The 60,598-nt window shown below is 39.5% G+C and overlaps 2 protein-coding genes across 5 annotated transcripts; one reads left to right on the forward strand and one right to left on the reverse strand.

The window, feature by feature from the left end:
* Positions 1-1,209: 1,209 nt before the first annotated feature.
* emc10 (ER membrane protein complex subunit 10) lies at positions 1,210-5,131 on the reverse strand. Of its 2 annotated transcripts, XM_008329629.3 has the most exons (8): positions 4,972-5,131; positions 4,778-4,844; positions 4,252-4,364; positions 3,579-3,692; positions 3,142-3,326; positions 2,876-2,969; positions 1,918-2,015; positions 1,210-1,470 (listed from the first exon to the last, which is right to left on the reverse strand). In XM_008329629.3, exons 1-7 carry the CDS (start codon positions 5,065-5,067, stop codon positions 1,929-1,931), a joined length of 756 nt encoding a protein of 251 aa, XP_008327851.1. In that variant the 5' UTR covers positions 5,068-5,131; the 3' UTR covers positions 1,210-1,470; positions 1,918-1,928. The 2 variants fall into 2 exon arrangements, with proteins under 2 accessions (XP_008327851.1, XP_008327849.1); XM_008329627.3 differs by lacking the exon at positions 1,918-2,015.
* Positions 5,132-10,959: 5,828 nt separating this feature from the next.
* On the forward strand, positions 10,960-49,311 carry mybpc2a (myosin binding protein Ca). Of its 3 annotated transcripts, XM_008329630.2 has the most exons (29): positions 10,960-11,149; positions 25,319-25,327; positions 25,476-25,496; positions 30,062-30,145; positions 30,280-30,428; positions 31,304-31,421; positions 31,668-31,716; positions 34,365-34,421; positions 34,502-34,677; positions 34,811-34,943; positions 36,086-36,210; positions 38,179-38,284; positions 38,418-38,587; positions 39,337-39,502; positions 40,119-40,225; positions 40,334-40,363; positions 41,128-41,264; positions 41,443-41,602; positions 42,385-42,489; positions 42,664-42,852; positions 42,997-43,131; positions 43,539-43,706; positions 44,025-44,113; positions 44,524-44,719; positions 45,772-45,911; positions 46,579-46,738; positions 47,727-47,863; positions 48,334-48,520; positions 48,977-49,311. In XM_008329630.2, the coding sequence occupies exons 1-29, from the start codon at positions 11,128-11,130 to the stop codon at positions 49,006-49,008; spliced, it is 3,357 nt and encodes a 1,118-aa protein (XP_008327852.1). In that variant the 5' UTR covers positions 10,960-11,127; the 3' UTR covers positions 49,009-49,311. The 3 variants fall into 3 exon arrangements, with proteins under 3 accessions (XP_008327852.1, XP_008327853.1, XP_008327854.1); XM_008329631.2 differs by lacking the exon at positions 25,476-25,496; XM_008329632.2 differs by lacking the exons at positions 25,319-25,327; positions 25,476-25,496.
* Positions 49,312-60,598: the final 11,287 nt, after the last annotated feature.

The following is a 60,598-nucleotide window of genomic DNA, read 5'->3' on the forward strand; positions in this document are numbered from 1 at the left end:
AAAATATAATATCTTAATTTAATTAAATAAACTGTAAATAAAATTGACATAGGGTGGAAATGAGCTCTACCAGTGTCTTCAGTTGATAACCTACTGTATATAGTACCACAGTCCTTGCGACCCAGAGGTGCAATACTTAAGATTTTCTTGCAGGCCTCTAAGTGGTACTGGTGGGCCAACTTTGAACACCGGCCCTATGTTTAACAATCACTGCTGTACTGTATAAACTGAACATGTACATGATCCGATATAAGTCGAGACCTCAGACTATTAACAAATATAGTAAATATAGCTTTGTTAAATCTTAATAAAATCAGCTAGACTTAAACACGTCAAACTAGGGCTGTTGAAGGACCTCATTACCTGCAATAATTAATCTGTGACAATTCACCAGCTATATGGATCAAGCATAATTAAATCATTTGGATAAGTCACAAATAAAAACTGGCCTGAAACACATACCAATAACTGATGTTATTTAAAAATTGTATCAGACCTCGTCTTTTTTTTTCTTTTTTCGCCAGAACATCATTGGTAGATACTTTTTACTAAGCACCAAGAGAACTGATTAATGTAAAGATTATGCGTGTTTGAAGGAGGTCTGTTCTGCCATTTGAGAAGCAGGATTTTAGGTATTTAAAACTACACTTTTGATTGAAATAACTATATTTATCACTAAACTAGCTAAAACGTTCCAAAAGAGAAACAAGTGAGGCCAAAATGTCAACAGCTCAAAATATATCAACATGAAGGGTAAGCCCATACACAGATAGGAACACATGGATATAACTGTCCTAAAATATCCATAATGCCCTTCAAATATTCCAGTGAACCACAAGGTCAATCCATAGAAAGACTTGAGAGATGAAGATGAAATACCTTAGGGACAGCAGTGCAAATGTTACAAAGTGAAAGAGATGTGGTTCTGGTTTACCTCATAAGTAAGAATAGCCAGCACGGAACATCGTCGTGTTGGGTCCTCAGAGTTAATGTTCATGTGTCAGTGTGGCTGAAATTGAACTGTCCCTTGAGAGGAAGTGCTATCATTATGAACAGCAGTAGCTCTCACATGATGATGCCCAGGCATCTATTTGGTCCAGACCCAAGTGCTTATAACTCAAAGAACTAAAAATAGCTCAATAATTAACATCGAAAACATGGCGGATGAAATGACCGGAAATTAAAAAAAAAAAAAAAAATTCAAAGTAGTCATGTTAATAAATACTTTATTTTCACATTAGTATTAAAAATGCAGTCGTCTGCAGGGCACAATATCTTCCTTCACTGTACAGTTATCACTGAAACAGCATTATGTACAGCAGTTAAAACTGTTCAACAGAAGCACTTATTGATGAATCTCTGGGATCATCGACCGCCACCATTGGCTGCTCCTCCACCTGCTCCTCCTCCTGATTGGTCCTGAGCGCCTGACATCATCAAGAAGAGAACGAGAGGAACGATGTACATCCACTGGGGAAGACAAAAAAAAATATAGATACGTTATTATTTTTTGATTAGCTTTTCCCAGAGAATGTTTAAATATACTCTGAACTAAAGAGAAAAAGGTGTAAAAGTAAGTCAGGTAAACCGTAAAATAAAGAAGAGATCTCAAGGCCAGACACCAAACACATACTATATTTTGATAAAAAACATTTAGAATCAAGGTTTTCTTGAAAGTTTTGCCTGAAGTCTCCACACCACACACCAAGAACCATGAATTCAAGAACCGAGAGTTCTAAAAAATCACCCAAAGATGTATTTGGCATTAAACCTGGAGGAAACAAAGGGTTAAAACGGAGTACATAAATCAAATATAAAAATAGGGGAAGGTTTTCAGTTAGTCTGGTCATTTTTAATTCCGTTATTTAACAGAGAAGATGAGGGGAGAGAAGGAGCCACGAGAAAAAAAAACAGTACTTCAGTGGGAATCAGCTCTGCTCTCTGCCTCCCCCTGCTGGGGGCTGTGCCGAATTGGTGACCATGAGGAAGATTGCACCTCCAAGAATCAAATACCACTGCAACACAGCACAGCACAGTGTTACCTGATGTACCAGAGTCAACGCATGTCACTAAACTGGTAACAAATAGACACCACAGGGAATGAAAACAGGAAGGACCTCTCTGTGGGAACAATATGAAAAAAAAACTTTGACTTGAAACTAATCTAATGTGTAGCTGCAATTATTTTCAGGAATACAACAAAGAAACATAATTACATTAAGGGATGGCTCTTTATGATTATGAAAGTAACAGTTTAACAAGAGGAAACATGACCTTGGACCACAATTTGGAAAGGTGCATTACCACAATTTGGCAAGTCACAGGAAATGCACTAAACACAACAAAAGCAAAAGATTTCAACCGAGACTGACTTAGAGGCTGTTAACATGCAGCATACAAAGGAAATGTAAGAGCACACTGAGGCCACAGGCCCATGTAGAATTTTGTGGCTGCTCACCAGCAGCACAACAAGAAACTACCTCAGTGTTTGGGTGCAATCTTTGATTCTTCAACTGATTCATGTGTCTGAGGGAGGATCAAACCTGGATTAAGGTTTGTCTGTTTTAAACATGTGAATAACTTCTGGACTAGGGTAGCGACCTGGACACAGTTTAAGGTGGCTCTAGTTGGATAATAGACCATTATAAGCAAACCAACAAATAGATTTTAAGTAAGTAGTAGATAGGCTTTCTTACCACAATAATAACCAACGACTACAGAGTCTGGTGTGTGTGCAGTACATACAGCATATGGTCACTGTTTAAGAATTTACAGTTAAAATACTTTATTTGGGTCTGCCTGGGAATAAAGATAGAAAGGGAGTCTCTGGCCAAGATTTGAGGCCTTCTGAGCAGGTTTGAGAACAAGTACTTACATATTTAGCAAAGAAAGATTTCTGTTCTTGTGGATTCTTGGCTTTCTTCTCCAATTCCTGTTCCATCCGTTCAAGAAACAGAGCCGTTTCAGGCCTGAATAAAAGATGCTAATTAGGTATCAAAACAAAACCACCAAAAAGAGAAAAACTGCAGACTGATGTGCTGCTTAAGGCAAACAATGTGCAGCTAAGATTTATAGAGAATAACAAAGCACATTTAATTTTACACAGCAAAGTCCCTGCTACACAAACAGCTAAGGACTGACCCTGGTGCATTAACAGGAGCCATGACCCGGAGTGTTGTGTTGAAAACCTCAAGATCAACCTCATCTTCGACCTCAGTGCCTCTGCAGGCCCCAGGTAACGTCACAATTGAGATGCCGATGAGATACCCAGAGACATCAGTGGTGAGAGTGATTGCATCACTCAGATGAGACTCCACCATGGCACACTGGAAATCAGGAGAATACAGGTTAATATTACTCTGTAATATTACATTCTACTATATTAACTAGGTACTGTGATTGTATGTATCTGTACATGTGTGTATGTATCATTACTGTACATTATTGAGACCCTTGCAACTTATGGTATTTAAACAATGATATTTAGTAGGTAAAAAGGAATCTACTTTACCCCACAGTACCTTGAGAAAGCAACAATCAACCTTTAAAAGTAAATATTCTTTGGAAATATCACATACAGCTCTGACAAATGATGTGAGATATCCCTCCATCTGCTGCTCTGTCTGTCTGTCTCCCTGGAGAAAAACACGAGGGACTCTGATTCTGTAGAGACCATCCACTGCAGCCACTTCCTGTTAAATGGAGGAAAGGAAAACAAATGACTAAACTCCAAGCCGGTCAGTAAATGTACAACTTTTTTCTAACCCAACCATCGTTAAGGATTCCCAAATCACCAGTAGAGAAAAACAGAAAATATTTGATATGCTATAGTGCTACAGTTAAACATGCTTTATTATATCCAGTACTGCACACTTGACTTAATACTTCAAATATTTATATAATAGATAGTTTATACAACTGACCTACCATTGACATTAAGAATAGTTATGTACCCAGGCTTCTGCTGCTTTATGTGTGATGTCCTGCTGCAATTTATTGTTGATCTACAAAAGTACATTGTCTTCTACAATAAAAAACATTATACTTAATGACTGAGAACAATGTCAAATCAATGTTTATTGATGTCATAAATCAGTCATCCTAAATGTTCTTTTAGCAACCAGAACCACTTTGGGTCAAAGTTAAATGGACATATCCAGTTCTTATTTTCAGTCAACAGCATTATGAGGGCATGGTTTAGCACATAAGCAGTTACACAATGTCTATATTGAGAACTCAAGAAAGATTCACCTTCAGTTTGATTCTGTCTTCCTCTGACAGTTGATTCTGACTCAGCGAGACTGTGGGCTCCCGTCCACCTTTTAACACAAGTGCTCCACGTACACTGAACTTTGCAACATCGTCTGTTACATGGTGGAGAGAATACAGTAAAAATATGACTGAAAACATATTATTTACGTATTTAGCTAAATTGTAAAAAGAAAAAAAAATCAGTAAGACGATTACTATGCTAAATATCATAAATGTCCTTGGTATGTTGAAACGGGACTAGATGGATTAAATTATTATTTTTACTATAATTCTTCTAGGCTATAAGATATCAAATATACATACAGTCGCAACTGCAATAGTTCTAAAAGCACACCATCTTCGTGGAACATAAATAGGTTAAATTATAAAAGTGGACGGATGTGTCTATTAGATTTGGTTTGAAGGTGGCTGCATAGGGGAAGCATAGCTTGGTCAGCTGGTGGTGTTAGCAATAGCATTGAATTTATGTCGCCCTGAAAATAAGACCACGAGAAAATATTCTCACCAACTTCGAACGAGTGTTCGAGAGGCACAGAGAAACCACTCAACTCAGTGTCCAAGGAATCACCATGCTGAGAAGAAAAGTAAAACATTTGTCGTTAGCCATTAGCCGGTCACGCTGAGCTAATGTTAATCAGAGGTAGGATCTGTAAAACTGTATTTTAAATGTAACATTTGCATATTAAAATACAGACTTACCCTTCCGCCATTATTACAGTATACAAAATTGACGAAGACGATGAACGAAACAATAAAAACAACTAGAAATTTCAATTGAAATATTGGAGCGTCCATTTTTGATAGCGATAGTTACCGGAAGACGTGTATACCACAACATTAGCATTTCCGGTAAACTTCATAACAAAAGTCTCAATATGGGTCTTTTTTAAAATCATAAATGTGTCTCTTAAAAACAAAGCTAATCTTGAATGGAAATTTTCAAGCTTTAGCGTGTGTTAGATACCTTGATTAAATTATCTTCTACTGTAGTAATAATACTCGTATCATTGACATTTTCTTTTTGGCTTTTAAGTTGCTGATACTTCCAGTATTTAAAATGTCTCTATCTGGCACATTGTATTTGGATATGTGATGTTATTATCCTCGGTGTATGTCAGAGTTAATATAATTTTCTTTGTCTGCTGACGGAAACCAACAAATCAATTAGCTGAAAATTAATGCCGCTTATTAGTAAAATTAAGGTACATGTATATTTGTTTTTATCTGCAGAAATATTAATGATCATTCATTTTTGATTTAGGTCTTATTAAGAACACACTGAGTATTTAAAATAAACATATACTGTAAAATAGGTACTTGTGTTTTTGACCTGTGGGAAAACAAGCAAATAAACACAATAATTTGGCTCTTACATAACATTACATACATTACATTTCATAAATTAAATAAAAAGTTTTATGCTCTTCAAGTCAGCACAGCACACGTTCGCTGTGCACTTACACGTGAAAGGCCAACAGAGGCTGCTAACAGATCAGAATTTATCTGTTCCCTCAATTTCACCTTCCTCCCCTCTGAAACAGCTCCAAGTGCAATCTGAGCAATTAAACATTAAGCATTTGGAGTCAGTGAAGAATACAGGTCATCCTCTTACATCTATCATCTATTTCTATACATCCTTATGAGGTGAAACTTGAGCTTCACCCTGATCTCAGCACATACATCATTTGCCTTACTTTTATTGATGCAGTTTTATTGACTAGGTTGACTAGGATGAAGTGTCATAATGATAATAATTAAATGTGTCCCCAATTAGCTCCTGTCATCAGGTTTCAATCCATTGCTATTTTTCTTTTATATGTGAGTAGTCCAGAACCACGTCGTTGTCGTGATAAGTGCACGGTGTAAAACTGCAGAAGAGGATTCCGAGGGGCTGCTTGATGCTACTTGACTCTAAGTTTGGCACAGATTAATTTGCTGTCCCTTAAAGGCTTTAAAGTTGCATGCAAGCAGGGGCAGAGCAATGACACTGAAGTCTAGTCCCAGCAGGTTTTTGGTCTTTGTAGCACTTACAGTAACTACCACATGAAATAGAACCCAGAAATAAAATAATCATGATTTTAATCATGATAATCATGATTTTACAATGCAAGTGGAGTGCTGCTTGAGGAAAACTGGATTTTCAACAAAAAGCCTGTATTAGGCTGTAAGGATCAACATTAGGTGGAACATTTTAGAGTCAAAGGCTGATGTTAGAATTTTAGAGAGACATACATGGACATACGTGTAAGGTTCGTGTTTTACTAAAACTGGACTTTCATACAGACAATGACTTACTGCAAAAATTAAAAAATGTGGCTTAATAAAAAAGGGATTTGTGTTTAAAATTCAGAAGTAAAATAGAAAAAAGAATGTCAACCAGTCATATACATTCCTCTATGTCAATTGCACTTGTTTAACAAATAAACTTAAATTTGAAAAAGGCAAAAGTATTTTCTTTGTTATTTAACCTAATATTAAAGGATCAAGTAGACACCACACAAAATATTTGTGTTGCATTTTTTGTCCTCCCTGCTCATAGACTCACTGAGGGATATTAGTAAGAAAGTACAACGCAAAGTAGTTTGCGTACTGTAGTCTACAGTGTGGACCACATCTGTTGAAGTTGTTGTCATCAGGTTTGTCATTTAGACAACAACGCTGTGAAAACCATCCAACAGGAAACCAATGGTCAGATTGTATTTTATTACAATAATTCACATTGTGACAAGAATATCCCTTAACTCAAAGCGTCCCTAACCCAGAAAAAAGACAGAGGCTGCTTCAGGTTCCTGCCACAGGTGATTGATGTAAGTAATTTTTAAATTCTTATTTCTGGCTGAAAAGTTCTGCTGACATGCAACACAGCTTCTGTGGAAAGGAGAGAAATGCATCAATCTCTGGCAATCACATTGCTGAAGGACAGAATTCGGAGATAATGTTTCAGAGCTAAATATGTATATATATATATATATATATATATATGTTTTAATTTATTTTGTCTATTTTCCGTCCAGGTATTTCAAAAAATGATTTGACATACTCAAAGACAACTCATTATTACCATTGGATGTGTCTTTTCTTTAAAACCAACCAACCAACCAACCACATTTCACTCAATCATTGTAGGTAAAAACGACAAAGTTTTACAATGATCGCATTTGTACCAACCTTGTACAAAGCTGTTTGTTCCTAATGGCTCAATTAAGTTGACAGGACTATGATGAAAAAGTCAGAATTCCAGCTACATGCCTAACTCTGTCTTTGTTTTGGAACCCATCCACAGGGGATCTCAACTTCCAGTAAATGGAGGAGACCTAAGAGCAAAATCCAACACATATGCAGGTCTATTTTCTGAAAACTTCATGTATCTCCTAAAAGTAGATTCATTCATTCACCTACAACTCCCTGATGCATTAAAACCAAACTACCACTAAGTAAAGACATATAAAACCTGTCAACTAAATAAAATAAAATGTATAAGTGTCTGTTCCCTCATATGAAACCTCCTAGAGCCTCCATAAAATAAACAGCAGCATTGAGTAGTTCATTAAAAGCTCAAAGTAGAAATTCCGCACTTGATATTTTAGACACTGACATTAAATTTATAGATTATCAGAATTATTCACACACCAAAATATTAAATCTGAGAATGATTTCTCCTACAATGCAACATATTATTGTTGGATCATGAAGTATGTAATGGGCTTGCGGCACATTGTTATCACAAACAGTCTGACTCAGTTTGGGGAGACTTTTACACTGAGCATATGGTAAGAGAAGCAGGTGATTCCCTTATGTCCCTGCCTGTGAGAAACTATTCACTTTTCCACCAGTTTCTATTTCCCCTTGATAGAACAGGCCATTACTCTTTGTCACCACACTAAACAATGGCATCACATTACTATTTTTACTAAAATATGAAGGCACATATATCCAAGTGAACAATTTGACAGGATTTATGTTTTGAATAAAGACACTGTCATGTTCTGTTTTTCTGTATGTTGTTAAAACTGGAGCATCATGAAAAATGACAAAGAAAGTTAAGAGAATATGATGAAGCATGTTACAAGTTTGGAGCAAAATGGCAAATGATGCCTTCACGAGCTCAGGATAATCCATGACAAAGGTTTTCTTTTAAGACAAAACATATTGTTTACAGGAAAAAAGCTCATGCTACAATGTTTTTTTTTTTTTTTCATTTTCATTTTTTCAACAATTTACAGACATTGGCAGACCCTGATAATAACCTAATAATGTGCTTCCACCACATTGACATCAAATATATATCTTTTGGTACAAAGTTCCTGTGACTCAAATATTTATGTATTCAATGTGTGAAGGGAAACATAGATTATATATAAGAAATAGACGTAGCTGTCTGGTAGTAAATTATGGTTGCAGCCGCCGATGTTGATGGGAAATAGCTCTACCGGTTCCTCAAGTACACAAGAATGGAACTTTCTGGAAAAATGAAGCTACTTCTCACTTGATTTATAACATCAACACATTTTCTTAAATTATTTATGGTATACATTCATAGTTTTAGGTCTATGAATACAACAGTAGATGATGCCAACTTTTGGTCATCTGGTTTAAAAAAACCCCAAAACATTCAGTCTAATGTATCATCTCACTATGATCAACTCTCATGATTAAATATTATTACTTCTTAAATTAACACTATGGTTTACTAAAAAACTAGAACTAACACAGGTTAAAATGAAAAGTTATATTTTCAAAGTGAATCCATTTTTAAAAATATTTACGAGCTTTTAATAAAAAAAAGACAATAAATGTTTTTAGATAACTTCAAGCTGTCATTGCAGTTCAGTTTTAGAAAATAATTGTGTTCTGATGCTCAGCACTGCCCTCTGACAGCTTCAGCTGCTACCAACCATGGGAAAGTGGCTATAAAATGGAGAAGACCTGCTTCAGTTGGCTCAGCGTTCACCTCAGCGAGGCTTAAGTAAAGTAAGTGTTAAATAACCCTGGTCTTATCCACTACAGTGACTCACTGGATCATGTAGGACACTTAAATCTCCCATTGCCATTTTAAATCAGCCGTACGTGAAAAAATTCAACCTGTTCAAAGAGATTAGTCACAGTATAAATCATTTCTGATGATAGGAATGCATCAAAAAGATTCTAAAGCCAAGAAATGTACAGCTAGACTATACTCTGGAGTAGACTATTTAAGGATTCTTCTATAACCATCATTGAAGGCATTTGGTTCTCCTGGAGAAATCCAAATCTCAAACTTCACCTGCTTTTCTGTTTTTGTTTTTGTGTCTCACATTCAAATCAGATTCACAAACATTGTTTGTATGAATGTTTCTGGAGGCCTGGATAATTTGACATGCAAAACGATACCTAACAAAGTACATTAAAACCATAATAAATGACAATATTATTGACTATTTGTTTGCATTTGTCTTGAGAATCATATTGTTGTTCTGGATAAATAAGCTGTTTCCACAGTCTTTGACCTTGTTACTCACATCCCTGTGGCACTTTCAGTCTCATAAAATCTGCCATGATGACAGTTTTGGTATCAGCACTTGGGAAGGTTCCAGTAGTTTGTGGCCAATGTTGCCACAAACATTATAAGACCTTGTCATAATGAGAGATTGTAGATTTATCACAAGAAATGTCTTATCAAGCAATTAAGTCTGTGACCAGCCACAATGACAATGTGATTACCATAAGAGAGCGATGCTCAACTACTGGGTCGAGGCACCAGGGCCCACTAAGCCCTAAGATATTATGAGGTGTTCTGTAGCAAAATATCCACTTTTACTAAATTGGTCTGAAAAGCAGTATTTATTTATTTACAATAATTTGTCTCTGTTTTTGCAACAGTGACAGGAAGAAAAATAAAATACTTTTCCACTAGGTTGCAGCAGATGACTATAAAAACTGAAAAAAGATACTCAGAGCTGTTAAAGAATATTTTTGTGAGTCTTTCTTCAATTCCTGCTAGTACATATTCAAGGAACTCGAATAGAACTAGACATATTCTATGTCACCTGTTTAAAATAGCTAGTTCATTATAACTGTTAAACAGTCTCCATTCATGCCTGCCTGATTCTTTGGCACACATAATGGGACTGTTTAACAGTTCTGACTCTTGCGGCACATATCAGGTGACGTCACCTGATATGTGCCGCAAGAGTCAGAACTGTTAAAAAGTCCCATTAATGTACATGTACACAGACAGCAAAGTTGGATAAATGAAAACCAAGTTAAACTAAGTTCATGTTTATCCAATAGAAGATTCAGCAATAAGAACATACTGCACAGTCTTTGTTTGTTTGTTTTTAAATGCATCAGCTTTTCTGGAGTTTGGAGTTGCTCTCATCTGGAGTTGTTCTCATCTTCTATCATGTGTCCTTGGCCTTAAATGATCTTAATACGAACTGGCCACTTAACATTACTTAGTTAAACCATCCTTCAGAGCTGATAAGCATCAGTCATTTTTAAAGGTCCTTTTCCAAGTCCTGCATGAGATGAACAGCTGGCAAGTTTAATTTTTTTTTTTATGCTTCTAAAATACTTTCACCCCTCGTGGTTTCTTCTGTCTACTCCTCAAAGCTCTGTAGTTCCTGCCAAGGTTTCAAGTGACTGTCACTCTACCCCTTCCTTGTTCCACTTCTGGGGAGGGAGGATAAAATGGCTGTCAGGAGTACAGATTGTGTGTGTGTGTGTCTGTGTGTGTGCGTGTGTATGAGAGACAGAGATGGGGTGGGCGTACGAGGTTTAGAGGTGATAAAAGGGTGAAGGAAGTAATACAGGCAGATCCACGGACAAAAAGGCAGGAAGAGGGTTTTGGAGGGATCGCTATAAACAAACAAAGCCATGCCTGAGCCCCAGAAGCCAGGTAAGATGGTCCTACCTGTAGGATTATAGAAGAATGCGTGCTGATCTAAAAGAGACGTGGAATACATTTCAAAAGAACATTATTAAATACCAAAACAAATGTTACTGTGCACATTTAAATGAACTTTTAAACAGCTGGTAAATGCTATTTATAATGTTGTCTCACCAGATTTACTTTGAAATATATATAGTGAATAACAGTGTTTGGATAGACATTTAAAATAAGAAGTAAAGGCACCAGTGCATCGAGATACAACGATGGGTTTCCACTGTAGGTTTAGAAATAACACACTGACATTATAAATGAACCAAGACAACTGTACTGGATAAACTTGATAAATGGTTTTCAGAGTACATAGCTTGTGTGCTCATAATCTCACCTCAACACTCCCTGTGTTGCCTTCTGTCTCACTAACAATCTCCTTCAACTACACAGGGACATTGTTAGGGACAATCTGTTGGAAAGACTCATCTCACTCAGCAGCACATGCAGCCAAATCTCACACCATATAAATCTTGCTTCAGTTCTCAGTTTAACTTCTTCATTTTAGCAGTCAATATCGACCGATAGCTCCGTAAGTGGCAACGAATAACGTGGTTGATTCATTGTTCACCTGACTTCAGTATTACTATGATGAATGTAGAATGAGTGCAAAGTATTGAAAATGCTGGGATGTGCAGTCTGCAGTGACAGTGATAATGGATGCTGTAATCAGTCACATGGTCTTGTGTGTTGTGGTGAGGCCATAGAGGTGTCTATGCAGGACTGGTTAAATGGGAAAAGTCTTTTTTTTTAAATTAAGATATTAAATTAAAAATAAATTACTTTCACATACTGCATGAGATAATTTTTTATTGGATCATGGCAGTTAACTTTTAAACTTAATATAATGTTCACTAAAATAGGTGTGTGATTTTTTTGTTGTTGTTGTAAATGACTCTAAACTGGGCAAGTTAAATCAAATTAAAGATTATAACAGGGTCTTAAATGACAGTAAATATCATCTTTCATGACAGATACTTAAACCTGTCACTGCTTCGTAAACTGGCAAACTGCACTTATCATGTTTTATCAGTGCAGCAAAAACGTGTTATAGTGTATACATGGTATTGCATTTCAAACCCAGAGCCTGACAGGTTACAGCACTGTAATATGAGACATTAAACTCTACACATAGGCTACATCGTATGTCATAATGTTTTTCATCAGTCACGAAACCTAAAATATTCCTTGATGCCTTTGTCAACAGCGTCCTGAATGTGTTGTAAATCAGTAGGTCGCCTGAAAGCTGGGATATAAATGCATGTATGAGGAGAGGAGGGGAGGGAGGAAGGCAGGAGGGAGGAAGGAGGGATAGGAGATAAAAGCAGGGTGATGAACTGGATGATTTGTTGTTGCAGCCTCTGCCAAGTCAGGTGTAACTATTTTGTGCCATATCTCTGAACCTCAGACACCTAATCTATCTGACCCTGATTGCCTCCTTCATTCAGTGACACTGTCTTTTCCTCTGGCATCTGTCTTCTATTGACAATTTTTAAAATACCATTATTTGTAACAAAAAAAAAAAAAAACTAGAATAATCCTCCAATATATTTTAAAATTTACAATTATATCTAAGGATGCACCAATACCTATTCTCCAAGTTGTGGTGAGCCAATTAGCAGAATGTTAGCAGTTTGGAGGTGTTTCAACATCTCGGTAAAGGCAGATGTTACCATATGAGAAATACATCATTTTTGTTGTTTGAAACATGGAACTAGAGGAACACAGTTTAAGAGCTTTGTTCAGTGGAAAGCAGGAGACAATGTTTTCAATTGTGCTATTGGTGTAAAAGCTCTGCTAACGTTCTGTCCAGTTGGCTATAATGTCGAATATTTTTTGTCTTGGTTTTGAAAAAAGTGTTTGTTTTTGACTGAGGTAGCCTTCTATTGAATTTTTCCTGCTTGTTGTCTTCCTTAAAGCTTTCGTTGAGCTAATTTCAGATGATTTAAATGCAGCCCCAAAACTGTTACAGAGATGGGTGGATGTATCCAGAGCCTGAAATGCTTTATCCATGATTCCAAAAAGATATTATAATATTTTTCCTTCAGTTCGTTTCAAATTTGCAGCATTCATGTGAGTTAGAATGGCTGCTGTAAAGGCTTGGCTAACTTTACCGTTTACCAAACAGAAATTCTCAACATTTAATGGTAAAAGTGCACCTCCTTTAATTAACTACTGTCTTAACTGAACAGAATCATAAATAAATCTCCTAGTTTCCTAAATGTCCACATTTAAAAGATGAATGATTTAGTTGAGTGGTTCTCACACAAGCGCTCTCTAGTGGTACGTGAGGAACATTCACATTTTCACATTTACATTTTCAACTAAATAAATCTGAAACATACCATGCACAATTAAACATAAACATCTTTCTAAACATTTCTAAACATCTCTCCTGTGTGGTGGAAGCTAATAGTGAAGGCCTCTGCTGCTGTATTCTAATGTTGGTCATCATGGTGGTACTCAGAGAGCTCAATGTTTTCTCAGGTGGTACAGAGTATAAAAAGTTTGACCACCACTGCTGCAAGTTCATGTGGAGAATGACCTACATTTGATAGATTTACCCTTTCTCCTCTATCCTTACTCATGCAGTGATGCCATCCCTGCATTGCAGTGTATCAACATGTCTCTGATTCAGTGTCCTGACATCACACATACGGTATCGTGTTCTCAACACCACATTACTGTCCCTCCTAGACTCCTCTTGCTCATGTGTTTCCTCACATCCCAAATTGTTTATACATCTCTTGAACCCAGTCACATTTTCCCAGCTTTGGACCCCCCTTTTCTCCGTTCCCCGTTCAGTCAGCTCATATGACTTCCTCTTTTGCCTTCTTGCTCTCAATGTATACTGCGATGCTGAGACAAGAAATCCTTGGGGACATCTCCATAAACAGCCACTCAAATAGACCTCAAGTGCAGGGGTGATTGGGTGTGGCCTCGTCCGTCCATGAAGGAGACGGTGTCTGTTGGAGGGGGATGTTGCGGCACAACGGTCAGACAGCCGGTGTTTCCACAACAGCTGTTTGTTCTCGTTTGATGAATTAATCTGCTTTTGAAAATAACAAGATGTAGCGCTGCAGTGTTTGAGAAGGGTGTAGTCCAATTCACTGAAATCACTCTCACACTAAGATGGACTCAAGTAGGTGTCGTAGGCTGCTTGATTTGCTGGCAAGCAACAAGTGCACATAGAAACCAAACAACATAAGATATTATGAAACTGCTGACCGCCCTGCTCAGCACAAGTTGAGCAAAATAGCATGGGTAACTTTTTAAGCCTGGAATAGATTGCATCTTCTTCAAATAATGTTAACTGATCATTGCTTTCAGCTGCTCGCTTCTTCAGGTTTCACCTAAGTGAACAAACCACAAATGTGACTTGGCGTACGTTGTTATGATCTAGATCATCCTGATAAAACCCTCCTCACTTACCAAGGCTTTGCAGACTTTCCTACGCCTGGATGTGATTAAAACAGGAGCTGATAGGTCTTGCTCAGATGAGATTTGACACGTGACTGGAATCAAACCCCTCGACGTCTGTGCCGAGATGACAAAGTTATACAGTTTACTAAAGGTTTATTCATTTAAAAAACAAAAAGCAATAGTGAGCATTTTGTTATAAAGTTACATGTCATTATCACTTAGTACTTACCTCGACAAAAAAGATGTTTTAGAGTATTCAGACCGTTGACATGTTGAGTCATTGATGGATGTACCACCACAGTGACACAACTTTACCAACCTGTTGCTCATTCCTTCTCTGAAGGTCAAATAGTTAATGATGAAACCTGAAAAGGTTGAATTACACAAGATTACCTCCAGAGAAAATTCTTATAAAGTGCACCCTTGAAATTTGCTTTTTAACTGTCTATCAGGGTTGGTTGATATATGACTACAATCTACACGGGCCCCCATACCTACCTGTTTTTAGAGTGTAACATTTGTCCTGTAGTAGGAAAACATTCTGACACCCTGGTTGACTGGGTGGATGTTCAGGGCTAATATCTTGTCTGGAGTCCAGTGTAGTATTACTTCATACCAAGGCAATCAACAAGTTCTCACAAGTATGCGTCTGTGCTTGATGGATCATAGACAGATGCAGAGGACACGAGTGACCAAGGTTTTTGCAAGACAGAAAAAAGTTGACTGAAGCCAGATTGGTCATTAACAAGACAATCAAACCTTTATTCTAGAAGCATCTTCTGGGATTAAGAGGATTTGGCCCACTTGGAGAGCAAGCGCTGGTAATGTGAAGCAGAAGATAGATGGAAAGGAATGGAAAGCTGAAGTGGATGACATCTTAATACGCAATTTAAATCAGCTTTTGTTTGAGCAATCACAGATGTCTTGTCTCCAAACTGGGGTTGCATTTCAGAGTTGGTTTTCCCAGGTTTCCAGTCCACGTCACTGACAATATAACAGTGCATTCATGTCACAAAGAAAGTTTACAGCAGTGCTATAAAATCTCATCTCCAATTTCACACCTTTTATTCCTTCTCCTCTTAGACCTTTACTAAATCCTTTCCCTTTCCTGCCTTGTTCATCCATAAATCTACATCCTCACTAGCAAAGAGGAGAGGGGAGGGGAGGCGAGTGGAGAACCATCACTGGTGGAATCCAAACAAGTCATAATTCTTATCATCGTAACTATAATCCAGTCGTCTATGCAGTGCAGCTCAAACCTCAAACCCCCATCCGTGGTTTTCCAGCAGCAAGGGCAAATTTAAAATGAACTGAGATGTAGTGGTAAATATTACTGGTGACCTTAATAGTTGTGTAAACACAGACTACAAATGTATATTAGCATTGAATCAGGCAAAGGTCTAATTTAACTAATTTAGCTTCAGTTTTTTTATCAAGTTATTATTATATTAGTGATTCATGTAGCAGTGCTTGTAGCAAAAGTACAGAAAACAATCAAAGTCAAATTTATTGTCCAAGTATGCCGTACATACAGGACATATGACACACAAAAAAATCACAAACAACACAGAAATATACATGCGGCCAATGTCACCAACTGTTTCATTTTTATTAGTTGCTTTATTTTATATAAGAGTTCAGAGCATCGATCCCTGCCCTCTAGAATATACGTACATGTTCATATAATGAGATAACTGTTGTAACTTATCTTTTTGGAAGTAAAAAAAAAAAAGCACAACAAATTGAAATTTTTGTTTTGATCTTATCTTCCAAACTTAAGAAATACACATTTATTTCTTAAGCATGACCAATTTCTTCATTTGCATAAAACCCCATTGTGGTGCATTATATGAGAAGTGTAGCGATTTTTGGTTTGCGTTTCAATAATTAACGTCAACGTGATATCTGCCACTAAAATCAGTGCAATCCGGGCAACAGTTTTACAACATCTGTTGCTAATCTCCTTGTCGAGCGATGCCTTAATCATCAATGTATCTCCTGCTACACAGGGTGATCCTCTTTAGCACATGAGTTAGTGTTGCTGCAAGTCACAACATCAAAACTGTCACGTTAACTTATAGCGAATGAGTGAGTGACTGGTACGGCACAGGCTTAAGTGTACCCAACTTCTGCCGACATGACTGTCCTCAAAATCGGCAGAGCTTCATCAGTCACACTCTGCCCCTGCATGGACGTCAGCCAGTGCTACTAATAGCACCATTGATACTCATCCACATATGTAGGTTTATATATAGACTGAATGTTCATCTCCTAATCATAATCTTCTGCCAATATTCCGCCCTTTGAAGTAAATGCGAGCATCACGCTGATACAAAACACCTCTCAACGTGGCATGGATGAGTCTAATCATAGGACATAATGATGAAATTGGTCTCCTTTAAAATGGGATTAATGTGCCTACAGTATAAGGCATCAATGAAATCCTTTCTTTGTTGGCAATGGTAAACGCAGGGAAATTGTGCCACGTGGGAACTTAAGTTACTAAAACCAAACACACACGACCAGAGATGCTCACACAGAAAAAGTAAAATTCAGTAAGTGGCTAAATTAAGGTTTTTCAGGTGGAGAGAAAAAAAAATGTCGTTTAAGTTGCACAATTGTCTGTGTCTGGTTTTGAAAAAAAAAAACAAAAAAACCCTGAGGTTTCTATTCCTGTGAGTAATTTGTCTTGTGATTTTTGGATAGTTTCTCGGTCAAAGTTATTCTTTTTATACTATATATGTATACTTTCTGTTTCAGGGATAACAGTAAGCTCTTTGGTTACTTTATGAGCATTTTTAATCTATACTTAGAATTGGATTGTTATTGGTTGTTATACATGTGAAGAGAACACACATCACACATTTTCACACAATGACATTTAACCAAGTAGAATCACCTGGTATTTGATGAACACACCACAGTGTGTCAGGAATCCTTTCACCACAAGGACACAGGCCGTCCCCATTCAGGTCTACTTGTATAGATATTATAAAGCTAACTTTTAATTTTTTGATGAACTTAGCAACATTATTTTGTGTTTTTTGTGATTTTTTTAAAAACATTTTTTTTTTAGCAGTTTTTCTAAAATTTCAAATTACCTTACATTTTAAAATAATTGAATCCTCAGCTACCTAGGAAGAAGGGAATTATATTTGTGTCTGACTGGACCTGTGTTCACTAACTGTAACTACAGTTCTGGTTCACTTTTAGCTATTTGTCATCGTAACTATTGTATTTATATTTCAATGTATTCGCCCCAAAGCCCCTACTAGCCTCCTGACCCTGACCTGCAGCCGGCATCGTATCATTACACACCTATCTATATGCCTTTAGCGGTGATTCATATTTGTAGTGAGAATGACCTCACGGTAATCTTTCCTTCACCAAGCTTCCAGCTGTTGTCTGAATGTTTTTTTAGGGCACACTGTAGCTCCAGTGAGAGCACAGATGGAAGGGAGGAGAGCTGTGCGGGTTATCCTCTGGCTTTAGAGTTCACACAACCCAGGAATGTTTGCCTTTGGATATAGAAGCAACACAATAAAGCGATTAGAAAACAAATGTGAAGATTTAAAACTCACTGTGACTACTGTGTATTTTTACAGCATACAACTACTTTTACAATGAAAAAACAAAACAAAAAGAGCAACAACAGTATTGATCAGTACAATTATTGAAGTGACACTTTTAAAATGATTGCCTCCTAAAGCTTATCTTTTGTCAGTGGGAAAAATAGATCATATGTCTTTGCATGCGATGAACAGAGGGACAATGGAAGACAAACCACAAAGATAAATAATCCCTGACACTGAACAGGAAAGCACTGAAGCTTACGGGGGCCTTCAGGAACCTGGCCACAGAGATAGAAAGCCTCCCGTCTGCCAACACTTTGCTTCAGTCTACACACAAGCCCAAAAACATATGTTCCTGTCAATAAAACTCTACTAAAACTAAATAAAAGATGGTTGAAAAGCTACAACTAAATCACTGATCACTGACATCACTTTCTCCTACTGCCTCATCATAGTCAGGAATTAGAACAATTAAAAAAACAGCTAATAGCTAATAGTCCTCCACCTTCAAAGAGCCAACATTTTAGAATAGCCAAACTTTCCATCATCTACATATTTTTAGGCTTCTTTCAATTGAGAACTTTTGTTATAATCCTATATTTCATCAAGTCTGATTATTTCCAAACACAAATGTGTGAGGAATATGACAAATGCAGCCAATGTTTTAATCTCAAAATCATGATCACGATATTATTACAAGTACAGTACACTTAGTCAAATCGTTTTTATCCTTTTAAATTTGCATATTTTTAGTGCAAAATACATTGAATTGAGTATTTTCAACTGGAAAACAATAGCATTTAAGAGTATCCCAACAATTTACAAAAAATAAGAAAATCCAAGCAGAGGCCAGTGTCACTGCAGATAAACACATTACAACACAAGCCATTACAACCTTTTTTTTTTTTTCAAAGCCCCTGTTAACTAAACATCAACAAATCAACAAATATTTTGATCCTGCCCCCTGCTGGATTGACAGATATACAGTTATAAAAAAACATCAGCTTGTGGTAAAATGAGGTTACACATTCAGTTGTGAGTGACATGCCTGTCATTGCAGGGCGGCCTGGGAGTGTGGTTCTGTGTGAAAGGCGACCGGGCTGCATTGACTAAGCATGAACGGTGGGAATACGTTCGCAATGAATGGCATCGTGTAGAGCCTGAGATGAAGCCTCGTGGGCCCTAGTGTCTACTTAACACGCCTGCCGTTTCCATAGCTCACAGTTGTAGACAAGCCTCCGTGATTTAATGTATTCACTCATTTTCCAGCATCAAGCTTCAGTAGAGACAAAACCAGTCAAATGGTACATTCCGCAGTGGCAGACTTCAATGATTCAATATGTATTTAAAGATACAGTGAGTTCAGATTGAAACATAAATGAGGAGTAGTGCAGGGTCTGTTTCTGTTGGGCTACCAGATACTGTAGCTGTAAAGATTCAAATGTTTGTCTTGGCCTGATTCCTCTGGCTCAACATGCTGAGCACCGTGAGCAGGGAAATGTCAGAAGAGATTAACAAAGTACATTCCACTGAGGTGACACTTCAAAGGCATAACAGGAGGAGAGTGACAGTGTCAGCGACACGGAGTGTGAAGGATGGGCACAGCTTTGTCACTCGGCTCATCGCTGTTCACTTCTGTATCAACAATGTCGGATAGACAATGAAACCACTCAAAACTGTCTCCGGTTAAAAACAAATGCTGGACAAACATAAGTAGATTCATGACCTTGTCAACATGTTGACACTGTTTGTTGTCTTTACTTGGTTCTGGTCACTCGCATTTTCTGTTTTCTATTATGTTCTGTAGCACAACCTGTACATTTTCTGCTATTGTTGATCAAATTGTGCAACAACAAGCACCTAATACCAGATTACAAAGTTTAATATAATAGGAGTATAATACTCTGAAAGCTTTGTCGGCCTCTGTATTGTTGTGCTGTGTATTTCAGAGGTGTATTGTTAAAGTAATTCTTTGTGCATACTAGGGAGCTTTAAAAATTGTCAATAATCAATTATTTGAATGCGTAGCACAGCCATCTTTACTATGGATCTCATATGTGTCAAGAATTCAAAAATTAAGTAATCGACCCACAAGACCAATCAGCTCTTATGCAGATTTAAAAATAAAGAAGGAGCTAATTTTTAAGCCTACAACTGCTAACAACTTCATATGACCTTAAATAGAAGTCATTGTTTTCCTCTCACAAGTAAAGGCCACTGTATACTTGAAGTAAATCTTCATTCAGAATCTCTCTCTCTCTCTCTCTCTCTCTTTTTTTTTTACATGTAAAAGCTTTATACTACTATTGCTGCTCCAATGTGGTTAATGAGCTCTGACTAATTATAACCAGAATAAAACTATCAGGTATTTTTAGAGTCAATACAGTTCTTTTTTTTTTTCTTTTTTTAACATTACAGTCACAACTGTATTTATCTTTATCACTCTGTAGTCAGAGGAAGATCCCCAGCTCAGGCTCTCTGCTCCTCCTGCAGACCTTAGAGAGTCATTACTTTACAAACGCCACTCCAGGTCTTAATATGGGTGTACTCTTAATCAGTTTAGAGTCTGAACCATTCTGAGATCTGTTTCAAGTGTTAAGAGGTTCAGATAATATTAGCTTTTGCTGGTGAAACTGGCCTATAATTATGGTATGCAGACCATGACTTCTGTCTGTATTTAAAGGTGCACAGGACACTAACACAGTCAGCAAAAAGCAAGTAAATAAAATCCACTTTCAGTGAGCATCTCACTTGATATCTGTTAAATATAAACAGTGTGTATCATCTCGTCTCCACCAGCCACGAACCCAATCCCTAGGCTCTTAACATGGGGCTTCACACCATCCCTGACCCCAGCGGCCCTGCTCATCCTTCTTTTCTCTGCCCCTTTTAGTTCCCACCTCTCCTCACACTCCGTCTTCCTTAACTTTTCCCCCTTAGAAGAATGTTGAATCAGATTAAAGTAGGACAAAGAAATGTTTGGACCAAAAGTGCTGAGAGTGGGGATTTGCATTAAGTTAAAAGGAGGAAGAAACGGAGCACAAGAGACATTATCCAATTAACAGTTACTGGGAGAAAACAGAGAGAGAGACGGCTGCTGTGCGTGAAATTATCTAGTCCAGACAGTTTGAGATGTGTGGACTCTGTAGAGGCCGTAGATAAACACTTCTCACTCAACATGTTCATCAATTCAGCATTACCTTTAGCATTAGCCCGGGATGGTCAAAGGTCACAGTGCACTGTGATTTAAAGCAGAACAGACAGGTGGGCTCACAGTGCAGAAAAAAGGAGTCACTTAAGCAATATTGAAGATTAAAGTCGTTTCTCAAGACCTACACAAGGAAAGATCTTTTTTCTTTAAGCTTGAAAAGAGACTTATCTAATCAGCCTAAATCACCTTCTGCATTCTAATTGAGATGATATAGATTTGTCCTATCTGGGCAAATTAAATCAGTGTTTCATGTGGAGCTGATGAAACTTAAAGGTCAAATTTGGCCCTTTTTTTTAAAGCGACATCATAGATTGTGTTCTTCCTTGACATTCACATTTATTTGTTATTAGGTAACATGTCGACATCCAGTTCCTGCTCAACAAGCAAGGGACAGAATGGACAAACCACGGCTGCCAATTCTGCACTATCAGTTACATTGTTATACAGGTGTTAATCATTGGGAGTGGCCAGGGTGGCACAGGAGAAGAAATGGGCATATCGCAGGAACAGCTAGTCATGCCCATGTGGGCCAAACATAGAACCTAGAGGAGGTCAATAGAGGTGATTTGTCGAAAACAAATCCTTTCACCGTGCTGCGTGTAAATAATGTGTGAATCGACAGTGTATTAGAGCAATGGAAAGTCAATAGACAGTGGAATTATTGGGTTTACAGTCCAGGTCAATTGTACCCGTGGTTTAAATTTGTTAAAAATTGTATCCTACTAATGTGTTAATTTGACAGCTCTGAGGCGATGTTTGTTGTCAAGATGCAGCCCACATGCAACATATAATAACACATCAATTGGTTCACGTTTGGCATGGAATTAGAGACCTCAAGTTTAACCATATTTGCCAATACCCTCCTTCCCTCCCAACTACACCCAACAACTTTATCTGACAAATCAGGTGTGTGTTTTCTTTTTTTCAGTTTCTTTTCTTACTATTATCAGGTAACACAGTGCTCAGACAGGTCACAGTGCTGCACGATGGGGATAAATATGGGGATATTTTTCCATGTACAATTGCTGTGTTTTCAATATGTTGTGGCCAACTTACACGCAGTGGTTAAGAAATCCTGATAATGATGACTGGTTATTTCCTCTTAGTCCAGCTTCGCTTGTGAATCACCATTGTCATGTTAGCAATGTTACTGCAATGCTAATGTTTTACGCTAGGATGGTGAACATGCGAAGCACTCGACTAGCTCAAAAGCAGCACGTTAACTATGACACTAAGCTGTGTCGTTGTAGTGAGCAAATACAATTCTGTGCACTACTGTCTTTTTCACAGGAGAGCGAGGTGAAAAGGTTAAATGATCATTATTTTTCCATGCGCACACAGAGTAAACTGCTTTAGCTTCCTTCTCACTTACTAAGAAAGTCTAACATCCGTTTGACTTTTCAACGTCTTTTCTTGTGGATTAAATCTAAAAATTCAAATCCATGTTATTTCCCTCCCTCTCCTGGGGCTGCCAGCAAATATGTGCCTCTCTGTGAGATCACTTTGATGTGCAATTCTTGCCCGTTGTCATCTGCATAAAGTATTTCACACAGGAGCATACAGACGGTCTACGTTCAAGGACGTCCCCCAACCACCAGCATCAAATTGTTAGCCACAAAAATAGCAAGAGAAAAAGCAATGACAGTTACAAAAAGATTACAAAAAAGCGATGGAATATGATGAACCACACATACAAAAAAAAAGTCAAAACCAGATCTAATCCTCTGCGGCCCGTGCAGCAGTGACCTTGATGGTGTGAGGATTGTTAAGGGGAAAATCTGTGTATCGGTGTAAAGAATGGGCTGCTTGGTTGGAATATATATTAGGTTAAAAGTCAAATTTCCCTCATTTTTACATTCTAATAGAAATGTTTTACAATCCATCCTGCTCTCTTTACAGTACCGTTTTTAATTGTTTAAAAAAACTACCAAGCAGTATTCCTATGTGTACATGATGAATACATGTCATTTTCGAGTCATGAGTCAAAGCTCAAAGCAGATTGAAAACCTTCAAAAGATAATCTTTAGACATAGAAGTTAAATAAATACAATTTCTTGTCTGCCTCGCAGCGTAGTAGCAGGTCAGATATCTCCGTAGGAATCCAAAGACAGTTCTTACTGCCTGGTGCGTCACAGATCTCCTCTTAGACTTGAATGCTGAGCGTGGCATTAACAGATTGCCCCCTGAAAAGAACACTAATCTAAAATAGAAGTGTTGCCCCCTCCACTGGTGTATTCCAGACATGCTATGCCAGCCTTGAGCATCAAGCAGAGCGCCAGGGCCTAGCCTTGATATCTTATATCTCTGTTAAGTAGGCTCATGGGACTCTTGCTCTCCAGTGCCAGCTGTGGCTTGCTCTAGGTAGTTTGGTGAGATGATAGCTGTTAAGAGGATGCCCTCCTTCATTTCTGGAACTCAGTACTTTATTTGCTTTGCTGTGTCAACTGTAGCTCCAAAGTAAAGTGGTGCAATGAAACCTTTTCTAAACATTCAATCAGGGCTGGTAAGGAGGTAACAGTTATGTAGAAGTGGTGATATCAATGTGAATGCTGCCTCAGTTGAATCATGACTGTGGCTACGCTCATGAGACAGATGGAGAGTCATGCCTTATCCACCTCATCAGACACCACTGAGATTTAAAAGTAACATAATTCCAGGATCCTGAGAGTATGATGTAAAATTACTGGGGATGGCTCGACACCACTGATGCGACGTCCGATGCCAGGACTGATTCTGCAGAAACAAATACCAGTCCAAAAATGATTTTCACTCCTATCAAGTGGTATAATACCTGCACTGTACTTAATATAGACATTGTAAAAAACAGGATCAAATTGTGCAGCATTTTCTTTTCTTGAGGTAAACAATACGGTTCCTGCTTTATATATAATCTTTAAACACACGTTACAGCATTTCTGATTGGGCAGATGGATTAAGCAGCGAAGTGAAACTTTGAAAGTTTATTAACTACTTCCAACAAAATAATGGAATAATATACATTACATCCAATAGGGCTGACAATGCAGAACATTATAATACATTGTAACTAATCTCAATAGCACACCAATATTGGTTGGTGGTGGTTCTTAACTGGACTTTCCATTAAACAAAATACCATTAAAAGTAATAATAATCTTAAAGGCTGAGCCTTGTATATGATTTTAAACCCAAATGTTCATATATGATCCCTGACTTAATTATGTCAATAACCATGTGGAATCATATTAATCTGCCCGGAGACCACGAAGCAATCCGGGAGATGTGTTTAAAGTGAGGGTCTTTAGAGAAGGTGACACTTATTAATGTGTATCTATTTAAATAAAAGCTAATGTTTTCCTTTAAAGTGCATTTGCTGCAGTTTTGCACCTTGTCATAGGTTTATAATTCCTCTATTCAGAAGTAGGTATCCACAGTGTGCCTCCTCTAAAAACTCATTTTCACGGCAACCAGAAAAAATGCCTGTACTCTAAAAATGGTGGCGCTGCAGATAAATCAACTGATGTGCCCCCAGATATATATAGAGATGATCATTAATTTTTTGTGCCTCCCGAGGATTCACATCACAAGCTGCAGCTCTTTAAACATGTTAGTGAGTCCCCACTCTCAAAGGCTCGACTCTCCTCTGTGGCCCTGCAGTTGTTTGATATGACAGAACATAAAAAATAATTTATATAATTGTTGTTTAATTACAGCAGCCAAAGGTGATAAGGCTGCAGCAGCCCCTGCTGGTAAGTGCCGTGATGCTATCCAATCTGAGCCCAGAAGCGCTGCTTCAACCCCCCCAAAAAACCAATTCACTTCTGAGTTATTCATACAGTGATGAGCTACGATACAGTTAAACTGCAATGACTAATGAACAGCAAATATCTTAATTAGAGCTTCTCACGATGATCGTTTTGTTTTCTGTCTCTCTCATTTCAGATGAGAAGGGTAAGAAAATCCCACAGCATGTGGTGTCTGTGTGTCTCATCTGTGAGGTTTAAACACAACCATCATCATCATCATCATCCTCATTTGAACTTACCTCTTCACTGTCATCATTATCATCCACAAAATATGGTGTATTTCCCTCATTTAGAGATGCCTGAAGAAGAGGAGGGTAAGAGTTTAAGACTGAAATAGCAAAAACACAAACACAGAAAGTTTTAACTTCTGTGGTGATGGAACAAAGTGTGAAGTTGCATGATCCTCGCTCCTGCACGCACACACACAAATATATTTTTCATTAGCACCGGTGATGTGTTATGAGATTGTTTTAGTTGGAAAATAACAGTGGGTGTCAGGAGCATAACTGAAGGTGTGTAATTTATGGGTCGGTATCACATTGTGTCTCTGCATCTGTGTGCATTTGCTGCATTTATGTGTTTATTTTAAGTTGTCTGTCAAGTCGCAGAAGCTGAGAGAGAGGTTACAAATATAAATCCTACTATAGGTCGAATATAAGGAACATCTTAGTTAATAATGTTTGTTGTTGCGGTCACTGGATCCATGTCTTCTTTAGCAGAATATTGGGACAATGTGTAGGTTTGATCCCGTTTGAAATTGACTGATACATAATGCATGGGTGTAGACGGCATGCTGTAAGATACTTTTATTTTGTTGGTTGAAAAAAAAGTAATGAACAAACTATTCAGGAAATATTTTACTTATGTTTTAAATGAAGTGAAAAGTACTTTCTTTTTCCAACAGATTTCCAGTCATACTTTACTTCGGAGGACTTTTGATGTATTACCTGAGTCCCACATTTCCCACATGTCTGCAGTAATTGTGCGTGGGTTTAGTAGCTCACAGCAAAGTAGCTGCATTATACAGACTTTTAACTCCATGTGCTGCAGTGTATAGGGTATAGATTAGCAGCTGCAGCTGTGTGCATTTTTTTTAAAAGGCACCAGAATACAGTGCAGTAACACAGTGTATGTGTGTTCATTTATGGAAATTTCCTGCACAAGAGGCTCCCATAATGATACGTACGCAGAATAAAACATTATCTTATAAACAGGCAGTATGAATCTGACTCACTCAACGCTTCTTTATAAACTCTTAGGCAAATGTACTTGGGCTTACTAAAGTAAAAAAAATGAAAAATAAAAAATAATAATGTGATTCTAACCTTTAATTTACAAGGAGTGTTTCAATGACAATCAAACTACTACTTTTAAAGACAAACAACTTAAAAAAACACAGCACATGGTGCAAAAAAATTGCAATAAAAAAAGTCACAAAAGTATGGCTGAGTAGGCCTGCCTGCGGTCTAGATACAGTATGTCTGCTACTTAAAACCGTCTGAGGCATTGAAGCATAAAGAGACAGAGCAAGGAAAGAAAGAAGGAAACTCCACTTGCACAAAAAGAAAATGTATGTTCATGCAAAGGTGGGTCAATAAGAAAACACAAAAGAGATGTTTTTCCTCCTGCTTTTAATAAGTAAATATGAAGGTGTTTAATAATTGCACAGATTTCAGTCTTGCATTTGCATTTGCAAGAATTTTGGAATGTAAATACACATCCATCTGGTTTTCTTTAAACAGAACCAAAAAGATCCTTATTGCTGCCTTTGTGCCATCTGGCTGAAATTAATAAGTGGCTAATAAAACCTGCAGATGTTACAGAGCACACTGTTCCCTCTGTTTCTCTCACTTGCTCACTTTCTCTGTTGCTATCTCCATCTATCTAGGTGTGCTAACCGTAGCCTCCTGTACTCCTGTACAATATATGGCAGAAACTGAACAGCCTTTAAAGAAACCCATGTCATCTGCTCACACTGACTACATTAGCTAACGGGGAACTTAACTTCCATTCACATTTCAGACGTAGATGACAGTTGGTTCAAAGCAGAAGTGACAGGAGCGATCTCCATCAGAATGCGGCAACTCCACCACCCATCTCCCTTCTTCCTGGGGGACCAAATAAACATTCTAATTTAGCCTTAGGTGAAGCCAGATCACCTAAAGCCACATGACACCTGCACAGGCGCCATGAAACTTAAGCAGACTCCGACAGCTCTAACGACCGTCGTTAACCCAAGCAGAGCAGGCTTTTACTGACAGTTCCTGTCAAACCTTGGAATAGCTGAGCAGCTGTCAATTAGACACACTTTAGCAGGGACATGTATGAACGAGATGTGTGAGTGTGGATTAAGTCGAGGCTTGTTTGTCGGGTCCAAAAGACCCAACATGGATTGTGTGTATGTTGGAAACCATCGTAATTACCAGTGATTTATTTGGTTTGAACTGGACCTGCTTCCTGGCCCACTAGTTTAGGTTCGTAGATTTGATAAATTCACTTACCCAGAAGTTATTGGCTTTTTAAGGTGAATAGCTCATTCTGAGACCCAATACTGAGACTACACCTACACTGCAGGTCATCACATTGAGTATTGACTGCCATCAGGCTCCAGTGTATTACCTGAAGGTAATACTCCTTGCATTTGCTCCTGCAAATGTTTTTTTTCCTAGTGCTATTAAATGACACATGTGTCACTGTCTGGAGAGATTCTTTGGTAGGTTTCTGGCTAAACAAAGACGCATGTTGAGGCGTGTGTGTGTGTGTGTGTGTGTGTGTGTGTGTGTGTGTGTTTGAACTCATCGGTTAAGCTGCAACACGTGGTTATACGTCTAAGATAATCAATATAACTCAGAGAGCACTCTCTGGCTCATGAAACTAAGTGCTGCCCAGTCACAGCGCTGTGGGTTCATGTGTGCTGTGCATATATCAGTGGGATATGTTAAATATTAAATCTGCATCCTCACTTATGTAGTCAGGTCAGTTCCCTCCGTCTCTGTTGAGTGTTTTTAATAGTCGTCCAGCTCAGCGTGAGGTAAATAGGTTGTGTCAAGCACTGGTGGTTGTTTGTTTTTTGTGTGTGTGTGTGTTTCTTTGTGTACTAGTGTTTGTACTTGATGCCTGTGTTCACGGAACTTATGGATGTTAGAAAAACGACAGCTGATACCATAAAAGAGAAGATTCTCTAGTTAATGTTAGCATTGAATTCATGTTAAATAATGAGAGAGTACATTGAGTATTTATGAGTACTTGTGATGGTGAGTAGAAGATTGTTCTAGTGCTCACAGTGTATGTATTGTTGTAATGTCACCAGTGTCTGAATTAGAAATGACTCCAACTCCTTATGAAGAAAATACACTGATGATGATTACTGTAGTGAGAAAAAAGAAGAAAAGAGAAAAACAGGTGTTTGAGAAAATGAATCTATTGAAAACTGTCTGTTCGCTGCAGATTTTGTTCACCATGTAAAACTTAATGGCCCAAAAATTTATATAAACTCAATGGTTAGATTTTTTAGAACATTTTAATCAAAAATACTGTGGTTTTGGGGTAGAATGTAGTTATATATTATTATATATTATTATGTCTGTTTAAATAAACAGGTCACATCATATATAAAAAAGGACCGTTTTGAATAGCACACGAATGAAAACTAGACACTGGGCTGATATGTTTTGTGCTATTCACACTTGTGGAAAGTCTTAGGAAACGATGTGGACGTTTCGAGAAATGATGTACCCATAAAAGAAGCATTAACAATCTATTTTTAACTTGGTTGATTTAAATCACCAGAGCGTGAACAGGGGTTAGACAGGGATTTTACTCAATTAGTCCCAGAAGGCTGTCATCCAACCTCCAAACATATCCAGAATCAAGGACAGTGTGTAGTAAATTCCACCTAGCAACTCTCATTCCAAACACAACAAGTGTCTAGTGTGATATCAATAATCACAAGTACAGATGCTCCAAAGTGTCCCCTGGACACCGTTCCAGGATCGCCTCAAACCACTTAGCATTCCATCCAAAACCTTTTAAATCATCCTGAACATCTGAACTTGGATCTGTCCTCACGGGCACTTTTGATTAAAAGATCAAATTAACTGAGCTCATAAAAGCTGAGAGAGAGAGAGAGAGAGAGAGAGAGAGAGAGGGGAAGAAACACTGCTGCTGTGGCTCCCTGGATTTATGGAGGTGCGTGACCTAAGGTGACATTTGACCCCAGTTTCATTCTCTCCAAAACATTCAATGGATGTTAAATTGCTGTGCTGTTAATTGTAAACGAGTCTCGCTGTAATGTGTCTGTATTGTATGAGGTGACTGCCTGCGCATTTCATATTAATCATAACAATATACCTGATTCAAACTTATTAAAGGGGGTGTATGACAATACATCAACAGCAGTGTTGACCTATGTTATGGAGCATTGTTTCCCAAAGACTGGGTCGCAAGAGATTTATTTTGGGGTCGTCTCTTATCGTGTTTCCCAGGAGTTTTTAGGTTAAATACAAATACTTACAATTAGTGCCTGTGTTGGTTGTCAGTCATCCAAGTTTAGGACTCAAGGACTCAAGGTTCTTTATTGTCATTACAACACATTAGGCAACGGATGAACAAAATTAGTTAGTTTCCCAGATCCCGGATCAAGCCCAGGTTACAGAGAACCAGACAACTGAACTCTCCTGGTTTCTAAAAGGAATTTCAGAGTTTGTAGCCAACAGTTTTCACTCTGCTGATCTGCTGGTTTGCTTGGTCCCCTCGTCTCAAATCATTTTATACAGTTTGTTTTCCACGTCCCCATTGGAATGTTATACCATATGGTAATTCCTTGTGTTGTTTTGTTGTTTCACTGTGAAACACTCTTCTTCCATCCAACACATCACAGAACAGGCACCAGGGGAGGATGCCCAGTCGACCGAGCTGTCCGGACTGTTTGTGCTGAAACCAGAGAGTGCCACAGCAATTAAAGGTGAGCTGCCGTCTGAGTTTTAAATCACATCCCACACGTTTGTTGCTGCAATACCACGCAGCAGGCATATGGACAGTTATTTGTGTATGTCCACAGTATTAACCACCATAGTATTACATCACCACTCTTGGCAGGCAAGGACATCACGTTTGTGGCTAAAGTGGACTCTTCAACTTTACCGAGGAAGCCGACCTTGAAATGGCTGAAGGGGAAGTGGCTCGACCTTGGCAGCAAAGCTGGGAAACACCTGAAGTTTAAGGAGTCGTATGACAGGAACACCAAGGTACAACTGAGCGCACGGTATTGATTGTATTGAAGAAAAAAAGCAAGATGACAACAGGATACATGTAGAGATAGAAGGTGTAGATGCAACGATTCAGAGTAACAAATGAGTATAATTTACTGGGTTTACCAACCAAAGCACAAAGGACAATGGAGAAAATAGGAAAAGATGGTAAAATAGGATGAGCAGGAAGTGGAGAAAAGGGTGAGAGGTAGTTAGCTAGAGGACGAACTGTCCAGAATGACTGTTCTCATTGCGGTGGAGTCATGCAAAAGTGTCAGATGGTGATTTCATTTTTTTTAACCAACATTCTTATCTCAGATAAATTGAATTAAAATCCGAAACCACACACTGAAGACCACAGTGTCATACATTTCTGTGGAACTGAACAACAACAGCAAGACATTTATTCCCACAACAGCAGTCCAATCACAAAGTGCTGGATTCATGGGGAAGGATGCGCCAGGAAGAACATCTGCTGTACAGATTGTACTTTTAAACTAGTGCAGTTGTGAGGAGAGTTAAGGAATAACATTTTAGAGAAACAATTTCCCATTATATACTTTATTTATACAGTATATATTTTGACTTACTCAAGTGTTAGAACAGTGCAATCTAAATACAGTGTCTTAGATGAATACTAATTACAGTCAAATACTTCAAGAGTTCCAAAGAGTTCCAAAGTTTTGCTGAAACACCTATTTTCTTTTGTGTATTTTACAGTATAGTAGTAAATCTCACAGACTCTTTACCAGGCTGCATGGTCTGTCGTCACTCTGTTTGTGTGCTCCTTCTGTATACTGATGAACTCATTCTAGGTGTGTGTCCTTTTCCTGGTGAGTATTGTTGGCATATCAGCCCTCTTTTTCCATCAGATCTACACCTACGAGATGAGCATCATCAAAATAGTAGATGGAGACGCAGGTGGCTACCGCTGCGAGGTCACCTCCAAGGACAAGTGCGACAGCTGCACGTTCGACGTCTCAGTGGAGGGTAAGTCCTGAGACAGACTCTTAATCACATTATTGTCATCTTCCATTCAGCATTTCTGCCTTTACTATATAACCAGCTTTGTCAGCCAATAACTCTGTGAGTGTGATGCACATTAGGGCCTATCATTTAGTGGCTCAGTGAGGTCATCGGTCCATGATTCTGCTGCTGCTGCTGCTGCAGCCTGCTGCTTAATGAATTAGACCAGGCCTACTTCTCACCAGTCGCTGCCCTTCTGTGTGGTTTCAGCCTTACAAGAGGAGCAGCAGGACAACATCTTGGAGGCCTTTAAGCGATCGTAAGTGTCACTTTTGGCAAGGGTAAACTCAACATGTCACTCGCCACACTGTCTGCCATATGCTGCTCTGTAGATCACTGCCTTTGGGCAACTGTCAGTCTCCACGAGTGTCTCTGCCTCGTGTTTGTCTGTCTCTGAGTTGCAGCTGACTTTGTTCGACTCAGACTGTCTGCCATATTTCTCTCTCTGTCACGTCTCACTGCATCTGCCACCGTGCTGGTTTGCCTCACCTGGCGTCCCTCATGGTCACACATCTATTCAATTGTATCACATCTTTTCTGAACACTTTTGTGCAGTGTAGCACTCACTGACTTTTATATTATTATTTTTTAATACAGTGCAATGTATTCTGGGATTACTGTCTACTTCCCTTGTTTTCTGTTATACATTGTAGATTTTAATCTTTGCTTTAAATGTGCTGACATTTTCAGATTCTGTGTTTGTAAAGAATAGGGAAAAATACAATTTCCATTCGTCATTAGTGCTCATTCAGAAAGGCACAGGTGAATGCACCACACAAGGAGACAGAAGCATATCGGGCTTGACACAAAAGGCCAGAGCGTTCTTTTAAAGGATGCTGATACCAGGCAGCGAGGATGAGGGAGAGAGATTAGTGTGATAAATGAAAAGTGAAATGTTGGTTAAAACTCAAATCTGCTGCTGAAGAGAAAAATGGTGAATGCATTATAACACCTTTTTACGTGAAGGTCGTTCAGAGGAATCTGAAGATGATGTTCATGTAAGAACTGCCTGCAAATAATTCTTCACGACAGCGAGTCCCATCTGTTATCCTAGAAGGGTTTCTGGCATCGCACGGTGAAACAGTATATTGAAAGATCTGAACTAAACAATTGGGTCAGAGTGGCAGGTTAAATCTGATGGGCTAAAAATAAACTGAGAAGTTGCTGTTTTTTGAAATCATGAGTTACTGAAAATCGATGGTGAGGGGTATAGGGTGAGGTAGATATTGCAGGCATACATTTCAATTTCACATATGCACTGATTTATCATATTATTTCCTTTGTTCATGAAGAATAGCGTGAACAAATTACAGTTAGTTAGGTTTAGTGACGTTTGGAAGGAATAGGACTTTGCATAAAACCTTTGGGAACCAATAAATAAAGTGACCTTATAAATTGTATATAATATTACCCCCTTGTGGATTAGCCAGTTATTACATCACCAGGTAAGACTTATACAGAAAGGTATACAGAAAAGGGTTATAAGAAAAAGAACCACGTTCAGCACTAACTCCACTGATGTTTCTTTGGGAAATGGAGCTAACATGTGGCTAACACGTTAGCCTTCCCCTTTCCACTTAGCAGTGCGTGGTTGACGGGAGAGTTGGGTCTTGATTTAGACAAACTGTATGAGATAATTTGGTGTAGACATGTCAGGGGCCTCTGGTTCATTAAACCTCACTCTTTTATTATCCTGGCTTCCTTGTGATCAAGGGCAAAATCCCCCAGAGAGGATTTACTACCACCAGAACGGCAAGGATGACAGGGATGGATGTTACTGTTAATTGAACGAGTCACCCAGAAGATAAACATGAACACTGTGAACAGCATCAAACCAGTAGTTCAGTGAGCCTCAGAAAATTCATGAAACTTCAATACTTCAAAGTGCACTTCAAAATGGTCACAGAACAAAGTATATAGTACTTCAGCCTGTAGACATTGGTTGGTATTTGCCATGCATTGCAGAGAGTGAGTGATGAGCAAAGAACACATTCAGTTTTATATCTCTTGCACAATTGCATGAGAGGAGTAATACAAGTTGCATGCAGTGAAGTTTTTTCCCCATATACTAAATGTATTTTTTATTCAACTAAATGTATTTTTTATTCATTTGTAGTGTTTTTTCCACTACAAATCTCAGAAAGTTGTTTCTATTCACTGTTACAGACGGCACAACAGACTGACATCAGTTTAGATCATATGAATATAAATCTAAAGAAATGTTCATAGAATTACGTAAGAATTACGTAAGATATTTATAACCCTAACCCTAACCCTACAGGACTGTAGTAGCTGAAAAAACAGGGGGAAGATTGAATATATCAGTTACCCGAGGGAATTGGTTTATCAATAATGCATAACATAAGGCAAAAAAGTTTTTCTACATACAGAGATAATTCTCAAATTTAGCATTATGACTTAGAGCTATTGATTATGACTTGTTTTCGTGGTTTGGAGGATCTGGATGTTAAGGAAAATGTGATTAAAGAATACAGATCTTATCTTCATGACAAGGACAGACAGCAGGAGCTGAGGAGATGGAGATACCACGACGTGGCACTAGCTTTTGCGGGGAAAAAAACAAAAACAAAACAAAAAATAAATAACCCAAAGACAAAGAAAATTCAAAGGAAAATGTCTTTGGCAACAAGTTAACTTTTTTTAAACAAATTTCCTGGAATGTACTTTTTCTGCAGCCTAGTTACTTCCCTTTTTCTTTTACACACTGTCACATAAAATATGTGGCTTTGCATTTGAATAGATTTTTTTTTTCTGAATAAAAAACAAATTAGAAAATGTAGAATGATTTCATTAAGTAAAGGTATATTGTTTTCTAAGATTCAATTTTATTTTTCTCGCTGTTCTTTAAATCAAAATAATAATCCTCCAAATCCTTTTGGTTTTTAGTGGAGATGCTGATGAGGACGCTGGAGATCTTGACTTTAGTGCACTGCTGAAGAAAAGGTAAGACAGTACTTGCTCTCAAAGATTCAGCCTTCTTCATCAGCTGCCGTCCGTTTGACATGTCACAATATGCTAAACAGGGAGAAGAAAAAACAAGAACCCAAAGAACCTGAAGTGGACGTATGGGAGATCTTAAAAGCAGCCAAGCCATGTGACTATGAGAAGATTGCCTTTCAGTATGGTATCACGGACTTTACGGGAATGTTGAAGAGGCTGAAGATGATGAAAAAGCCCAAAGAGCCTGAGAAGAGTGATGGTGAGAGCTGGTGAAAGACACGTTATGAGGCCACAGTGCACACGTGAAACGACAGTCATCGTCGGCTGCTATTACAGCATGTCCTTAGTTCAAGAAATGTATTCATATCATGATATTTCACTTTTACCGTCAGCTTTCATCCGGAAGCTGGAGCCAGCGTACACAGTTGACAAGGGCAAGAGAATGCAACTCTCCGTGGAAGTAGCTGATCCCAATGCTCAGGTCCGTTGGTTCAAAAATGGACAGGAAATTAAACCATCAGCCAAGTGAGTCAAACCTCCGTGATCGTGGGAACATGATGGATTTTTTGGATGCTACAGCAAATACAGAAGTTAGGTTTTGGTGTCTTTAGCTTTCTGATCCTCCTCCTAAGTTTTTGCCCGTCCTCCTTCTTTAAAGTTTTTTTTTTTTTTGGTGTTTTATTAATGATAATACAGCTGTTGCAGCTGGCATTTTTAATGACTTCACCATCTGCCATTTTGAGGTGCTTGAGCATGCAGCTCACTGAGAGTATGGCAGCTCTCTTCCTGTTTTGATGAAGACCTCAGGGAGAGGGACATTTCTTGCCCTAAATGGAAGCTCCCAGGAGGTGCTTTCAGTCTGTGCTCTCTCTCCATCCAGTGTCAGGAAACTAGACTTGGAGCCATCTTTTCTAAAATGAGTAAAGAGACAGTCTTAATCCAGGGCTTTGATTCATATAGGAGAATGATTACTGAATCATTTTCAAGACAGAGCATTATTGTTTTACGGCAGTGTTTCCCGAACTTCTTTTGAGACATGGCATATATTTTACTTGAGTTAAATATCACAGCACAACACCAAAACAAAAATGTCCCCAAAAACTCATTTCCATTCCGCCTCCTGCTCCATAGAGCCAATAAGAATCCAAGAATAACTGTCGACATAAAAGTACACATCATTAAAAGTTAACATTTTTCTCATCAAACCAGGATGTTGAACTGCAGTTTTTAACTTAAGGCCGCAGTAAACAAAGACGATACCTTGAGTTCGTTCAACATTTCAAGGCTACCATTTATCTCTTACAGATTTGGCTCCCACAAAAGTGAGGTCAGAAATATTCACCCACAACATTTACGTTTTACCATTCAGTTCACCAAATGTATCACTCTACTGTAAAAGTTAGAAAAACATAAACTGAGGGACAACATGGTCTAAAATCGCAGCTCAGCCACACAAAACTAAGCTGTGAAGTTTTAAGTGTGTGTAAAAATGTGTGTGTGCTCATGACTGTGTAGATCTTAAACTGTGAGTCTCTCTATTACCGTCATAGTTTTTCATTGTGAGTCAGTTAATTTTTCCCTCTTTGTCTCACTGTCTCTCTCTCTTCCTCCTCATTTGGTCTTCATCCTCCACACATATATTTTTCCACCATCTTCTTCCTGTCCAGGTATCTGTTTGAGAGTGTAGGCAATAAGCGGACCCTCACTATCAACAAGTGCAATCTCTCGGATGACGCAGCATATGAGTGCGTGGTCGGAGAGGACAAGTGCTTCACAGAAGTTTTCGTCAAAGGTATATGAGTCACTGCCTTATGAGGAATACTTCTTCCAGTCACCTTTTCCTTCTTGGCTTAGTAAATGCTGTTTGTTGTGAGGCGAGAGCTTCAGCTGCTCTGTTCCCTTTCCTGTGTCTGTGTTTATTTCATTGCTTTCATACCAAACAGCAGCACACTGTGCTCTAATGTCTCTCTATGCATTTTCAATGACCACATGGTGTGTTGAATGTTTCTGGTTTGATCTTTGTCATGTATCTTTGTCACTTCGCTGTATGTAATGTGGTGCCGTCACATTTCTCTAGTAGTTTTCCTGAAATGTGTGGCATCAAAGGCAAAACATTTCTTTAAATCATTTGGCAACATGATTCATTTATTTCAGGGACCACATTTTTAAAGGAGGCACAAACTCTAACTAAATCACAAGGTTTTTTTTTCTCCCCCTATAGTCTGTATCATTTACTTAAACCTCTATTACCTTTTAAACAAAACATTAATCTGCTTTGAAGTCACTAAGTTATAATCCTGGCACAGAAAAAAAAATCTGGTTTTCTGCGTGACACTGTGCAGGTTCTATTTCTGTTACTTTTCCTCGAGGTTAGTTGCTTTTCACACACAGGAGGCCAAGACTCTAGGAACGCACTGTACCCAAGCAGGGAAAATGATAAAAATACCAAGATGTTGGTCGACACCTAAAACAAATTTGTTTGAACCAAGCCAGCTGTTACCACATTAGTCTTTGGTCTTTAATCACACATGCGATATTAATATTCTAAGCAACTGCCTGGCAAGTGAGAAGGTGAGCACATACGATGCATAACAATCTAATTTCTTTCATTAATATTAAATTTCACAAAAAACAAACAAACATTTTACACCAGTACAGTATTTAGGTCAAAGCAGGGCTACAGTGAGTGAACTTTTATTCTCTATTCTTACTTTTTATATATAACCACTGTTTTCTTTTTTGGGTCTCAGCCACTCGTTCCTCAGGGATTTTTTTGCGGAAGTGCAGAAAGACCTGATTGACTCTGAAGACACCAGGCTCAATTCACAAAACCCCTGTGAAGCTGGCTCTCACATTGTGCATGTGTGCTCGGCGCAGTGACTGGGCCGTCAGGGCTCTGCTGCTCAGGTTATAGAGAACTGAGACGTCCGTAGGGGGACGGGATGTTGATGGTGACAAATAGCTGAGCCTTGCAGAACATCAGGCATCACACCTTGTGGTTACATAATGTGACTTCCACCACCCTGAGGGACTTTGTGTGCTTTATAAGACAGGTGCTTTTGCTGGATTTCATATGGACCTCAGCGGCGTATTGTGTTGTGATTTAAATTCAAACACAGCTAGCATATGTTGTGTGTATTCTCTGTGTATTGAGAACATCAATTCACATGCCCTGAACCACACAGCTGTGGAGGGAAGAAGAACCCTGAAATGCTGGCTTCACGAAAAGAGCTCACGAAGGAAAACTTTCAAACTAAATTAGGGCTTTAACATCTCAATCGACAGAGAATTACAGGATATAAATACTGAGTATAGTTGGTTATAAATGTACAAATATTAAACAAACATATACAGTTTGAAAAAGTACCTTCTGCTTTTGTCAACTTTAAATGATTTAAAAAAATATCTTGAAAAACAATTACAACTAGTGGTATTTATTTTATTTTGAAAAAGCTGGCAAATAGAAAGTATTATTGATAAATATATATTCTATTTGCTGACAAATAGAAAGTATTATTGATAAATATACTGTAACTCTACTTGTCTTTGTATTTCACTGTATTCTTACATGAATTAAAGCCTTGTACACAGTGTTTTTTATATGAAATACACATACACGTTGAACCATCCAGGTGCATGCTAAGCTATAGTTTAAGTACCATGCTTATTGCTCCCTACAATTTTTTATACATTTCGTTAACATTCGTCGGCGTTGCTTTCTGATCTTTTTTTTGTTTTGTTTTTTCTTTTACTTCCGCAGAGCCTCCGATCACCATCACCAAGCTTTTAGATGATGTCCTCACTGTTGTGGGTGAGAAGGTTGAGTTTGAGGTGGAAGTGTCAGAGGAAGGAGCCCATGTCAAATGGTGAGCTAGCGCCACCTGTACTCAGTTCATTTAACAATGTAGCTGCGTAAATATCCCTATATAAAGACGTTTAGAGAGAAAAAAAATCAAACCAATATTAATAAACTAGAACACATGTTCCTGTTCTCTTCAGGATGAAAGATGGCGTTGAGCTGACCAGGGAAACTGCTGGGTCAAAGTACAGGATTAAAAAAGATGGGAAGAGACACATGCTGATCATAAATGAAGCCACTAAAGAGGATATCGGAATGTACTACGCAGTCACCAATGGTGGAGAGTCGAAGGCTGAGCTTGATGTTGCAGGTAAGTTCAGTCAGTGACAATGTTTTTATAGAGCATATTTAAAAAAAAGGAGAAAAAAAATGGCAGATGTAGTTTATGATAAACATACACTTTAGGTTAGAATATAGAGAATTAAAATTGTTAAGTACTTTAAGTACTATAAGAAATACATTGCACCCATCCAGTAAATATTCATAGAGATTCTATACTGAAGACTTTTTATTTTTTACATGTTCAGCTCTGGCGGGCCACATGAATCGACGTAGCGTGTTGTGTTCTGCCTGTGGGCCATGATTTTGAGATATGTACCATAGAGGAATACAACCGGTTAAATCAGTTACAGTACAGTAACAACATTTACTTCTGGAGGTGACCTTACCTGTCGGTGTGAACAGATAGTAATTCTTTGCAGTTTTCAGTTGGAATTAAATCACTCATTACTAACATTGTTACAAGGACAGATTTGAACTTTCAAGTTGAGCCCTGGGACAAATTATGGCTGTCATACTATAGCGAAAACACATCATCATTAGGTTAGGACTGACCTGTATAATGAGGTCTAACTTTGGCGAGATCAGTGAGTAAACAGTTGGTAAAAACACTGGGCTGCCACACGCCGGGGACTCTGGGGCTCCGTTTCTGACAACCTCTGCTTAAAACTACTTGGATTCCATGTCATGTGTTAAAGCCAAAAATACACGGGCATGCAGCTGCTACAGTGTGTACTGTTTTTTTGTTTTTTTCCCCCATTTTTTCCATTTTTGCTACAGACAAGGAGCTGGAGGTCCTGCAGAGCATTGCTGACCTGACAGTGAAGTCTGCTGAGCAGGCTGTATTCAGGTGTGAGGTGTCAGATGAAAAAGTGACTGGAAAATGGTTCAAGGATGGCGTGGAAGTCCAGCCCAGCAAACGCATTAAAATAACACATGTTGGAAGGTAATTATGGCACACTCAAACACTAAACCACAACCACACACACACACACACACACACACACGTATATATATATATATATAAAAATGTGTGTGTACTGTATATATGTACAAACATAAATTGGTTTAACTTAAATTCTTAATACTTAAAAAATATGGTTGCTCAGCAAATTTCCTGCATTTCTGCATAAATAAACCATACATTAAACAGAACAATCAAAAACCCAATTTTCAAGGCCGATTTATATTTCTAAAGGCGTTTTGCCCGTCTGATCCACAAATCTGGAGGCTACTACACGAGGCAGTGTCTGTCCCGGGGCACAAAATTATTTCTAAAGGCTATTCAGAGTTATTTCAATTTTTGGATAATGTAAAGCCCTAAACAAACAAACAAACAAACAAAATGTACTCTGCATAGACATAACATCTGCAAAGTCAGGGTTTCTTTCCGCAGTCTCTCCGTCACAGCGGACTACAGTGTAAGGCAACAGCTGTCACACAAGGTGAAAGCTGTTTTCTTGGTATTTCACTCTGCGTTACCATAGCAACGTTACTTCTGCATAATTGCGGGGTCACAACAAACGTTGTCTCCTTGGTAACATCTGGTCACATATCCCCAGGGTCCATAAGCTGACCATTGATGATGTGAAGTCGTCAGACGCTGGAGATTACACCTTCGTCCCTGACGGCCATGCCATTTCTCTCTCTGCAAAACTGAACTTCCTGGGTGAGAGCTGCATAAAAACTCAAGTACAAAACCTGTGACGCAGTCTCTGCTAATACTCTTACCACACCAAAAAAGTAACAAAACTCCCTGTGACATTTCTGTTCTCAGAGATCAAGATTGAATATGTTCCAAGACAGGGTAAGTGCTGCTACGGTTACAGTCTGTACACGTTGTTTTATTTATTGCCTTTTTATTGTCCTGAAGAGAGATCCAAACATGAGCGTTAACTAAACATTCTCTAGCACTGTTTTAGAAAAGCTGGATGTTGCAGTGTCATCAGTGACACCATCTTTATGCTAGTAAATAAATACCAGTGACAGCTTAACGCTGACCCGCTCTTTTCAACAGAACTGCTCTATTTCTGTGCAATTCAAAAAGAGTAAACTAAACTAAAGGAGTGAGTGAACTCTGACTTACAAACCAAAGACTTGTTTTTAACTTTGTAGACAACAAAGTTTAAGTGTGGAAAGTGGTGACTTGTACCTACAGCAGTTCTGAGTGCTCCGGTTCATTCATTTCTGAAACTAATCCTGTTACTTGGTCAAATGTTTTGACACCACAAACAGGTGGCATATTTCTCTTTAGCGGCCTATTGATTGTTGATTGCTCCCTAATTGTGAAAAATGCATCATGGGACACCGTGCACCAGCAATGCTGCTGCTGGCTGATGAATGCAGAGCTGTACTCCTTCAACAAAGTCAGGACAAAACTTCAACCTAGTTATTTACAACACATAAATCCCCAAAGAAGACTTTCAAACCACATTCATCTGTAAGACAAAAGCCTAAACCTGCATTAGTCAGCTAAGCTAAACTCTCTAACCTAGCCAGTCCAGATGATTTTCAAAAATCATCTTTTTTTAATGTTTATTTTCATGCAACATTTTCTCTCCCCCTCCAAAGATCCCCCCAAAATCCACCTGGACACCAGTGGTGGCAACAAAAACATCATCACTGTGGTGGCAGGAAACAAACTTCGCCTTGACGTGGAGATCACAGGAGACCCGGCGCCCACTGTTTGCTGGATGAAAGGCGATGATGTGAGGATTAGAACAGAGAAGATCTTACCTCAGCTCTGTTCTCTTTTTTGCACTAATAAAAGAAGTCAATGTTTGTCACAGAAAAGAACGGCAGTGAAACGTGAATCACCAGTGATGCCTCTGGTCTTACTATTAAACGTCTCTCTTTTCCCCGGTTCGTTTATGCTCTTGACGGTAGGTGGTGAACGCGACAGAAGGGCGGGTCCGAGTGGACGCAAGAAAAACTCTGAACACCCTGGTAATAGACGGGGCGGAGAAAAGCGACGAGGGTCTGTACACCATCACTGTCGCAAACCCTGCAGGCGAGGACAAGGCCGAGGTCTTCATCAGGATTGTGGGTCAGTACTGGCTGGATTGATGTTGATGCTGTCTGTTAAGATCTTACTCAATAAGAGCGTAGTTAAAAAGAGACAATGTTAAAAAGAAAAGCTGTTTCAGAGCAGCTGGAATTCATCTTCGGGGCTTAATAAATCTCCCTCAAAATGGCTGTTAGTGTTTACAACTCATTAAAAGTAAAATATGCTGAATGAAAAAGGTAATGGTTGTTGCTGTAGACACGGACATTTATTTAGAGAATTTCTATAAAAAAATGGTATTATCTGAAATTAAAAACAAACTCTATTGTAACATGCTAAATAAATCTAAAACGAAAGTTTTTAGATATATACAAAACAAAACTCCAAAAGTGTTTGGTTCTTTTTTTGAGCTCATATGATGACTCAACATGGCGGCGTATGTCTCGGGTCACGATAACAATGACAAGCATTAGTAGGCATAGGCCAACAGAATAGAAAACATTGAGTTAAATATTGCACTCTGAATCTCTAATTGTATGTGTATTTGTAATCTCTGACTTTGGAAAAATAATTTTGAGGTGAGTTTTGTGCTATCAAAACTGCTAAAGCACTGTTAAAGTTTCACAAAAGGCAAAACAAACTTTATGAATTGCCAGAATGGGTTCAAAGAAAGTCTCAGATGAGTGCTTTCTGCCGCAGACGTCTATGTGCTTCATACTGTACTGCATAAATACCTCACTTATTTCTGCCTGTCATGCCTCCACATTTTTCTCCCTGTTTCATCCTCCTCTTGTTCCTTTCCCAACTGTTCCCTTCCCCTCCAGATGTACCTCATCCTCCTGAGAATGTCAAATGCACATCAGTTGGCGAGGACACTGCCACAATCATATGGGACCCCCCTCCGTATGACGGCGGCGTTCCCATTAAAGGTATCCCTGGAACTTTCAGCAGCTTATGTTCACAGCTGATGTCTTTCTCCTGGGAGGAAACAGCCGCTTAGAAAACTTCCTGTCTGCGTTTCCCCTCAGCATTTTGAAGCTCTTTTCAAAAGAACAATGAGCTGTTTTAATGACTTCACCAAACACTGGTGTCTCATCCTCCAGGTTACCTAATGGAGAGGAAGAAGAAGGGCTCGTCCAGATGGACCAAGCTCAACTTTGATGTTTACGAGTCCACCACATACGAGGCTAAGAAGATGATTGAAGGCGTGGCTTATGAGATGAGAGTGTTTGCAGTCAACGGCATTGGCGTCTCCCAGCCCAGCTCAAACTCAAAGCCCTTCATGCCCATTGGTGTGTCGTCATTTGCCATTAGCAGAATGCTTAATTAAAGGAGGTTTTTCACACAGTGCTCACTAAAGCTGCTTAACCTACCTGCCGGCCAATTTAATCTGGCCATTAATGTGTTAATAAGCTCTCTCTCTCTCTCTCTCCTAGCGCCCACTAGCGAGCCCACTCGTCTAATGGTGGATGATGTGACAGACACTACCTGTGCACTCAAGTGGCTTCCTCCAGAGAAAATTGGAGCCGGAGGCATCGACGGTTACATCATTGAGTACTGCAAGGAAGGAAGTAAATATAAGCAAAGAAATACACAAATTAACCCTCTACTTCCTGAAGAAATCTTGTGTAAAGATTAAAAAAAGAAAGCCACATAAAAACATCCAAAATTGGCCCAGGTACAGATTAGCCTGGGTTTCCAGAGGTTTTTAAAACTAAAAAACTCCATCTACGTCATCTTACTGTATATCTTCTCACTTGTAAAGAAATGTAAAGATGTGTACATTAAGAAATCTCATTCAGTCCAAACCTCTAATATTACTAGTCTGTTTTTCATTGCCCTTCGTTAGTGTTTTTGAATTATAAACCTAAGATATGAAATAATGACGGTATTAAACAGCTGACTCATTCAGATTTCTAAACATTATGTACTGTACATGGACTAAATCAGGTTTTCTCTGATGTGCGTCATTCCTTAGGTGACCAGTGGGTGCAGGCTAACCAAGATCTGGTGTCTAAGAACCAGTACAGAGTCAAGGACCTCCCAGTGGGTGAGAAGATGCTGTTCCGTGTTACTGCTGTCAACATTGCTGGTCGAAGCCCACCGGCCATGACCTCTCAGGCTGTCACCATGAGAGAGATAGTGGGTAAGGAATGCTGTATGGAGAAAATATATTTAAAATAGATATTATTATCATATCTTTTGTTGTTGTTTGCTCAGGTTAGTGTTAAAATTGTATAACCATAATTAGAGCTGCCTGGTAGAAATAAATAAACTCTCAATTATGAAGCTTTTGGTGAGTTTAATATTTACTAGGTTGAATATTAAACAAATATTTATTACTTATAAATACAACATACAGATGTGTGTGAATTTCCTGCCATATATTTACCACCCGTTCTTCAAATCGACCACACGCGGTTAAAAATGGTCAATGTCTGTCTTTGTCGTGCCAACTGCCCAGAAAACCCTAAGATCCGCCTGCCTCGCCAACTGAGGACCAAGGTCATCAGGATGGTGGGTGAAAAGGTCAACCTCGTCATCCCTTTCCAGGTCAGTGCAGTTCTGACAAGACCTTCTATTTTATCTTATTTAAGTTAATTCAATTTGTGAACACAGCATAAAAATCACTCTGGCTCAAAAGAACACTATCTCATTAATGACATTACATTAATTTGGGTCTAGCTCAAAATTAAACGTTAATATAACAAAGCAGCTTAAAGTTGGAAAAGTTGGCTAAAGATCAGCCAAAGAACAGCTGTTAGTAAAACCATGATAGTTAAATATCAGGGGGAAAAACACAGCAGAAATAGCTAAAAGAGAACAAAGTAACAATGTGCTTTAATGCAATTTACTACACGACTGCAATAAAATGATTGATTTAAACTCATATCATTGACTGATATTAACATTTTGCTAAATTAAAAACATGGTATTTTTGTTTTCCTGCCAATAAATCCCAGGGTAAACCACGTCCCATTGTGACCTGGTTCAAAGATGGCGTCGCCCTGGATGACAAGACCGTTGGCACCCGTACCAGTGAAGTGGACACTATTCTGTTCATCCGCTCATCGGAGAGGAGACACTCTGGAATCTACACACTGTGTGTTCAGATCGAGAACATGTCAGACAGCGCTGACATTCACATTCAGGTTGTAGGTACGTCCTGCCTCAGAGACACAGAGACACTGAGACACAGAGACACTCAGACACTCAGAGCTGCTCAGCTCTATCTGCAGAGATGAACAGTCTTGCTGGATGCTCTCTCATTAGCAGCAGATTGGTTCATACTTCACACCATCCACTGCTAATAACCTGTGTCAAAGGAGATGATTGGTCCTGGTCCTAATCTCTGACATGTCATGGGTTTTTTTTTCTCCTAATTCCTTCCTCCCACACATCTGTGACTTAAAGTAGCAAATCATCAAAGTGCTGATTCCTCTGTCTTGCATAATCCTTGTTCCTGCACTGCCACAGTGGCCACCCCTCTCCCTGGGTCAGGTTACCAGATGGATTATTTGGCAGGGCTCCTCTGGGATTATTTGTACGTAGACTGGGATTAGTTTTGGATTTTACTAATCTATTGCTTGCTCTGCGGCGATGGATGAGCTAATGAAAAACTTTGACTCCTCTGATCTGGGGCCACCCACCTCGCTGATCTGTCGGCCTAGTGTTTCAGCACAGGACACCTCGTGAAGAATTAACTGGATGGGAAAACAGTTGTGCTGCTCACAGCCTGCACTGTACTCTACAGAGGAGAGAGTGCACGGAGCTGAAGATTAATGACAAATACATTACTATGTTGTGCAGTATTTCTGCACTGCACTGAGTATAGAACAGGCCACACAGACAGGCGGATGATAAACACACTGCATTCTCCTGCTATGTGACTCAGGCGGGCACTCTCTCAGTGTGTCACTTCTATGTCAACTGTGTTTCTTCAGTTATTAGATGCAGCTATCAGCTCCTCTCATCTCCGTCTTTGCTCAGCTGTGGATCTGTCAATCCGCAGCAAATCTCTTTGTGCTCTGACTTTTGGTTCACTTCTGTCAGTGGGACTTCCTTGCTTCGGATGTGTTCATTATTGCTCGAAACAGCTTTGCCTGCGATTCTATACACACAGGGACATACAATTCAGTTGCCTAATGAACTTGACTTGTCCATACAGACTGCTTTGGCTCAACTGTGTCTTCTGTCACATGCTCCACCAGAGAAACCGGGGCCTCCTATCAACGTGCGTGTCACTGACGTGTGGGGTTTCAACGCTGCACTGGAGTGGAAGCCTCCCAGCGACGACGGCAACTGTGAGATCATCGGCTACACCATTCAGAAGGCCGACAAGAAGACTACGGTATGCATGAACGGAGGTGGAGAGCAGAATAGATGTGAGGTTCAATGGAGGTACAGTATAACGTCGTTATTGTAGTCGCCTACAACAGTGACGGTGACTCACTGTTTCTGTTTGGGTGAAAAGGAAACCTCAGGGTTGATGCCTTTGTTTAATTACAGCAGTTCTTTAATTGTGTTACAAATCAGTTTAGCTACATGTGCGTTTATATGTGTTTGTAGTTTTTACATTTATTATATTATTTATAATACTTTTAACCCAACATAAACTTAGAATACAAATTAGGTTTTTAATAATTACTGCATTTTTATTAAATTAACCATGAGGGTATTTTCCATCAATTATCTTTTTACAAACATGATAAATTATGTATATAATATACATATATATTTTTTACTACTAGAAGGTAGAACAGAGATGGTTTTGCATCCTGAATTGTTGCTTGCCCTCATTTTTATTTATTTGGAGAATAGAAATGGATTAACAGGAGGATTTCAAACAGTCAAAAAAACTGCTTTGCTTCAACGTTTGTTATTCAAATACAATGATATCACTCTGCGTGATCTGGTAGTCATTGCGTTTTCCAGTTTGATTTGGAGGTGATTTTGGAGATCTCAAACATCTACGTCTTCCTGTTTCTGTTTGTGTCCCTGTCCCTCCTGTCCATCAGGAGTGGTTCACGGTCTACGAGCACAACCGCAGGCCCAGCTGCACTGTGTCTGACCTGGTCATGGGAAATGAGTACTCCTTCCGAGTGTACAGCGAAAACATCTGTGGCCTCAGCGAAGAGCCCGGCCTCAGCAAGAACACCGCCATCATTAACAAAACAGGTAATGAAATCCCTGCAGAGCGCTGAGCAACGTGAAATAATAATCCTGTGTTTGGTGCCAGGGAGCAGCTACTGCTCAGATGAGTTTCTGTGTGTGCAGCGTGCAACATACACTGGGCCTGGTGGTATATAATGGGTATGACAGTGAAAAAAGGAAGTTATCAGGAATGTGATTAAGTTTGGACGTGCAGTGGCTAAAAATACAGCCTTTAATGTGGCGTTTAACTACAGAACATAGTAATAATATTAGAGCAACTTGAGATTACTGGCTGCTCATGATTAAATGCTTGAATCTAATTTAAAAGAAAATTAATTTACAGTGATTACGTTGGACAGAAATATTCCTCGGCCGAGTGTTAAATAACATTAAACACGGGACGTGGATTATGAAAACAGCTAGGCTGGGAAATTAACACCTGCCACCAGCCAAATGCTCCGACTGTTGTTGTGTTTTGCGTTTGTTTATTTCATCAGATCATTTTGGCAGCCGGCCAGCCAATCTTGTTTGTGGGGATTGTTGATCACAGTGCCCACCTGACCCCAGGACGGCAAAAGTCTGTTTCTGCCACCATTATTAAACTGGCAATCTGAATAAAATGACAACAATATTAGTGAAATATTGTGACGTATGCTTTCAGTATAAAACATCTTGTTTGGCACGAATATCTAACAACAAATTATACATCAACTTAAGGTTAAATTACAAAAAGGTTTAATTAACTGAAATTATCCTGAAATGGTGACATAAGGAGGCCCTGACTACAGGTGACAGCTGAAAATTAGTTTAAATAAGAATTTTAAAATGTAAAAAATATTAGAAAAAATAAATTCTGTAACCACTTCCCCAGGTGGGGAGCAGCCATCAGTTTGAAAGTGACAGAGTTCAGAGATAGTGTTTAGGCACAGTAACAACTTTAGTCAGAGAATCAGCCAATCATTCTGTTCATCAGAGTCACTCCTTTAACCAATGACTGTCTCTTTATCTCCAGGTTTGACCTTTAACCCTCCACCCTATAAAGAACAAGACATGAGCAGATCCCCAAAATTTACAACGCCTCTGATGGACAGAAGCGTGATTGCAGGTTACTCAGCTGCGATCAGCTGTGCTGTCCGAGCCCACCCAAAGGTATTTCAATATATATATATATACACACACACATATATATATAGAGAGAGATATGAATGCGTGGGTAATAGCTGTGCTATTTTGTATATTTGTAGAAAACACAAGTTCCAGCTGCATCTCAGAAATGAAAAATCACCCTGAACCCTTTTTTCAGCCTGTTTTCTTTTTCTTACCAGTATTCACCTCTTGTAGCTGTGCTGCAGGGTATGACACACATTTAATGCTTTGTCTTTTACAAAGCAAGTGTTGGGTGTCAAGCAGAACTTTAAGATTAAAGATTAAACTTTAAGCTTTTTTTAAGATTAAGATAGAAAGAAATCCAAATAAGGAACCTCTGTGACATGTTTTTTTTAATCTCATCGAATTGACAAAGATTTGTCAACTTAATTTCCACTCGCCCTCTGGTCGCCTACCCTACTGACATCTCTCTTTTTTTTTCTTCCCTCCTCCTCCTCCTTTTCAACACACAGCCAAAGATCATTTGGATGAAAAATAACATGATCATCGGTGAAGACCCCAAGTACCTTATGCTGAACAACCAGGGGGTTTTGACCTTGAATATCCGCAAGCCAAGTCTGTTTGACGGGGGCAGATACAGCTGCAGGGCCATCAATGATTTGGGTCAGGATGAGGTGGAGTGCAAGCTGGAAGTCCGAGGTATGTTGTAAAAAATCAAAAACAGTGGGCTTGATCAGAAGTACTGAGAGTATATATGTAAAATAAATAAAAACGAAAAATAGGAAAAAGAGACCTGACTTGAAGTGGTCTGCAAAAGGTATTCATAAAAATCATTTTTAAACGCAGTAGTTTGAGCAGGTTATGTTCACAGTCGCGTCCTCTGTCAATTGTCTTGAAACAATTGAGGGCAGATGAAGTGAGAATTATTTTACAGATGTTTGCTAAATTTAAAATAAGTGACTTTTATGCTTGGATCTATCGATGGTCGCACTCAAAACTGTGTTTGGTAAGGAATCATTTTTTTTTGCCAAATATTTACATGAACGTTTCGGTTTCATCAATCTATGAGTGGTCAAAGTCGGACTGTCAACGACTTACTTTCAGATTAATCTGGCGTCCTGCGATGCTGACGCAACTGTTTCTTTTTCTCCGCAGTTGCGCAAGAGAAAGTGGAAGCCAAGAAATGAGCGACGGACAAAACAACAGAAGAAACAGTTGAACAGCAACAGTGATGGATGATGTGTAACAGAGTAGTCATGAATAAATATCATTAGACTAGATCATTGATGACAACTCCCATATGCTCGTCTCCTTCAGCTCCTTAAATTCTAAACCCTTACAGCAGGCTGTCAGACTGTCACCTCCTGACTGAGCGACGCCCCAGAGTAGTGTAGTAGCTGTGCCCGACTGTGACCGCCCTCACCCTGGATCCTTCTTATCTGTGAACTGGACCTGTTTCTGAGCACTCTTATAAAGCAGCCTGTCATCCATTACACCTCTCTGTGTGTGTGTTGTCTGTTTCGTGTTCAGGACGTTTTTATAGTTGATATGAATTTATGATTGTGATGCAGTTGTAGCTTTGAAACCACCACGGTGTGACTGTGCAGTTCCACACCTCTTTGTAGTGATGTGTGCCAGGGCCCATCGACCCCGTGATGGCTGAACGGAAGGATCAGCATTCAGCCGAGCATGGCCAACAACATGGAGCTGCTGGGATTTAAGTGGGTTTTATACACAGATAGGAACCTGCTGCATTCTTCCCATTCAGACTCTTGGTGAATCGTAGATGCACACTGAATTCTTTCAACATTAGCGCATGCTCTGATCTTACAGATGCTACAGTTCCAATAGCATGACCTACAGTATGACGGTGGGCCTTCCACATAGATGAAATACACTCATGCACATGCAAATACAAACACACACTCCACATCAGGGTCTCATTAGCATCACTCTCTAGAGACTAATTAATGCACCCATCAACACTGCCCTAATTAGGTCTCCCACGTCATTACTGAGCAAACGAATTACCGCTAATCTACACACCCGCAAAACAAACACAGCACCATCTCTGCTGGGAGAGTCGTCCGCAGCTCGCCTCACACACCAAATCACAGCCTCACTGATGGGTTTTAACCCCGACCACCGTCCCAAGTAATTTAGCTTTGCCTAACACATGCTGAACAGGAAGAAGTAACTGAGGAACAATCCAGACGAGGGAAAACACATTTCATATTTAAGGTTTGACGGAAAAATCAATTACTGCTCTTCAGCAAAGACCGTGTATCCGCCACCACGGAGGATTCCAGGGAAATGTATTTCTCAGACCTGATCCAAGGCTGTCCATTAGAGGTCTTTGTCTCGTATCTCTCCAGCAGAGGGGGTTAGAACACAATAACAAAGACTACAAATGACCGTCATCAAGGCCCGTGGTGTAATTGTGAGTGGCAGGTTGTGAAGTAATAAATAATGCCTTACTGACTGACACCTGATACCTGAGCGATTCTCAAACATCTTTTTTTAGGTCCTGACTCTTGACAGTCAGGCTGAGACCGGCAGCACACCGGCTACGGTTTCCTTCTTTACATTTCAGCATGTTTGAGATTAGTTGAAATGGGGTGAGAGCAGAGAATGCCCCGATCAGGCTGTGGAAATCCTCCAGGTACCTGAAAATAGGCCACGATTGGCTGCACAGTAGACCTGCAGTGCAGCACAAAGGCTAAATTTCGAACCTTGTTGAGCAGGCGATGGGTCGGCGAGAGTGTGCGGCGATGTGGATTATGTGTTGTGTCTATGTCATCTTATTGTCAGTTAATCTGTGTGCAACAGTGTTCTGCTGACTGACACACGAAACTCGTGTTAAAGTAAGGCTCCATGCTGCTTCATGTGAAAATTCCAAGAAAACATTCTGGGAAAAAAAAGTGTGATTCAACACAGCACCTGAGCTTTACCCTGTGATCGCACTCCCTCAAAAGTCATGTTCAGTTGCTAAGCAATCACGCTAATTGTATCTGCTGGTAACATCCCTCCGAAACTTCTCCAATGTGAGAAGCCACTGATTTACACTGTGTGTGTGTGTGTGTGTGTGTGTGTGTGTGTGCTGTTCCTGGCATTGTTACAGATTTTTTTTTTCTACAAGGAAAGTACTAATGGGGATCAAAGCCTGGTCCTAATGAGGCAGAACCTCATTTATGAGGCTCTGGGAAAAATTAGGATGTAGTGAAATATAAATTAGGGTTAGGATTGTTAGATAATGTACATCTCAATAAATTTCCTAAATTTGCCCAACAATGTGGCACATTAGCTGCAAAGTCAAAGCTACTGGGGCTAGACTTACGCCACAGTTTTTAAAGTCGCTCCCTTAACAATGAACAGACCAACTTAAAGCAGAATCACAGTGGATTTTATGAATACTGTCAGCATGAACAAGTACGAAGAAGTATGATCCACATACATACAGGAGCAGTTACAAACAGTTCACCAGCACAGAGTTTCTCACTTAGGAATGAAACAAGCTGTTAATGTGGTTGATGAATATTTTGATTTTAAAAATACTAGTTTATATATATAAACTAGTATTTTTAAAATCAAAATATTCATCAACCACATTAACAGCTTGTTTCATTCCTAAGTGAGAAACTCTGTGCTGGTGAACTGTTTGTAACTGCTCCTGTATGTATGTGGATCATACTTCTTCGTACTTGTTCATGCTGACAGTATTCATAAAATCCACTGTGATTCTGCTTTAAGTTGGTCTGTTCATTGTTAAGGGAGCGACTTTAAAAACTGTGGCGTAAGTCTAGCCCCAGTAGCTTTGACTTTGCAGCTAATGTGCCACATTGTTGGGCAAATTTAGGAAATTTATTGAGATGTACATTATCTAACTACACCAGAGCTTCCAAAGGAACCAGAGTTCTTAATGAATTCAAAATATCACATCAGATTATGTTCAAAATAAATATTTAACGCAATTTTTTTGTATCCCTGCCAACAAAAACTACACTCTACATCTTACATAGCACTTTTATGAATAATGAAACACCTGGTACATTTATACTGGGGTTAAGTGTTTTGCCCGGGGACTGCTCCTGAGATTGAACACCTGACCCTTCGGCTGAAAGACTATTTACCCACTGAACTACAGAGCAGACAGACAGTAGCTGGTTATAGTTATGTTCAGATTCAAGGCGGTCGTGAGGCTGTGCAAAGGAATGTAAGTCAAAGCACAGTCCTTTCAAAAATACCTGCACAAAACACTGTGTGTGTGTGTGTGTGCGTGTGTGTGTGTGTGTGCTCACACTGCTTCAAAATGCTTAATGTGAAAAGGCAGGGGGAAAAAAAGAGCATTTTGTTTTTCCCATCATTCCCTGTGACACACCTTGAGGCTCTTTAAGTTTGTGATGCCTTTATGAATTATTAATGAGGGAGCATGGCAACCGAGGAGAGAAGCACCAGCTTCCTCATGCACACTGTTTCTGCTGGGCTCTGCTGTCTTTCCAATATTAGAACAGGCCTGCCGCAGACACAGACGAGACAAAAAGAGAGTGACAGGACGAGTCTCTCCAGCAGACAAATGGGAGGCCAAATCAGTGGGGTGCGAGCACTCTTAAGACTATGTGCATGGCAGGTTTTGCGCATATGTGTGTGTGTGTGTTAAGGAAACAAAAGGGAAGAGATACCAGAGAGACAGACACAGACCTCCTGAAACAGTAGGACGGAAGGAACTATAATTATGCAAGTAATTATACATGAAATCACAGACATGGAGTAAGAGAGGGAGAGAAGAAGAGCACTGGAGGGAACGGAGTTTCATCCGTGTAATTACAGTATAAGATTCACATTTAACGGAAGGAGAGAGAGCGAGAGAGAGAGAGAGAGAAATATTCTAATAAAATCATGCATCTTTTTTCCCAGCAATAATAATGTCTACACGTAAGACGAAGAATCACTTGAAGTTAATCACTTAATCACAGGTAACCACCGCAGACGTCGACGACGAGTTCTTAGACAGTTCTTAGACTCATGCCTGCTATCCAGCGAAGCATAAACTCTCTATAAAAAATAAAACAAAATGCAATATGTATGAGTTTCTGAGGAGTTTGTTTTATTAAAAATCTAGTTTTTGCTCTTTTTAAAATTCTGTTAATTATGTATTTAATGGCTTTACTGCATGTATTTATTTTATGAGACAAGGCTGCAACATTTATCTTCTATCTAAAGGAAACTCAAATTATGAATCAATACTGTGGGAAACTGTACTAAGACCAAACACTGAAGTTGAAGACTCAGACTATAACTTACAACCAACATTTGTTGTCGAAATAACATTTATTTTTATTGCATTTTGTGAGAATGTACCAGCTCTACCGGAGACGATGCTGTTGTCATTATTTTTGCTCCATTCATCCTTGAAATGTGTTTGGTTTTGATCTAAATGTTCAACACTCTTCCAGTGGACTCACCACCCGCAGGAAGGTTTGGGGGGGTTGGTACGGTGCAATGTGATGCGGGTGGCGACTGCTGCCCCTGCGACCTGGTAACGGATAAGCGGATGAAAATGGATGGATGGATGGATGGATGGATGGATGTTCAACACTCACAGCAGTGAGAAGAATTTCCTCGTTCTCACAAACTGTTGCTTTTCTCTTCTAGACCTGGGTGTCTTGATATCAGGACGCCTTGTTCTCTGCAGTGGTTTAATATGCAAAACTACTTTTACAGTAACAACAAATTTTCTGTCTGACCTTCTCTGACAAAACGCCTCACGGAGGAACTGCAGCAAGGTTAAAGTTCCAGCCTGAATTTCACAGAAAAAAACCATCTGTGTGTGTGTGTGGCTGAGTGCACATGAAAAGCCGTGTTTAGCCGTTGAAGGAGCAGCGAAAGATCACAACGTTTCATACACTGTGATCCCTGCACATTCATGTACACACGTAAACAAATCACAGGTACATCCTATTGATTTGCAAACGGAGGCAAACTGCACATGACCGAGCACACACGCCGTACACACCGAGCAGACAGATATGGCAACCGAGGCACGGTTGGTTTCAGTTAAAAAAAAAATTGGACCCCCCCCCGGTCCAATTCAGAGATTTTAAAAAAGGGATTTCATCACATCCACCATGTTCGGTGCAAATCCATGGAAGTGAGAGTTTGACTCAGTTTGGCCGCTTCCATCCACCGTTTTCCTGGAAGGAGATTAAACGCTGGAATCAACATCTCCACAGTAATTCCGTGGATGTGCTTCAGGATCAGTCACTCTTCATCATGCCAATCCAATTTAGCATATTTACGGCTGCTGAGTGAACGACAACCGCAGTCCAAAACACACTCTGCACAAAGGTAAGCCTCCCCTCCTTTCTTCCACACCATAAAACAAGGAGATGAGCTGAACATCATCCACAATGACCAGTCGCTCAGTCAGCTGCTGCTTCTGTAAAACCGGACTCTTCCTGCCACTTAAAGTTCAATAACATCCATCCTTCTGTTTTTTCTTTTTCTTTGGTAGAGTCAACTAATGAATTATTACTCCACAAAGATTCATAACAAAAAGATTCAGACTGATCAGTTGACTCATCTCTGTTTTGGTTTTGTTTTTTGACCAAAGTCTTCATGGTTTTTCATACTTCCTTAGTGTTAATTTTGTCTGCTGCTCTAACATTTCTTCCCCTAAAAATAGAATAATAAAAGATGAAAAAGTGGGAGAGAATTAAAAAAATTGGGAATAAGTGCATTAAAGTCAGCAGCGTTTGAAGTCGACCGTTTGTTGCCGCGTCGAGGTGGAAACGTGGATTTAGAATAAACGTTAAGGACACAGAAGGTTCTTGTACGTGCGGGTGTGCACACATGCGTGCGTTTGTGAGTAGGAGTATGTTTTGGCACACACAATTGAGTCACATATTGCGTATGCAAATCCATCTGCGTAGAGCGAAGGGAATAGCAGTTCGAGAATCACTAAAGCATATGCAAATACCAATAAAATGCAGCGACGAAGATGAAGAATAATTTCGACACATGGATCAGAAGCACAGCCTTCGACAGTGGTGTGTCACGTTCACCTCCACGACAACATTTCAGCCTCATTTAAAGAATACGACGACCTTCACAGACGGATGAGGAGCCACAAGAATTTCACTGTTGTTTTGGTTTGGAAAAAATCTTTTTATTTCTTATACTTGTGTTTAGCTTCTCTGAGTTTTTAATGAGTGCAAATTACTGCAATACTTACTGCAAATATATTCAAATATAGTCTTTAATACACTCGACGTATTTCACAAGAAGGCAGTGGTATCCAAAGAGTGAGGTGAGCATGGTTAGTAAAAAAACAAAACAAAAAACCAACAGAAATGAAGACAAGGAAACGTTAGTTCTGTCGCTGGTGGAGGACAACAAAGTGGTTGGGAAGAGGAGGAAGAGGAGGAAGAGGAGGAAGAGGAGGAAGCGGCTGTGTTATATAGAGATATAGGTGGAGTTAACAAGTCACAGGTGGAGAAGGGTAAGTAATCCCAATCAGGAGGCAGGAAGTGGAGTGCCTGGAAGAAAAGACAATAGATTGAGTCAGAAAGCGAAAAAAGCCAAGGGAACGGAAGAAAGAGATGAAAAGAAAGAGGAAGGAACTGAACTCAGGAACTGAACGTCAGAGTTTAGGACCTTCGTGGAAGTGGAGCCAATTTGTTACCGTGGGCCATGAGGAGTGCTGATTGGACGGTTTCCTCTTCATCCTACCTGCTACTCCAGAATAAACATTTTTTTTTCAAGGTCTACACTTCCTCCCAAAACAAAATGAAATTAAAGGCTTGCATTCACATACTCTGACACAGTGGTTCTCAAACTGTGGTACGCGTACCACTAGAGCGCTCTCTAGTGGTACGTGGGGAAAATTCTTATTTTCACATTTTCAAATGAATAAATCTGAACCTTAGCATGCACAATTAATACCACATTCAGTGTTAAGGTAACAATAAATAACAATCATAATGAATAAACATCTCTCTGTGGTGGAAGCTAACAGTGAAGGCCTCTGCTGCTATATTCTACTGTTGATCATCATGGTGGTACTCAGAGAGATCAGAGAGATGTTTTCTCAGGTGGTACAGAGTAGAAAACGTTGGAGAACCACTGCTCTAACAAATATATAAGCTGCACTTTTAGATGGATTTCATCAGGCAAACTGTTTTTTTTGTTTTGTTTTTTACTGAGCACAACATGGCAAGTTGTAACCATGGATGGCTGCAAATGCCATCCAGAATAAAGAGCAGGGATCTTCCATAGGAGAAGAGCAGACTTTTCCATGATTCTAACTTATCATTAGGGAGAATGTTTCAAATCTGTCAGCCCCCGATGGTGATCATTTTTTCGCTCCACATGTGTCTGTTCATAATTCCTTCACCTCTGTCTGCTTCCTGTCATTAACTGGGAATAGTCCAAGTGCCTGTCTGTGACAGAGTGACCCAGCCCAACCAACCAACACACACATACACGCACAGACATCCTTAACCACCACTCTCTGCTCTTGAGGCTCCTGTGAAGTAGAAAGCTCTCACTGTTAAATTAGATTTAGTTACTCATCCTCCTCTTCTTCAAAGGACTCTTCTTAAATTATTTCACCTTTTATTCATTTCACAGCAAAGCAATTGTTTTTCCCCCACTAAGCAAATCCTTGGCAGGAAATTAATTATGTATAAAGCCCTTCTTTCATGTGCATTTTGTTTAATAAATATATTATTATTTGTATTGTTTCTGTTTCTCTTTGGAAGGATATTTTAATTCTACAGTATTTGTTATATGTGTTCTGTTTTTTTCTGCTTTCATGTCTGGTTCCTCCCTGATTTCCAGAACAGTCTCGCACTTTGGTTAAAATAAACTCATTTGCAGTCACATGGTGGAGGAAGAGATGCCTTGAGGTCTTCGCCATTAAAATAATTAGGCTAATTTAACTTCACTTGGAAAAGACAGAAATCGGAATTGCTTTATTTTAAGCTATCTGGGGTTGGGAAACTGCAAGTTGAAGAAAAAAAAAGTACAGTAGATAAATGTGTTAAGTGTTAGAGGATTGTCATGGTTGGGAATGCTAACTGTGTTCATGCCTCCTTTGATGAAGACAATAAAGACTGATCCGCATTAGGAAGAAGCAGAGGATTCTCTCCACATATCCGCTCGTCTCCTCCGGGGTGTGAATTATTTTACTGGCCCACTTTCCTGTTCGGAGTGATGTTATTAGGTTTCACTCTGCTTGTATGACCACGTCCTCACAATGAGATCTTACAGATAAAATCAAAGGCTTTCGTCACATCAGAGTTACGACGAGACCTCCGTTATTACTGATGGATACAACACAGGACAGATTAGGTTTCACTGTCACAGCACTTTTCCCTCCCCTCTCCTCTCCTCCCCTCCCCTCCCTGCTCGTCAAGTACAGTATCAGTAACACATCAAGATTTATCAGTCAACCATGAGAGAAAAACAAAAGTTCTTACATGTGGAACTGTACTGAAGTAGTGAAGAGAAAACCGTTGACTGGAAGATTTCATGCCGCTGCAAATTTTTCCAAAGACTTTTTTTTTTCATGACCAATCAATTTGTTTTTACTCGGTAACTACCTAATAAGATTGTATTGATCAAAGTTACTTTTAAATGAATTATAGCATCAATAATGTACTATAAAAAATTCACGCTGTGGACAGTGTTGCTAATGATAATGAATGATAAACCAACATTTAACCATTTTTTTCAATATGAAGTGTAACTATATTTTTAAATGGTATTGACAACATTTTTGTTGTCTAATAAATATATACATACATATGTGTGTATATATATATACACACATATATATTGATCGAACCTTGAAACTTATTTAACGCCTATTTCCACAAAAACAAGCAGTGTATTGAACCTCGGAGACTGTTGACTGTCCACTGACATGAGACATGCCTTTTATGGTGTTTTCCATCTGAGCCAGTGGTTTATCACTGCAGACAGGCACACGTGGACGCCTCACTCTCTGGCCACTGAGCCTACAGGGTGTGTTGATCCGTGCGGCTGCAGCAGCAAGAAAAGCAGCAGCTTTGCACGGGATTTAAAACACTTTGCGTGCAGAAAAACCCACATGCAGGTTAGACTACGGTGCCACCTGCACAGTCCTGTGGAGATAATGGTCGAAAGTAGCAGCGTCAGTTATCCAGCAGGTGCTCACGACTCGTTTTCTGTTGGTTCGTGGCCGCTCGTCCACATGCCAATGCAGTAACTGATAAATGAGCTGCAACTTTAGGCCACACATTCTGACAGGTTATAAAATTAAGCCTCGTTTCACAGAGACTTGCGAACTTTGTCACTGCTGCAGAGCATTTTCCTCTTTTTTTTTCTTTTCTTGCAGCCACCTTCTGTAACCACAGCCTGTGACAACTGTAGTCCAGGGGTAAATGTCCTGTCCAGGGGTAAATGTCCTGCCCAGGGACATAGAGGCTTTTAGCATCGACCTCTGTCCAAACTTTTTAATTACACATGTATACAGTATATTTTTCTCCTAAATCTTTTTAACTATTGGGGGGAGCTGTATCGCAGTATATGTTGGAAATGAATATTCATCATATGGTCACACATTATTTGCAAGTTTTTTGTTGTTGTACCTGTTACTGTGCAAAAAAAATCAACCTGTCAAATCAGGCTGAATGCTGCTCTGACAGTTTTATTTCAACATTTTAATTAAAAGCAGGATTCAAAGCCAGTGATTTGTCTGAGAGCTAGACTCAGTCAACTGAGTTTTACATCAGTCCACATCATCAGACCAAATCCTGAGGGAGGAGTCAGAGGTTTGACAGACAGGCCTGATGCTTAAACACTCGAGACAGAGGACAAGCTCAAGGTAAGTAGTGCAGGAGCAGAACGGTGCTCAGGCGTGAGGAACTCTGCCATAATCAGGTTTGGTTTTTGCAGAAAGAGCACAAAGGAAAAGAAGGCAAACACGAACGCAAACAGGCGTGATGGAGGAAAATCACCTCACAAAACCACGCAGCTCAGAACCAAATCCATGCATGTCGTTTACAGCACCTTGTGCATGGATTGCAAGAAGTGCTGTGTACTGCAGACTCTCTGACAGAGTGTGTGTGTAACACACTGTACACATACAGTTTCAAAAAAGTGAGGGGCACACGAGTTGTTGTCTCTGCCCTGACAGCAACAACCGTCGACGAAGGAGAAGAAAAGAGAGAGTCAAGATAGCATGAGGGATGAAGGAGGAAAGTGGTGAAGTGAGGAGACGAGTGCAGCAGTTTCAAAAGCATTTGGCTCACTTCTCATAGTTGCCATGGTTTCGAGATGTTTCCATGGAAATGCTAGCTGCCAATAAAATGAATTTGAGAAGGATCTTTGCAGCAGGTTGGCAGGAAGGTGAGGGCAATGCAGGAAAAGGGGGCGACACGAGTGACAACAGATTTTGGAGGAAAGAAAAGGGAGCAGAAGGGAAGACAGGAAGAAGGGGGCAGAGGGGGGGCGCTTGTTTTCTTCATGCAGCAGGTACTTCCTGTTTGGGGGGGGGTTCAGGGAAAACAGGGTGAAGGGCAACAGAAAGCAAAAGGCACAGAGACTATTTAAGTCTGAAGAGGTTGCCATAGCAGCCATAGGCAGGTAAATACATAGAAGTGTGGTCACAGATTAATGTGTGTATGCGTGTGTCCGCACACGCAGACTCACAAACACTTTCCAATAACTGCCTTTCACAGAATCAGTGAAGTCGCTGAAGGCAGATGAATGCATTAGCCGGGCGCTGACTCTGACGCACATTTGTTTACGTGTGTACATGAATGTGCAGGGATCACAGTGTATGAAACGTTGTGATCTTTCGCTGCTCCTTCAACGGCTAAACACGGCTTTTCATGTGCACTCACACACACACACACACACACACACACACACACAGTGTGTTTCTCTGCTGCGTCCTCTGTCCCCACACTTCATGCACCAATCATTTGTTGCTTCCTTCCTTTTTTTGCCCTTTTGTCTCATTCCATATCATTTCTCCTTTTTAATCTCTCTCCTGCTCTGTCTCTGTCTCTCTCTCTCTCTCTCTCTCTCTCTCTCTCTCTGAAGGACAGAGGTATTCCCACAATTCTCAGTCACCATGGCAACGCTGCAGCAAGAAAGAAAGAGGCCGCAAGAGGAAGGGGAGTGGTGGAGATGGGGAGGTGGAGGGTGGCAGGGTGTAGCAGCGGGGGTGAGGGTGGGAATGTGTGAATAATGATAATGCTATTTCACTGATCACTGATCGATCGACCTCCAAAACCCAGCCAAACTAAGTCCTTACGCGACGACCCTTTTGCCTGACAGCCCCTTCTCCCAAAAAGATTTTTTTCTCTAACTTTTTTTTTGCATCATTATTTTCACACTCCAGTCTGTGTATTTTTTTTTTTATTTCTTTTTTTTTTCTTCCTGTGGTTTAAAAACTCCCTTTGCTCATAATGCTGTCATTGTTATCAATATGACTGGATCATTTAGCTGGCAGCTTTGGTATCCACGGCAACCTAAGGAAGGGTCACTGGCTCCTCGGTGAATACCAATATAGATGAGCATCCATCAATATCCCAATGACTCATTATCAGTCTAATGGTGAGCCTGCTGCTGTCACAGTGGACTATAAATAATGCCGTCTCATTAGGCACCTCTGCCTGCACCACTACTCCACGTGTAAATAAGCCTGATGTGCACGGTGTGGGCGCAGATCTGAGGTTTCTCTGCATGGTCACTGAGTGGTTCTGAGCCCATGTTTAACTGCTCTGG

The sequence above is a fragment of the Cynoglossus semilaevis genome, chromosome 17, assembly GCF_000523025.1.
Source record: "Cynoglossus semilaevis isolate Cse_v1.0 chromosome 17, Cse_v1.0, whole genome shotgun sequence".
NCBI lineage: Eukaryota > Metazoa > Chordata > Actinopteri > Pleuronectiformes > Cynoglossidae > Cynoglossus > Cynoglossus semilaevis.

Excerpts from the sequence above, each read along its gene's own strand:
- emc10 (XM_008329627.3), bottom strand. The coding sequence starts at position 5,067 with ATGGACGCTCCAATATTTCAATTGAAATTTCTAGTTGTTTTTATTGTT. Across the intron at positions 4,845-4,971 it reads ACTGTAATAATGGCGGAAGG|CATGGTGATTCCTTGGACAC; the intron begins GTAAGTCTGTAT and ends TTTTCTTCTCAG. Across the intron at positions 1,471-2,875 it reads AATCTTTCTTTGCTAAATAT|TGGATGTACATCGTTCCTCT; the intron begins GTAAGTACTTGT and ends TGTCTTCCCCAG.
- mybpc2a (XM_008329630.2), top strand. The coding sequence starts at position 11,128 with ATGCCTGAGCCCCAGAAGCCAG. Across the intron at positions 31,422-31,667 it reads GTTCGACGTCTCAGTGGAGG|CCTTACAAGAGGAGCAGCAG; the intron begins GTAAGTCCTGAG and ends GTGTGGTTTCAG. Across the intron at positions 40,364-41,127 it reads TGAATATGTTCCAAGACAGG|ATCCCCCCAAAATCCACCTG; the intron begins GTAAGTGCTGCT and ends CCCCCTCCAAAG.